Raw genomic sequence first — 72,089 nt, 5'->3', positions numbered from 1 at the left:
AGGTCGTTAATAAAAATCACGATAAGTTGATATGAGACCACAAGACATAGGGGCAAAATTAGGTCATTCAGCCCATTGAGCCTGCTTCACCATTCTATGCTGGCTGATTTATTATCCCTCTCAACCCCATTCTCCTCCCATCTCCCTGTAACCTTCGACTCTCTGATTAATCAAGAACATATCAACTTCTGCTTTAAATATATCCAATAACTTGTCCTCCACAGCCATCTGTCGCAATGAATTCCAGATACACTACCCTCCAGCTAAAGACATTCCCCATCACTGTTCTAAATGGACATCCCTCTATTCTGAGGCTGTGCCCTCTGGTCCCAGATTCCCACACTCTTCTCCAAATCCACTCTATCAAGGCCTTTCAATATTCAACAGCTTTCAAAGAAATTACTATCCCCCCAATTCATCTAAACTCCAGCAAGTACAGGCCCAAGCCATCAAACGCCCCACATGTTAACCCTTTCATTCCCAGAATCGTTCTCCTGAACCTCCTCCAGACCCTCTCCAATGCAAGCACATCTTTTCACAGAGGGTCCCAAAACTGCTCACAATACTCAAAAGTGTGGTCTGACCAATGCCTTATAATGCATCCTAATACGTATATCAAATCAGTGCGAGCTGGTGACAAAATACGTCGGAGGGAAGGTGGGCAAAGACCAAGTTGCAGGAGTACAGGGAGATAAGAAACTGCACTGATGAAATTGCTCTCCGGAGGGCCGGCATGGGGGAGGAAATACCTTCGCTGCAATTAAAGAAATGCGGTTCCATAACTAAGCGAGGACTAAAATTCAAATCACGAGCACCAAAATCTTGCTTTTTAAATCAAGTAACAAGGACGTTTGGGCACTGTTATTACCAACAATAATAATGGAGTCCAAAAATTATTCCAGTCAACGCCTCTGCGTGTTAAGTATACTTTGCTGCAAGAAGGCACACGGCCAGCTGTCGGTACACAACAGACAGGCGGCCAGTGTCGACGAACACTGCCAGCCAAAAGGGACCCAGGATGAGCTCCCCGCCAATATCACTACGTTGAACCGCGGATGCCACCACGGGGCCCCGGCTTCCCTTTCAGCCCTGTCCCAAGACGCAGCCGGGATCATATGGCTCAGACACTCGCGAAAGGAAGTGACTCTGTTACTGATAAGAAGACACACAAAACGCTGGAGCAGCCCCGCAGGCTGGACAGCGTTCGGGCCGAGACCTTTCGTCAGGACCGATCCCGAAGCGTCGACAGTCCACCTCCCCCGACATGTGTGTGTGTTGTCCATATTTCCAGCATCTACAGCCCCTCTCGCGTCTCTATGAATCGAGGGCTGGCTCGCACCTGCTTCTCGGCGATGGCCTGCAGGATGAACTGCCGCTCGCAGTTAGATAACGGCGTCTCCCTCATGATCACACGATGGCCGCTCAGGTCTCTGACATCATCAGTCCGCGACCGACGACAACACCCAGGGACACGTTGTTGTTGAACCGCAATGTTAGGCTGGGGAGGGGTTCTGAGTTGGATGATCAGCCATGATCATACTGAATGGCGGTGCAGGCTCGAAGGGCCGAATGGCCTACTCCTGCACCTATTTTCTATGTTTCTATGTTTAACTCTTGGGAGTTGGGAAGGGGCGTCTTCAGGCGTTAAAGCTGTTTCATAATTCCTATACTGCATCTATGCCCACCCTTTTCCTTTTCATCTCCCACTTTCTCTGCTAATGAAAACCATTTTGTCTTCCTTCTTTCCCAGTTCTGACTAAAGGTGGGACCTTAAAGTTGTGTCTCCTGACTTTAGAAGTTAAAGAGCTACAAAAGGAGTAGTCCTCTATGGTGAATGGAATACCTGAAATATTTGGATAAAACAGTCAGTTTTGATAATGGTTTCATAACCATCATTAGGATCTACTGCCATCCCACCCTGCAAAAACTCATTTCAGGGAGGTAGCACCACCACCCCCGCCCCCTGCAACCCCAAATTCCCCCCCCCCCCCCCGTCGACCTCCAAGGGTGTATGTATACGGGGCATTTGATTATGAAAGAACACAACAATTTATATTGAAACTATTTACACACACACACACATATTCCTTGTTGAGTATTTTGTCAGCAGTCTCAATGCTAATAGCTAAGTGCTAATGCAAATAGCTGTTCTATTTCTTTTGCAAACTTTCCTTGTACAGTGATGTGGCTTGCTTGGCAGATTTGAGCATTTTTCTGGAAGTCTCAACCTCATAGCAGTCTGTGTCAATGAATTTGTTAATTTTGCAAGACATCAGATTCACAATTGTATTATATTATCATGGAGTCGTTTTTTTATTCTATTACAACTTTAAGCGAGTCTACAGGAAGTTTGACCTCATCACATAAGACATCAATAGAGTAGCTCCTTCGCAGCTAGCCAGCTAGTTTAAATAACATTAGCTATGCTAATGTACGAATGACACCTGTTAAACTCACCTCAACATGTCCTTTACAGTCTTAACCCACCATGGGCAATAGAAAAGTCACTGTTGCAAACAGTGCAGTGAGCAACACTGTCATTATTTCAGACCCCTATTAGGCAGGGGTACACTTTAGTGTAGTCTGGGGTGAAGTACGTTTTATATTTTTTTTTTGGAACACTCTGCCATGGCGCTGCAGGACACTAAACTGAACTGATGGACAATGAAAGAGAGAGGAGAGGTTAACTGTAAAGTCCGCCCACAGAGAAAACTGATAGGTCTAATTAGCACAAAGAGAGACCAATCAAGATATTTTTTCTCTCTCTCTCTCTCTCTCTCTCTCTCTCTCTCTCTCTCTCTCTCTCTCTCTCTTTCTCTCCCCCCTCCCCCTCTCCCTCTCCCTCTCCCTCTCCCTCTCCCCCTCTCCCTCTCCCTCTCCCTCTCTAGACAGATGCTGGAGGCTAGAAGAGTAAAAAGGAAATGCTCAGGATGCTAGGCAGCATCAATGGAGGGAGAAACTGACAGTGTTTTTCTAGTCAATCACCTTTAGTCAAAATTCATCAAACCTCTCAACCATAAGACAGGAGCAGAATCAGGCCATTTGGCACATTGAGCTTCCTCTGCCATTCCATATTGGCTAATTTATATTACCCGCCCCCCCCCGCCGGCAACCGTATTCTCCTGCCTTCTTCCCATAACCTTTGACACCCTTACTAATCAAGAACTAACAACCTCTGCTTTAAATACACCAAGTGACTCAACCTCCACAGCCGCCCATGTCAATGAATTCCACAAATTCACCACCTTCTTGTTAAAGAGATGAAATACCACAGATTTTCTTTGATAGTGGATGCTGTTAACTTCCTGAGTATTTCCAGCATTTTCTGTTTTAATTGCATGTTTAAGGTGACCAGCTATAATAGCTCTGGGGCATTGGGTATGGGTAAACAGGATTTATTTCCCCAGCTTGTGGTGGGTAGTGCCAGATTTAAAAAGGAATCAAGGCCTACTGGAACTTTCTGTTATTAGGCAATTGGCAAGGGCCAATAAAAAGAAGTTAGGTTTAAGCAGAGTGACCAGAGTTAGAGTGGGAAATTGAGGCCTTGACTCAAGAGGCTTAGGTGAGAAGAGGCTGAGTCTAGGTTGAAGTTTCTGTTTCTTTCTTTATTTGTATTGTCTAAGAGTAGTGAGAATGATCCCAGGTCAGTGATGTATTCCCCGTGCAAGATTTTGGGAGATCTGGGGGAACCTCCTGGTTTCCTACATTTGCTACATTTATGAGAAGTGGATCTGGGTGAGCTCCTTACAGAAAATGCTAGGGAAATGAACATGGTGCTGAATGGCCAAAGGATCATTTGGAAGAAAGAAGAGGTGATAGTAAGGAACTACATGGAGGTAGTTACAAGAGTCAGGGAGTTGGCTGACTATTGGGAGAAGGAAAGGAAATAGGGTGATAGTGTCGAGTATTCCTGCGGCTGTTGCCCTCAAAAATAATATACAACTTTAGATACTGTTGGGAGATCTGGGAGGTCTTTTATCTAACATATATTTTTGGAGTTGTCCCCTGCAGAAATGGGGTTAGAATTAGTTTTAGTTAGAGCTTCCTTCAGCCATTTCTGGCTTAGTTTGGGGTTCTTGGGGATGGGGGGGTGGGTCAGTCTTTTTCTTTTTTAATTTTTTCCATTGGGCTGTTTCAGAACTACCAAGATGTCCGCAGTGTCGAGATTTCCGGTTCCTCTCTAATCATGTATTCCTCTTCCGGTTTTATGAGCTCACATTGTGGTTAACCCCTTTCTCACCAAAGGGTTAACTCTTAATTATGGCTCATACTATTAATTTTGTTTCTTGGAACACTAATGGTTTAAACCATCCTATAAAACAGAAAAAGGTTTTCAAAGTGTTCCAAAGACTGAATGCTCATATTATTTTTGCACAAGAGACTCATGTAAGGAAAGAGGATAATCAACGCTTCTTTAAGTTTTGGAAAGATCAACAATACCACTCAAATGCTCAAGCCAAAATTAAAGGCGTTTCAATTTTTATTGATCCTTCAATTACATTTATTCATCAAGACATTATTTTGGATCCTAATGGCAGATTTTTGTTAATTACTGGGGCACTTTTTAATAAAAAGGTCGCTATGGTGAATGTTTATGCTCCGAATGTGGATTGCCCTGAATTTTTTAAACAACTATTCACTTCCTTTCCTAACTTAAACGAGTATATGTTGATAATGGGTGGTGATTTTAATTTATGTCTGAATCCCATGTTGGACAGGTCCATAGCTAGTCCGGCTTTACCGAATAAGTTGGCTACTATTATTAATTCTTTTATGTTGGATTCTGGGATTTTAGAAATTTGGAGATTTCTACATCCAAATGACAAGGAATTCTCCTTTTTTTCACATGTTCATCGTTCTTTTTCCCGAACTGATTATTTTTTGATTGACTCCCGTTTGATTCCATATGTACTTGATTGTAATTATGACAGTATTGTTATTTCAGATCATGCTCCACTGAAACTTTCCATCAAGTTAATGGACACCTCCTGTACTAGCCGACAATGGCGATTTAACCCTATTTTGCTTCAAGATCAAGATTTTGTCAAATTTATAAAGGAGCAGATCGATTTCTTTTTTTCAACTAATACTACGGATGAAGTTTCCAATGGAACTGTTTGGGACGCCTTTAAAGCTTATATCCGTGGTCAGATCATTTTCTACTCGGCTGGTTTGAAAAAACGTGTTAACAATGAAATACTTTTGTTGGTTGATAAAATTAAAGAAGTCGATAAAAAATATGCTATTTCTCCCAGTAAGGAGCAGTACAAACATAGAGTTGAACTCCAATTGGAACATAGCTTTATTATTAACATCCTCCATCGAAAATCAATTAATGAGAACTAGGAGTGATTTTTATATTCATAGTGATAAATCGGGTAAATTACTGGCTAACCATTTGAAATTTGATTCGGTTAAACGTCAAATTACTAAGATTCGTAAACAGGATGATACTTTCACAGTGGATCATGCTGGGATAAATCAAACCTTTCAAGAATTCTATACCTCTTTATATCACTCTGATTTTCCTCATGATTCTAACTTTATGCATGACTTTTTAAGTAAATTGAGTTTTCCGAAATTATCACCCGAAGAGTCCCTATCATTAGAAACTTCCATTTCAGAGGAAGAAATAATAACTGCAATCTCATCTTTGAATTCCGGTAAAGCACCCGGTGCGGATGGGTTTACAGTGGAATTTTTAAAATTTTTTTCCTCCATTCTTTCCTCTAAGTTGTCTGGAATATTCAAGGAAGCAATCAGTTTAGGTAAATTACCACAATCGTTTTATGAAGCCTCTATTTCCTTAACTCTTAAAAAGAATAAAGATCCTACTGATTGTGCATCATACAGACCGATATCTCTTTTGAATGTAGACTCTAAAATTTTTTCAAAAATTCTAGCAACTAGATTGGTGAAGGTGTTACCTCAAGTTATTTCTATGGATCAAACCGGATTTATTAAGAATCGCTATTCATCCTTTAATATTAGGAGGTTAATGAATATTGTTTATAGCCCTTCATTTACCACCCCGGAATGTATTATCTCTTTAGATGCTGAGAAAACTTTTGACAGAGTCGAATGGCCTTATTTATTTAATGTTCTTGAGAAATTTAATTTTAATTTGACATTTATATCTTGGATTAAATTGTTATATTACTCCCCGGTAGCCTTGGTTAGTACAAATAATTATAGATCTCCCTTTTTTCGTCTTTTTCGTGGCACTAGGCAAGGTTGCCTTCTTAGTCCTTTGCTATTCAATATTGCTCTTGAACCTTTAGCAATTGCTATTCGTAACTCGCCAAATATTGTTGGTATTACCTGTGGAAACGAAATACATAAGTTATCGTTATATGCAGATGATTTGTTGTTATACATCTCTAACCCAGAGAAGTCAATTCCTGCTATTTTAGATTTGTTAGCTCAATTTAGTAACTTCTCTGGTTACAAATTGAATCTTAATAAGAGTGAATTATTCCCTTTAAATAAGCATGTACCTATTTATCGATTTTTACCATTTAAACTGGTTAATGATTCATTTATATATTTAGGGATAACAATTACGAAAAAATATAAAGATTTATTTAAAGCTAATTTTTTACCTTTAATTGATCAGATTAAACTGTTATTTACCAAATGGTCGCCAATCTCTATGTCTTTGATTGGTCGGATTAATGCTATTAAGATGATCATTTTGCCTAAATTTTTGTATATATTCCAATCAGTTCCAATTTTCATCCCAAAATCTTTTTTTGATAATGTAGATTCAAAAATTTCCTCATATATTTGGCAGAATAAAAATCCTAGGTTAGGTAAAAGGTATTTACAGAAGTCTAAAAAGGAGGGGGGGCTTGCCCTCCCGAATTTTAGATTCTATTATTGGGCAATTAATATTCGATATTTAAAATTTTGGTTACGAGATCTGGACATATCTTTAATCCCTCATTGGGTAAATCTTGAATCTAATTCATTACAAGGGTTTTCCTTGGGTTCGGTTTTAGGAACTTCACTTCCTTTTACTTCTTTTAAATTATATAAACAAATGAATAACCCAATAGTTAAGCATACTTTACGTATATGGTTTCAATTCCGAAGATTTTTTGGGTTCAATCAATTTATCCTAGCAAGCCCTATCTTGTCAAACTTTCTTTTTCAACCTTCCACGATGGATCAAGCTTACTCTGATTGGAAAATTAAAGGTATAATATCTTTTCGTGATTTATTTATGGATAATTGTTTTATGTCTTTTGATCAACTTTCTAATAAATATAACTTACCCAGATCTCACTTTTTTAGATATTTACAGATTAGGAACTTTTTAATTACTGTTTCCCCTAATTTCCCACATCCATATCCAACGGATATTTTGGAAAAAATTTTAGATTTAAATCTCTCTCAGAAAAGTGTTGTAGCAATCATATATGATATAATTTTGAATTTATGTCCTGATGCTTCTAATAAAATTAAAGCTGACTGGGAAAGAGAACTTAAGATTAATATACCGACTGAAAAATGGGAAAAAATTCTTCAGTTGGTGAATTCATCCTCTGTGTGTGCTAAGCATAGGTTAATACAGTTCAAAGTAGTACACAGGGCTCATATGTCCAAAGATAAACTATCTCGCTATTACTCTTATATTAATCCAATATGTGACAGATGTCATGTCGAGATAGCTTCTCTAACCCACATGTTTTGGTCATGTCCCCTGTTGCAGAAATATTGGAAAGATATTTTTGATATTATTTCAACGGTTTTAAATATAGACTTACAACCGCATCCAATTACTGCTATTTCTGGACTACCAATGATAGATTTAAATAATTTAACCTCTTCATCACGAAGAATGATTGCATTTCTTACTTTAATGGCTAGAAGGTCTATTTTGTTGAATTGGAAAGAGATTAACCCTCCTAAGATATTTCATTGGTTTTCACAAACTATGCTGTGTTTGAATTTGGAGAAAATTAGAAGTGCAGTTTATGACCCTTCCATCAAGTTTGAAAAAACTTGGAGGCCATTCATTCAGCATTTTCACTTAATGTGATATCTTTATTTCCAAACCTATTTTATTTTTCTGTATTGTTGTTGGAGGGGAATGGAGTCGTCAGCACTAAGGTTTTCTTCTTTTTCATTTTTAAGTTTTTAGATTTGCCCAAGTCTTTTAGTTTAGTTGATTAATTTTGTCTTTCTTTTGGGTTGGGATTTTTTTTTTTGGTTTTGTTTTTTTTTCTTTTTCATGTTTTTTTTAGTTTTTTTTGATTTGTATTATCCGTTGTTAGTTTTATAGGATTGGGAGCTTTGTCAAATTTCAATATTGGACCTTACGATTACTGTTTGTAAGTGTAACAATTTATCTCCTATTATTTGTATCATTGCTATGTTTTGTTTATATATTCTAAAATTAATAAAAAGAGTGAAAAAGAAAGATACTGTTGGGAGGAAAATGACCTACAAGAAAGAGAATAGTGCTAATATTGCATTGTTCAAAGGTTCATTTATTATCATAGAAACATAGATAGAAAGCCTACAGCACAATACAGGCCCTTCGGCCCACTGAACATGTCCTTACTATAGAAATTACCTAGGGTTACCCATAGCCCTCTATTTTTCTAGCTCCATGTACCTATCCAGGAGTCTCTTAAAAGACCCTATCGTATCTGCCTCCACCACCACTGCTGGCAGCCCATTCCACGCACTCACCACTATCTATGTAAAAAACTTACCCCTGACATCTCCCCTGCACCTTAAAACTATTCCCTCTCACTTTAGCTATTTCCGCCCTAAGAAAAAGCCTCTGACTATCCACACGATCAATGCCTCTCATCACCTTATACACCTCTATCAGGTCACCTCTCATCCTCCATCACTCCAAGGAGAAAAGGCTGAGTTCACTCAACCTATTCTCATAAGGCATGCTCCCTAATCCAGGTGACATCCTTGTAAATCTCCTCTGCAAAGTACAGAACTCTGAAATTCTTCAATTCTCCGCGGAGCCGTGAAACCAAGAAAGAAAAGCAAGGCAGCATGATCATCAGCCGTCAAATCCCCCCTCCTCACACAAAAAAGTGAACAAAAACGGAACAAGCACATCAATCCCAAATCCCCCCGTCCCCCTGCACTTAAAAACCTACCAAAACGGGACAAGGCATATCAACCCCCAAATCCCCCTTCCTGCACAAAATATAAGAGAAAGATCAGGCTAGAAACACAGAATATTAAAAAAGACTGTAAGACTGAAGTAAGTGGACAATGCTGAAAAAGCTGGCCATGAATTATCAGTAACTGTAAACCACCCCCCCCCATTCTCAATGACTTTCTCTGAATCCTTCCATTACAGACATGAAAAATATATCATACCAAGGAACTTTTAAACACATACGTAATAGGTCAGTATTTGGGATTCATTAAAAGGGCTGACAATAATGTTGGATTTTGAAATAAACTTAAGCAGTTCTGTTTTGAGGTTAATATCAATATCATGTTGATATAATGTCAATATCAACATCAGGGATTCAAAATTCATCAATGAGCAAATCATTGGCGATCGCAGAAACATCTTTATACAGGTGTCCATAATGCACGCTTTTACCAGGATCCTTTCATCTCGCGGTAATCCCCCCTCCCTGACCTTTCTCAAAGTCGATTACTCAGGTAATGAAGAATGATGCCGGGAGAGATAATAATCACCCACCACCAGATTTTCATTTCCAAAAAGAAACCTGATTCATAAAAAAATACCAGTATCAAAACACAGTGTATGGCTCACTTCATGTTTGCAAAGTTTTTTTATTGAAGTAAATATTGTAAAACATTTGTTCTTTCATCTACACATTCAGTGTTATAGGTTCATACATTGGCTGTGTTCAGTTTGTGTAAACAATACATTGCCACTCGTACCTTCCTGGGTTGGTACAAATTTCAAGTGTGTATGAAAGGCTTCTACACTAGACTTACCCCTCAGGGTCATTCCAATGACAGGAGCACTCTAGACCCAGTCCTTCCCCATAAAGCCTTGGCATCGTCTGCACCATGTTTTGGTCTGACCTTCCGTGCAGCTTCCTGCAGGTTGAAATGTGCCATTTGGCAACATGCCCGTATGGATATCTCATTGTACTATAATACCAACAAGTTTTTGGCAGTCAAAACTGCATTTTACACTGATTTAATGTTCTTTTGGTAGAATGTCTCTCTTGGTAGCATCCCTTGGAACAGTCTGTAGATCAGAGAGTCGTCCGTTACCCATCTGCACAGGGCAAACAGTGACAAAGCTCCGTGCATCCTTATATAAACTTTCTGTGCAAATTAACGGTCCACAAAAAGGTGAGCAACAGTCTTGTCCTCATTGCAGCTGCCCTGAGGAGAGTGTGCTTTTGAAGTTTGCTTTCAACTGTATAAGGAGGAGGAGAGCTCCTCACACCACCAGCTAAGTGAGGTCTTGCTGCTTGTTGCTTCCTCATGATGAGGCATTCTGCCAAATGATTTGGACAGTTCAGGGAACATTCCACAGTGCCCATGGTGTTCTTGTCTCACTTTATTTGCAGGACGTTTTGAACCTGATGGACTTGTGGTTCAGGGGGTTCTTCTGAAAGACATTTTCCTAAGGGATAGGTGGCGTCCAACGGACTGAGGTGTAACACGGCAATGGGGCTTTACGGTACTGAGGACCGGCACGTAGCGACACGTGCCAAGGCAGTGATCACATACTTTGGTTCTAAGCACAACCTGATGCAGCCACAGGATTAAGATGATGTTGGCTACACCTTCTCCCCCATTGTCCAGGGACGTGTCAGTCCCATTCTATCTCACATTTACAGATGAAATGGAAGTCTGCTTTCAAGTGGCACCTACTCCCTGATAACCGGCTTTAAAAACAAGGTATATTTTTATTTAGAGGTACAGTGTGGAACAGGCCTTTCTGGGCCAATGAACCACCCAGCAACTTATTTAACCCTTGCTTGATCAACCCCCTAGGCCTGAGTCGATGTAGTAGTAGTAGTAGTAGTGCTTGATCACAGGACAATTTGCAATTTACAATGATCAATTAGCCTACTAACTGGTATGTCTTTGGAATGTGGGAGGAAACTGGAGCACCCGGAGGAAACACGCATGGTCACTGTGAGAACGTACAAACTCCTGACAGACACCGCTGACTGAACTCTGATTTCTGATGCCACAAGCTGTAGTAGCTTCACGCTAATTGCTATGCTACAGTGGCACACAATGATTCTTAGGAGTTTCACTTGTATCATTCAACCTCTACAGCTCTTTGCAAACTTGGCCCAAATGTGGACTGCACATTTTAATCTCACAAGTGAGATGACAGAGACAACATGAGTAAGGGAGCTTTTAACAGAATATGCCAAAAAAAAGGAAACTCTTTAGCTATAGAGTACTGTGCAAAAGTCTTAGGCACATGCACTATTTAGCTTGGGTGCCTAAGACTTTTGCACAGTACTATCATAATTTTATGTATTGCGCTGTACTGCTGCCTCAAAAAATAAAACAAATTTCATCAGGTATGTAAGTGATATTAAACTGGACTCAGATATGGGTCTCTATTGTGGACTGAGAGTGGGAAAGGGGGCAGGGAGAGGGGAATCATGATTGGGAAAAGGGGAAGGGAGAGGAGAGGGAGTGGGAAGCACCAGAGTGACATTCTGTAATGATCAATAAACCAATTGTTTGAAATCAAATGACCTCTCAGGGCTGGGAGTGTCTGCGCCTGCACCACCCCCTCCATCTCTGCCACCTGTGGCACACCCCTCCCACGGCACTCCATCCTCGCCATTCCCAGCATCCTCTGCTCCCGCTAGATTTACAAACTCACTCTCTGCTCCATGTTGCCTACCACAGCACTGCGCAAAGGTCTCAGGCACCCTTGCTATATCCCTGTACCTCAGACCTCCGCACAGTACTATGCCTAATACAGAGGAAGATGGTTGGGCCATTGGATATAGCTGCAGAAATTCCTCAGGTCATCACTTAGACACAATCATCTTCGGGTGCCTCGTTGATGACCTTCTTTCATTCGTAATTGTCTGACGACTGACAACTGTGCATGTCCTCCGGAAACGACACAGTGCAGGCCAGCTCTCAGTGACATCCTTGTATGACTTGATGTAACAGAAGATGTGTCAGAGTAAGCACTGGGCATTCCCCACCTCTGATAAGAGACAGTGTAACCATCCACCAAAACCCTCATCTTCAACTTTCTAGGCTCATCATTAACACGTGAGCTCCTCTGAATTAGTCACTTCAATACTGTGAGTGTAAGAGCAGTGAGATCCTGGATATCCTGTGGTTGAGTGATTCATCCTCTGACTCACCAGACCCTTGCACCATCCACATGGTGCATGTGATGAAATACTTTCATTTGCTTGGTTTAACAGTCCTTGAGAAGCTCAACACAGTCCAGGACTAATCAGCCCCTTTGACTGCCACACCATTAAACACTCTATCCTTCCATTGTTGGCTGAAATGTGCTCTATCTATAAAATGCACTGCTGCTGTACTGAATATAGAACATAGAATAGTACAGCACAGTACAGACCCTTCAGCATACAATGTTATGCTGACCCTTAAACCCTGCCTCCCATATAACTCCCCACCTTAAATTCCTCCATATACCTGTCTAGTAGTCTCTTAAATTTCACTAGTGTATCTGCCTCCACCACTGACTCAGGCAGTGCATTCCACGCACCAACCACTCTCTGAGTAAAAAACCTTCCTCTAATATCCCCCTTGAACTTCCCACCCCTTACCTTAAAACCATGTCCTCTTATACTGAACACTGGTGCCCTGGGGAAGAGGTGCTGGCTGTCCACTCTATCTATTCCTCTTAATAACTTGTACACCTCTATCATGTCTCCTCTCATCCTCCTCTCCAAAGTGTAAAGTCCTAGCTCCCTTAATCTCTGATCATAATCCATACTCTCTAAACCAGGCAGCATCCTGGTAAATCTCCTCTGTACCCTTTCCAATGCTTCCACATCCTTCCAATAGTGAGGCGACCAGAACTGGACATAGTACTCCAAGTGTGGCCTAATCGGAGTTTTATAGAGCTGCATCATTACATCGCAACTCTTAAACTCTATCCCTAATCTTATGAAAGCTAACACCCCATAAGCTTTCTTAACTACGCTATCTAACTGTGAGACAACTTTCAGGGATCTGTGAACATGTACCCCCAGATCCCTCTGCTCCTCCACATTACCAAGTATCCTGCCATTTACTTTGTACTCTGCCTTGGAGTTTGTCCTTCCAAAGTGTACCACCTCACACTTCTCCGGGTTGAACTCCATCTGCCACTTCTCAGCCCACTTCTGCATCCTATCAATGTCTCTCTGCAATCTTCGACAATCCTCTACACTATCTACAACCTTTGTGTCCTCTGCAAACTTGCCAACCCACCCTTCTACCCAAACATCCAGGTTGTTAATAAAAATCACGAAAAGTTGAGGTCCCAGAACCGATCCTTGTGGGACACCACTAGCCACAACCCTCCAATCCGAATGTACTCCCTCCACCACCACCCTCTGCCTTCAGCAGGCAAGCCAATTCTGAATCCACCTGGCCAAACTTCCCTGGATCCCATGCATTCTAACTTTCTGAATAAGCCTACCACGCGGAACCTTGTCAAACGCCTTACTAAAATCCACGTAGATCACAATCACTGCACTACCCTCATCTATATGCCTTGTCAACTCCTCAAAGAACTCTATCAGCCTGGTTAGACATGATCTGCCCTTCACAAAGCCATGCTGACTGTCCCTGATCAGACCATGATTCTCTAAATGCCCATAGATCCTATCTCTAAGAATCTTTTCCAACAGCTTTCCCACCACACACGTAAGGCTCACTGGTCTATAATTACCTGGATTACCCTACTACCTTTTTTGAACAAGGGGACCACATTCACCTCCCTTCAATCCTCCGGTACCATTCCCGTGGACAACGAGGACATAAAGATCCGAGCCAGAGGCTCAGCAATCTCTTCCCTCACCTCGTGGAGCAGCCTGGGGAATATTCCGTCAGGCCCCGGGGACTTATCCGTCCTAATGTATTTTAACAACCCCAACACCTCCTCTCCCTTAACATCAACATGCTCCAGAACATCAACCTCACTCATATTGTCTTCACCATCATCAGGTTCCCTCTCATTGGTGAATACCGAAGAGAAGTATTCATTGAGGACCTCGCTCACTTCCACAGCCTGCAGGCACATCTTCCCACCTTTATCTCTAATCGGTCCTACCTTCACTCCTGTCATCCTTTTGTTCTTCACATAATTGAAAAATGCCTTGGGGTTTTCCTTTACCCTACTCGCCAAGGCCTTCTCATGCCCCCTTCTTGCTCTTCTCAGCCCCTTCTTAAGCTCCTTTCTTGTTACCCTATATTCCTCAATAGACCCATCTGATCCTTGTTTCCTAAACCTCATGTATGCCGCCTTCTTCCACCTGACTAGATTTTCCACCTCACTTGTCACCCATGGTTCCTTCACCCTACCATTCTTTATCTTCCTCACTTGGACAAATTTACCCCTAACATCCTGCAAGAGATCTCTAAACATCGACCACATGTCCATAGCACATTTCCCTGCAAGAACATCCTCCCAATTCACAACTGCAAGTTCTAGCCTTATAGCCTCATAATTTGCCCTTCCCCAATTAAAAATTTTCCTTTCCTCTCTGATTCTATCCTTTTCCATGATAATGCTAAAGGCCAGGGAGTGGTGGTCACTGTCCCCCAGATGCTCAACCACTGAGAGAGATCTGTGACCTGACCTGGTTCGTTACCTAATACTAGATCTAGTATGGCATTCCCCCTAGTCGGTCTGTCAACATACTGTGACAGGAATCCGTCCTGGACACACTTAACAAACTCCACCCTGTCTAAACTCTTGGAACTAATCAGGTGCCAATCAACGTTAGGGAAGTTAAAGTCACTCATGATAACAATCCTGTTATTTTTGCACCTTTCCAAAATCTGCCTCCCAATCTGCTCTTCAGTATCTCTGCTGCTGTCGGGGGCCTATAGAATACCCCCAATAGAGTAACTGCTCCCTTCCTGTTCCTAATTTCCACCCATACTGACTCAAAAGAGGATCCTGCTACATTATCCACCTTTTCTGTAATAGTATCCCTGACCAGTAATGCCACCCCTCCTCCCCTTTCCCCTCCCTCTCTATCCCTTTTGAAGCACTGAAATCCAGGAATATTGAGAATCCATTCCTGCCCTGGTACCAGCCAAGTCTCTGTAATGGCCACTACATCATAATTCCATGAATGTATCCAAACTCTCAGTTCATCACCTTTGTTCCTGATGCTTCTTGCATTGAAGCACTTGCACCTTAGCCCTTCTACCTTACTACCTTTACACACTTTATTCTGCTTCTCTTTCCTCAAAGCCTCTCTATATGTTAGATCTGTCTTTACTCCATGCACTTCTTCCACTGCTCTATCACTCTGGGTCCCATCCCCCTCGCATATTAGTTTAAACCCTCCCGAACCACGTTAGCAAACCTACCTGCAAGGATATTGCTCCCCCTCGAGTTCAGGTGCAACCCATCCAATCTGAACAGGTCCCACCTTTGGATCCCAATGATCCAAAAATCTAAAACCCTGCCCCCTCCACCAACTCTCAGCCACACATTCAACTGCCATCTCCTCCAATTCTTACCATCTCTGTCACGTAGCACTGGCAGCAATCCTGGGAATGCCACCCTTGAGGTCCTGTTCTTCAGCCTTCTGCCTAGTTCCCGAAACTCACACTTCAGGACCTCATCCCTCTTCCTGCCTATGTCATTGGTGCCAACATTTATCACGACTTCTGGTTGCTTTCCCTCTTGTACCAGGATGTCGTGCACCCGGTCAGAGACATCCTGGACCCTGGCACCCGGGAGGCAACAAACCATGCGGGTGTCCTTCTCACATCCACAAAATCTCCTGTCTGCTCCCCTGACTATAGAGTCCCCAATGACGACAGCTCTCCTCTTCTGTGTCCCACCCTTCTGCACCACCGGGTCAGGCTCAGTGCCGGAGGCCCTGCCACCGTGGCTCACACCTGGTTAGTCGTCCCCGCCAACAGTATCCGGGACAGTAAACTTATTATTCAGGGGAATGGCTACAGGTCTGCTCACCTTCGCTTTCCCCCCTCTGACTGTCACCCAACGACCTGCTTCCGGCAGCCTAGGTGTGACTACCTCCCTGCAGCTTTCATCTATGATTGCCTCATTCTCCCTTATGAATTGGTTACTACAGCATGTTCCAGATCTGGGAGCACTTCCACCAAGAAGGAAAAGGGAAAATATGTGCTGTATGTTTAATATCCAAACGTTACTTAAAATGTTATGATGCTATTGACTTATCATTATATTCATGCAAGGAAAATATGCACTGTGATTAATATTAAATTCGTTAGATAAACCCTTTTAGAAACGAAATTGAGTGTATTAGCCACTTATAAGTGACTTATCACCTATATTCCAGTCGTGATTAACAACCCCCGCCCCCCGTCGGCCGGTCTGCAAGAATATTGTCAATATTAAACCGGTCCGCGGTGCAAAAAAAGGTGGGGACCCCTGCTAAGCAGACCTATCAGTTTTCTCAGTGGGCGGGCTTTACAGTCGACCTCAAAAATAATGACAGTGTTGCTCGCTGCACTGTTTGCAACAGTGACTTTGCTATTGCCCACGATGGGTTAAAATGTAAAAGACATGTTGAGGTGAGTTTAACAGGTGTCATTCGTTCATTAGCATAGCTAGCGTAATTTTAACTAGCTGTCTGGCTGCTAAGGAGCTACTCTGTTGATGTCCTACGTGATGAGGCCAAACTCCCTGTAGACTTGCTTAAAGTTGTAATAGAACAAACATGATAATATAAGTACATACTTTAATGTCACATTTTCTGCATACACCCGACTTGGTTTACAGATTAGACAAAATCACTAAACAAAGTATTACGTACACCCTTGGAAGTCGACGGGGGGGCGGGGGTACTACCTCCCTGAAATGAGTTTTTGCGGGGTGGGATGTCTGATCTTGCCATGAGAAGACGTGGCAACGGGAATCGGAAATGGAAGTAAAATTAAAATGTTTGGCCACCGGGAAGTCCCACTTGCGGCTGATAGTGCGGAGATGCTCGACGAAACCGTTCCCCCAATTTCCGACGGATCTCACCAACTGGTTCCTGAGAGCGGAATCTCTGAGTCAACTTTATATGTGTTACAACTCAAACAGAATTGAACTGCAATTCCCGGCATTCAACATGGGGTGCGGTCGCTTTAGACACTGGGAAGCTCAAGATCCGCCTAGTGGTTTTCTCCACTGAACGGCGTTTGTGTAGAATCGAGCGGAATATTTCCAGTACTGTGTAAGTATGTTGGATACTTTTCGGGGCGGGGTAGTGGAAAATATTTCTGTGTAGTTTTAAGAAGTAAATTGAAAGGTATCTAGATTAAAATTTGATTGCATATTTTAATCACCCTATTTAAATGGTGACACACAAGAAATTTAAATGAGATTTTACAAACTTTTATGATTACTTCACAAAATTGTGCTTGTTCTGTTTTAACCAGACTGGAAAAAAAATGGCATCGCTAGGGAAGGTAAGCCACTCTTTAAATTTAAAAAAGTATCAAGAGTTAAGTTTTTGTACGGTGTAATTTACGATATCATTACATTTAGTAACTTTTAATTGTACTTCTAACGTCGGTAACTTATCAAAACCGCTGCTATCGGTTTACTTTCCGTAAAATCAGATTGCCAACTCTGTCATGTGAGGCAAAGTCAGACTTTCAATTTTCCAGTAAGTACTTTGTTAAACTGAATTTCTTTTTTATAAAAATGCTGAACCAATTCCAAATACTCGAAGGCATAAAAACAAACTTCGGAAAGGGCGAGGTTCAAAGCATTCTGGTTTTATTAAATAGATTTCTTGGTGCCCCAGCCTTTCTACCACCAATAACCCACCAACGTTTTAAAACACACTTAATTCTAAATCTTAGTTCGGTAATTCTAAACCCCGCGCCCACTGATTTATCCGTATACGGTGTTCCTCACTTTTAAAGTGAAGCAAATGTAAACCTGAGGACAGTACCTCAAATTCCATCTGGGCATGTTGCACCCTTCAGTACTTGTATGGAAAATATTACAATCTGTAATTGATTTTGCCCAGTATCAGAACTGCACTCATCCGCCTGTGATATTAGCTTGATCTTTCCTCTGTGTGTTGGCACACCCCGGTCCCCAAGGAATGTACAACTGCCCGCGTTTTTTAAACATTTTACACCCCTTTATTTTGTATATCTGCTGCTGTTAATCCCCTGTCCACCACTTACCCCCAGGGTCAACTCTGGCCTCACCCTATCATAAATCGTTCCGCGTCTCCCGCCTCACTGCCCATCTTCTCTGTAATATAAAGCTAATGTTTTCCCTTTTCCCATTCTTAGATCTGAAATATTAACTATTTCTCTTTCCACAAGCTGGGCCATTTAGTGTTTTTTATTTTACATTTTTTGGTATATATATTTTCTTGCCTTAATTAGGAAATATTTTATTCTCCCCTCTTTTTAAAAAACAGTTAAATAGCTCAAACTTGATTTTGGTTTCAATGTGATCTGATATTTGTATGTGCATCAAAAGTTGTATAAAACAAATCAGTAATATAGAAAGATGCACCACTTTTGTTTTGTGACTGAGCACAATGATGAGGAAGCAGATTGTGGACAAATTGGGAATGATGATGGTGAGTTTGAGTTTCTGAAGCAGAAATTCATCGGAGCAAGAAAGATGTTTTAAAGTTACACTTGGTATTGATTACTGTTGCAAACTGATTCAGCTAATGGCCTTGTTCTGTAGTGCCACTCATTCCTATGTCATTGTTCTGTCACTGGAGGTTAACTTATAACGTGTAACAAGCTGCATGCATCTTTAGAATTGAAGAACAATTCTAGCAAATTTTATATTCACAGTTGTATTTTTCAAAAAGTAATTACTGATAATGGATATTTTTTCCATGACACCATGCAGGCTTCACGAGGAGTTATTAAAGACTACCCAAACTTTGATGCAAACCATGATGCAGAGCTGCTTCGAAAAGCAATGAAAGGACTGGGTAACTACTTGAAATGCGTAACTTCGGACAATCATTTTCTGTAGCCTTGTCGTTGTTCATGTGCTGAGAATATTTAAAATTGAATTGCAATGTGGGTACCACTGGAGAGAAGATGTTATTGCCCATTACTAGTTACCCTTGAAAAGGTGGTAGTTGAATAACCACCTTGAACTACTGCAGCATGTCCAGAGAAGGTATTCTGTTGTGTGGGGAGCTATAGGATTTAGTATTAGTGATGAAAGCATGGTCATCGTACAGAATCAAGGTACATAGAACATAGAATAGTACAGCACAGTACAGGCCCTTCGGCCCACAATGTTGTGCCGACCCTCAAACCCTGCCTCCCATATAAGCCCCCCACCTTAGATTCCTCCATATACCTGTCTAGTAGTCTCTTAAACTTCACTAGTGTATCTGCCTCCACCACTGACTCAGGCAGTGCATTCCACGCACCAACCACTCTCTGAGTAAAAAACCTTCCTCTAATACCCCCTTGAACTTCCCACCTCTTACCTTAAAGCCATGTCCTCTTGTATTGAGCAGTGGTGCCCTGGGGAAGAGGCGCTGGCTATCCACTCTATCTATTCCTCTTATTATCTTGTACACCTCTATCATGTCTCCTCTCATCCTCCTTCTCTCCAAAGAGTAAAGCCCTAGCTTTAAAGTGAAATCTATGGGTGATAGTATTCTCAAGCCCATGCAGTCTTGTTATGCCGGATGGTAGGGGTTCCAGTAATGGGATATGTTCTCAAGGAAAGCTTGTAAATAAGTGTATTGCATTTTGCAGGTGGTGGTGATGTGACTGGATGCTTGGGGCTGTGGGTGGGATGCCAGTCAGGAGATCTCACATGGTGTTAAGTTTATTTAGTACTGTTGAAGCTGCACTGATGCAGACACGGAGTGGAGCATCGTGTACGTGTTTGGGTGAGAGGGAGGAGAGGCCCTTGTTTTGCTGCTGCTGTTGGTTGTGTCCTGTGTGGTTCTGCTGAGCATTGTGGAGGTGCTGTGTTGATACAAGAATGTGTAGCCACTTGCGGGCTGCCCCCAGCACACTCTCAGGTGTGTTGTTTGTAAACACCAACAGCACATTTCACTCTCTCGATATACGGGAGATAAATAAACTTGAATCTGTTCCTGATTTGTGCCTTGCGGATGGTTGAAATACAGAGGTGACCCACTTGCTGCAGGAAATGCAGCTTAATACTCCTTTAGCCATTATAGTTGTGGTTGCTGGGGCATGATGCACATAAAGAAGAAATTTGTAGGTGCTCAAATATCTGTGTCTGCAGAGAGTTGCCTTCTTGGTAGAGAACAAAAGTAATGCCTGCTTGGTTGATCTTCAGAACTGATGCTGCATGTTACCTTTTGTATCTTGGCATTCAAAACACTTGTCAAAATATTGCAAGCTAGGCTGGTGATGCGCACACTCCTCACCTTGATATCCTTGTTGGGATAAGAAGTGGGTTGCCTGTGACAACATCGCATCCTGGAAATGTCATATAATTACATGGCAAATAATACTTTGGAGTTGATTGGTCGTCAAGCATGCATGGGAAATAATTTTGAAGTACCCTAAATTTTAATGAGGAAAATAATTTGTTCTGTTTAGGTGGAGGATTATTAACTTCTACTTTTGTCTCCATTGCATCTGTTCTGCCCAAACCAGGTTCCTCAGCAGTGTTTCCAAAATGCCGTTCTGGGTTTGTACCTGGATATCTGTTCTCACTACCGCCCCCCCCCCCCCCCACATTCCTACCCAGAACAAGGATAAAATACCCATTGTCCTTCAATTTCGTAATCCAGCTTTCCAATTTAGTGATTTCTGCCGTGGCAACGGGATGCTTCCAGTACACCCATTCTCTCCTTCCCTCCATTGTGAGCGTTCTGAAAGGACTGTTCTCCTCTGGGTGCTCTGGTTTAATCTCTCATTGTCACCACCATCCACTTGCCTTGTCGTAGTACTTCCCCATTTACTTGCAGGCAAAGCATTGCTCAAACTCTATCTCCTTCTCTTCTGTATAGAGACCCTGATACTTGTCCAAGTAAACTACTTGTACTTCCAGTTGAGTATATCACATTCTGTGCTGATGATCGATATCCTTCTCTACTTTGGCAGAGATTGACGATTGCTTTGTGGAACTTCTCCAGTCTACCAAGCTGGCTCTCTGTTTCTAGTTCCTTGTCACTTTTAATTCTTTGTTCCACTACTGTTCTGGCTTCTGCCTTGAGTTCTGTTTGAATTAAGCTCAAGGAACAGCCCCTTTCCACCGCCTATGCATGTCACAGCCTTCACAACATATATAAACCACTGTCCAACACTAGCTCGGTTAATCTGTTTGTTATCAAAACTCTGCATTCCTGCCTACTCCCAGTAATCTTTTACCCGTTTTAACAAGAATCCATCTTCTGCCCAAAAAATATTCAAACTCTTTGCTTTCTCTCCCTTTTAAACAAGAGCTCTAAAATTTCACAACCTACAAGAGGAAAAGAACATTCTTACTTCTCGTTTAAACTGGTGAGCTCTTATTTCCAAATTATGATCCCTAGTTCATCCTTATATTTTTTTCATAAGGAATAAACATCTTTTCCACATCAGCCTGAAGGACTCATCTTGGTCTTTTGGTCAAGCTCCTCTCTTGTGTCTGAACTCTAGTAGATACAATCTTCCCGATCCAACTTTTCCTCAAAAGGCAAAATGCTCAGTATTGGCAAATAACTCTCCCTTCCCACTGACTTTTCTTTTTGTTTTCTTTGCTTCATAGATAACTATTTATAGCTTTTAACTTCTCCATTTCCTAAGGTCTTCAACCAGAAATTTCAATTCTCTTTATTTATCAATATAAATTGCCTGATCCTCTGAGCATTTGCTGGATCTGCTGAATATATACCCTGTATTTTGTTTTTGTTCCTTGCATTTAATTGATGGCACTTTGTCAATGCACCACTCCCTTTATGCTGGACTGAAACATCAGCCTTGAACGTATATCAAATTTACAAGGTTTAGGCTTGTCTTCTTACATACTCAGGCTATAATATGTCACAAACTAAATCCTGCTCCCAAATAAAACCTCAGTGGGAAAAGATGTAATGCTCTGACAATGCTCCATATAAGGATGTGGTATCCTAGTGAAGGACTTTATCAATCTTTGTTTTTTAATGAGTGGATCAAGAATTATATACATGGAGAAACTGGGCAATGTTTGTCTTTAATTTTTACTATATGCTACACAAACATTTTCATAAATGCTCTAAATGCACCAGGTTGTAATGCATTCACTTTTGTGCATTGAACTTAAAAACATTTTATTTTCCTTGGGGAAATCAGGAGGATATTTAACAAAATGATAACAGGGTTTCAGCAATTGAGAGGATAGGCTGGATAACCCATTAACTTTCTCAATGTTCAAAAATAATAGAAATATTTGAGATTTTCAGTCCTCTTGTATTTTGCCTAATGTACATGACTGTAAGGCTTCTGGTTTTCTTCTATCTTTTAGGTACAGATGAAAGTGCCATTATTAACATCTTAACTACCAGGAGCAGCAATCAGCGTCTAAAAATCTCCCTTCAGTACAAAACTCTTTTTGGCAGGGTAGGAAAATATTTATGTGCATGTTTCATTGTTCTGTTCAACCCAGTTAAGTGGATTTAACGAGAAAATAGGATTTGTTGGACAAAAAGAAACACTAGTGTCCATCTAGTTTTTCTCTTGCCATCCTGCTATCGTGTGATAGACCAGTTGTGGGAGGTAATCGTCCTCCTTCATTGTGATTATAGCTGTCCTTGAGCACTGAGTTCTTGGGCAACACGACTTCCATCATTACGAGTTGGGTGCAATAAGGGTTAAATTCTGACAGAGAATGTCTGAAACTTGTGTCTAATCCTTGTAAACTCTCTCGTTTAATCAATGTTGGTGAATGACAGGTTGTGGAGAGGAAGTTTCGTAACATAAATATGCTAGTAAGTTATAAGCTGGGAAAAAGAAGCTGCAATGTTCTTAAATAAGAATTTGCTGCATATTTATTTTTTTTTGTTCCTTTCTTTATAAATACATAGTGTTAGTGATTAGCTTGAAAGCAGTTGGGTTTAATGATTTGTCTTATTAATAGTAATCTAATATTATAACTTAATTGTTCTGAGTTTTTACGTTAATCACTTTAAAACATGACTTGTATCCATTCTGAAACTGATTTTGGGATTTTTATTTTGTTACTGTTGGATAGTATTAGATTGAAACTGAGACCATTTAACTGTATTTACTTTTGGATTTTGAAAGGGGCTTTATTTTAAAGAATACACTGCCTAACAACCTTGTGTACCGTAGGATCTCATTGCTGATCTAAAATCTGAATTGGGTGGGAAGTTTGAAAAAGTGATTGTTGGGCTGATGAAGACCCCTCTCCAGTATGACATCTCTGAACTGCACAATGCAATTAAGGTAACTGGAAGGTTTGTCTCTTTTTCTTTGCATGATGAACTTGTTACATTCTGAGCGTATATTGTATTGGAGAGGGAGATGGAAGGACGTAAACTTGTTGATTCAGTTTTTAATGATTTTAAAATTCCAGCAGGACACATTTCCTAAAGGATGCCATTCAGTAATCTGCTGCTGATTTCATTCTTACATTATTGCTTCTCATAGATGGTCATTTGTCCAGGAGAAACCAGGTGAAGGCAGATTTTTGTCCTCCCAGTGACACGTTATCTCAGTTGCTAGTTGTGTTCAGTCTCAGCAGCCTGGTGCTGACCCAGCTCCAGATCACCTCATGGCCTCTGTGAGAGTGTTAGCTCTGAAATGAAGGCGCACAAAGGTGGTGTGCTTGTGTTTGACCAGAACCACTTGATGGCTCTGTGGTCGTCGTTCTGGGTGCTTTCCACAGGCCATGTTGTTCTAATTGTTACATGCCTAACTAGGTCCTGGTTTTAAAAAAAAATATGGTGCATGAGGTGGCCATTTTGCTTTATACTTAACTCTGTTCCGTAACATTGTCTGATTTTTCTACAATGGCAAGTGTCTCCTAGTTTAATTACTTTTATTTCAAGAAGCTTCTTTCTGTAATCCCTCATAAACGTTATCTGTGAGAGTTCTTGGTCTCTGTTTGTCTACCAGTAGAAACAGAATTTCACTGTTCATTCACAGTAGTGTTGCCAAGCTTCACTTGGCCTTCTAGTATATGCTTTGTTTGTGTTTTGTCACCTCGACTTGTGTATCGTTGCTGTGCCCAGATTAGCAGCAAGTGCACGTCCTGTTCTTCATTTTCCTTTGTCTAAACTCCAATTCCCTAGACCTCGGGCTCACTAGTCCCCTTATAATGTGAAACTGGGTTAACTGGATTTAGTGCAGCAGCCGTATGTTATGTGATTCTAAAAGTGTATATTGACTACACATGGTTCTAATTTTTAGAATTAAGGGAACAATATTCCTTTTACTGCCCCTTGATGGAGTTTCTGGATATGCACAGAAGTGCATGGATTTTATGCTAGTCTGTCAGTTGTCAAGCGACCATCTCAATAATATCTTTGATGTTTTAAGGTGGGGGGGGGGTTTAAAGTTGCAGTTACCGTTGTAATTCAGCATGCACAGCTGTGCAGTCCACGTGGCAGGGTGGAAACAGAGCCTGAGCCCAGGATTTCAGCTGAACCACAAAACTGTGAACCACTAAAGACAGTGTTTCACTATTAACCCAGTAGAAGTTAGAATCAAGTTCCCCAGCATAAAAAGGGCACTTGTTTGGTTCAGATTCATTTATTTATCATGTGTACATTAAAACGTATTGTGAAATACATCGTTTGTACTAACAGTCAACACTCCCCAAGGATGTGCTGGGGCCAGCACACAAGTGCAGCCACTCATTCTGGTGGGGACCCAGCATGCCCACGATGTTCAGCAGGACAACAGCACACTCAGTCCTTCAACCCCAGTACCGCCCACCTCCACTCTCTCATTGCCAATGGACTCGATGACTTACAGACAGCAGGACTTTGACTTGCCCAGTGAACTAGCAGACACTTGGCCTTGACTTCCTGACTTGCTTTGACCTTTTGGGCTGCAGTTTCCAGTATTGAATCTAGAACTCAATGATGTAACCCCAGACTCCGCGTCTTGGACTCTGGACTCTCCAACCTAGGGGTTCACTCGTGCCTCCTGGCCGCACAGTCCTCTACTTCTGGGACCTGCTGACCTGGGGGGTGAGTACCAGCCCCTGTCCTCGCTAACTTTCATCCACAGAGCTTGCTGGCTCACATTCGTCCATGGATATCCTTTGTCGCACATCCACATTGCTGGCACTTGAGTGCAGGGTGGAGGCCTAGATTCTGGCCTGATCTTTAACTTCTCTATATCCCTGTCCCTAAACTATAAACTAACCCCTAGCTCCCCTCTCTGTCTTCAAAATCGCTACTATACAGCTAAGTTCAACTAAGTCTGAACCATGACATTGATGGAGACTGTGGCCTAGCACCATCTTGACCAGAAGTCATTCATTTGAAACTGAACTTGCAGTAGCGAAGACGTGCAGTTTGCAACTAGTGTTTTCTAGAAATGTAGCTAGACAAAAATTTGATTCACAGCCAATGATGGTATTAGAAATACACAACACAAGAGATTCTGCAGATACTGGAATTCCAGAGCAACACACACAGAATTCTGAAGGAACAGTAGTGTATGTTAATGAAATGAATAAACAGTTACCGTTTTGGGCTGAGACCCTGCAAAAGGAATGGAGAGCAAGTCAAGTCAAGTTTATTTATATAGCACAATTAAAAACAACCCACATTGAAGGGGGAAGATGCTGGCATAAAGAGGTGGGGGAGGGGAAGGAGGATAAGCTAGATGATGATTGGTGAAGCCAGCTGGGTGAGGAAGGTCAAAGGCTGGAGAGAAGGAATCTTATAGGAGAGGAGAGTGGGCTATGGGAGAATGGGAAGGAGGAGTGGTAGCGGGGGGAGTGACAGGCAGGTAGGTAGAAGAGGTGGGAGGCCAGAGTGAGGAATAGGAGAAGAGGAAATGGGGAGAGGAAAAGGGGGGAAAAAAACCTGGAAATGGAAACCAATGTTCCTGCGATTGGGCTGCAGGCTACCTAGACAGGATATGATGTGATGTTCCTCCACTCTGAGAGTGGCTTCATCGTGGCAGAAGAGGACGTCATGTACTGGCATTTGGAATGGTAATGGGGATAGGAATTGGAATAGTTGGATGCTGGGAAATGCTGCTTTTTTGTTTTTTGCAGATACAGTAAAGGTGCTTGACAAAGTGGTCTCCCAATTAACATTGGGTCTCACCAGTGTAGAGGAGGCCACATCAGAGGCATTGGATACAATAGAGAACCCCAATGGACTCTCAGGTGAGGTGTTTCCTTACCTGGAAGAACTGCTTGGGGCTGTGAGTGGAGGCGAGGAAGGAAGTGAATGGACAAGCGTTGCGTTTCTGTCGCATGCAGGGATATGTTCCAGGAGGGAAGGACGAATGGACAAGGGAATCACGGAGGGAACAATCCCTGTGGAGTGTTGGGGGGAAGGTAAAGAGGTGTTTGGTGGTAGGATCCCGTTGAAGATTGCGGATGTTGCAGAGAGTGCTGTGTTCGAGGTGGAGCTCCTGGGTGGCAAGTGAGGACAAGTAGAACTCTATCCCTGTTAAGGTGCTGGAAGATGAGGTGAGTGTGGATGTCCAGAAAACAGAGGAGATGTGGGTTATGGCAGCGTCAACGGTAGAGGAAGAGAGTCTCCTTTCTTTAAAGGAGGACATCTCTGATGTTCTGGAAAGTACAGCCTCATCCTGGTAACAGATGGGTTGGAGATGAAGGAACTGGGAAAAGGGAATAGCATTTTTACAAGAGCTAGAAGTTCAAGCTCTGAAGGAGGAGGGGCTTTAGGCAAGGAATTCCAGAAGTTTCAGGGTGAGTGGCTGCTAGTGAAGAGAATCATGGTGCCCGAGTTGAGGAATGGGTGTATATTGAGGATAATTAATATGCTCATTCAGAATGTGCTAACGTGCATTGTCTCCAAAGACCCACCACAGGGGATTTTCAATGTAAATGAAGCCTAGTGTAATGTATACAGCCAGACAGGCTTTGCAGTAGGCAAGGCCTTTTTGAGTACCCAAAGGTCTGGATCACGTTTGATGGTTGTATGCCTGGAGAGGAAAGGTAAAGGTGGGAATTAGAAAAGAAACTGATGAGCCAAGATTTTCACCAAGGAGGTGAAGAGATTGGACACAGAGCCTACAGAGTTTGGTGTGAAGATTGGCTGCAAGGGTTCATGCCGAGTTTGGAGGGGTTGGTAGAGTTGGGATAGATGCAAAAACCTGTTGTCATGTGATCATCGTCACAGTGGGAGGGTGTGTGACAGGAAGAGGTGATGTGTGCCTCATGGGGATCCACGTGGAGCCAGGACCTGTGGATGTGTTGCTTTGCGTACCTGCTAGTGATGAATAGCTCTATGAGAAACGTGTGCCAGAAGTGTTGTCTAAACGTGCACTATGTATTTTTAAATGCCACTGTGCTTGTCTGGATTTGTCTTTGCTTTACTGTATTTCACTGTGGAGAACAAAGATAATTTCACAGTTCAATTTGCAGTATGTCATATTTCATTGTAATCTTTTATATCAACCTACAAAAATGTGGTGCAATGCAGCTTCTGGACATGGAAGCGAGGTCTTCAGCCTAACTCACCCACACCTATCTAAGTATGTCCCATTTGTTTGCATTTGATTCATATTCCTCTAAATCTTTCCTATTCATGTAATATGCCATAAAGACCATAAAACATAGGCCGTTAGGCCCATCAAGCCTGCTGTGCCATTCCATCATGGCTGATTTATTATCCCTCTCAAACTCATTCTTCTGCCTTGCCCCCGTAACGTTTGTCCTGACTAATCAAAAATCTATCAACTTCCACTTTTAAAAAAAAACCATTGACTTAGCCTCCACAACCATCTGGAGCAATGAATTCCACAGACTAACCACCTTCTGGCTAAAGAAATTTCTCCTCATCTCTGTTCTAAATGGACGACCCTGTATTCTGAGTCTGTCCTCTGGTCCTAGACTCCTCCATTATAGGAAGCATCTTCACTTCCATTTTAACTAGGCCTTTCAATATCCCATAGGTTTCAATGTGAGCCACCTCTCATTCTTCTAAACTCCGGTGATGGGCTCAGAGCCATCAAACGCTTCTCATATGCTAACCTTTTTACTTCTGGCATCATTCACATGAAACTCCTCTGGATCTTCTCCAATGCCAGTCCATCAGAGTGCTGATGATGGGTCTCAACCCAAAGCATTGACTGTTTAGTCTTTTCCGTAGATGCTGCTTGGCCTGCTGAGTTCTTGCAGCATTCTGTGTATGTTGCTTTGGATGTTCTAGCCATCTATAGATTTTCTCACGCCAGCACACTTTTCCTAAGATAAAGGACCCAGAACTGTTCACAATACTCCAAGTGTGATCTGACTAATGACCAATAAAGTCTCAGCATTACATCCTTTCTTTAATATTCCAGCTCTCTTCAAATGAATGCTAACATTGCATTTGCCATCTTTGCCACCGACTCATCCTGCAAGTTAGCATTTGTGGAATCCTGCATGAGTACTCCAAAATCTCTCTGTACCTCCTGATTTTTGAGTTTTCTCCCTGTTTAGAAAATAGTCTATGCCATCATTCCTTCTACCAAAGTGCATTAGCATACACTTCCTACACTATATTCTATCTGCCACTTTTTTTGCCCATTCTCTTGATCTCCCCAAATCCTTCTGTGGACTCCCTGCTTCCTCATCGCTACCTACCCATTCACCTCTCTATGTATTGTCCACAAACCTGGCAATTAAGTGGTTAATTCCATCATCAAGATCATTCAAGTAATGCGAGAACAAGTTATCCCAACAACAATCCCTGTGGAACACCACTAGTCACTGGCAGCCAACTAGAAAAAGTCCCCTTTATTCCTATTCCTCCGAAAGGACCATAAACTAATTGTAGGGTTTAGAGGCTTGCATGCCTTGATGATCCAGATAGCTATGTTGGCTGGAGTTGGGCTCTGTGCTTTGGCTCTTGGTAGGGTCACCCATGCCAAAAAGGTCAAAGAGTAGAGGCCAGACTGAATTGTCCACTAGTCCTCTAGGTTTGGGGGTTCAGCTCGGGGCTAACAACCCTGACTGGTAAAGCAAAATTGTTGTAGAAACAGCAATGAAGAATCCTTCTGCATCTGAATGTGATGGTTTTACTGAGTCTCCACACAGGACTTGCATGACTGACAGTAATAAAAACCAAGACAAAGCTATTGATATGATGAAGGAAGCCCTGAACACTATCAGAGATGGAGGACCTTCATTGTTGCCCTAAACACCAGTGGTGTAATGGGCAGTAAATTACTCGTATTCTTTGCTACCCAATTCCCTACATTCGCTCCTTAGGACTCCCTCCATTTTCCTACCCATGTCATTGGTAGCCATATATACCACTGCTTCCAGCTGCTCACCCTCCCCATTTAGAATGCTGTGGACCCAATCAAAGACATCCCTGACTGTGACATCTGGGTTGTAACATACCATCCGGCTGTCTCTGTCAATCATGTCCACAGAATCTCCAGTCTGGTTCCTCTAACTATGGAATCCTCTATCACTACTGCAGTCCTCTTCTCCCCCTTTCCCTCCTGAACTGTACTCAGTGCCAGAGACCTGGTTGCTGTGGCTTCCCCTGGGCAGATAATTTTTCCCCAACCCCCCTCCCCACTAGTATCTAAAGTGACGTACTAATGGCTGAGGGGGACGGCCATTGGGTACTCTGCACTGACTGCCTATTCCCTTTCCCTCTCCAGGCAATCACCCAAATACCTGCTTTCTGCAAATTGGGATTGATTACCTCTCTGTAGCTCCTGTCTATCACCTCAGTCTCCCGTCTGGGCCAAGGATCACTGAGCTGCAGCTCCAGTTCCTTAACACGGTCCCTAAGGAGCTACAGCTCAAAGCACTTCATGCAGATGTAGTATACAGATATCTTTCAGATGTCACTGTGCATGCCTCAACCACTTCCTGTGGCAGCTTGTTCCATATCCAGTATATACAACTTTGTGCATAGAAGAAGTTACTGATAAATCTCCCCCCCTCCCCCCCCATCTTAAACTCATGCCCTTTAGTTCTTGGTTTTGCAACCCTCGGAAAAAGTCTGGACATTCATACAATCAAGGCCTCTTATGACTTTATATGTTCATATAACACTAATCAGTATTTCAGAGGTATGGTTAAAATCTCGAGGCATTGGCAGTGCAGGAAATCCCTTGGTCTTCTGGGCCCCAACCAATAAAGTCCTAGTCCTCCCATACTCTCTATAACCCATTATCTTGGGTCCTAAGTACCTCCCTGTAAATCTTTTCTGCAGTCTTTTCAGTTTCGAAGTCAATCTATTATCAGAGTACATATATGTTCCTGTGTACAACCCTGAGATTCAGTCTCTTGTAGGCATATTCAGCAAATCCATAATTGAATCACTGAAAGACCACACCAACCTGGGTGTTCAACCATTGGGCAAAAGACACAAGCTGTGCTCGTACAAAGAGAAAGAAATAATAATAATTAAATAAGCAATAAATATCGAGAACGTGAGATGCTGAGTCCATAGGTTGTGGGAATATTTCAATGATGGGGCTAGTGTAGTTAAGCAAAGTTATTCCCTTTGGTTCCTTTCCTGTAGCGGGATGACCGAAATTAAACACAATGAACCAATGTCTTGTACAACTACAATATAATGTCCAAACTTGCGTACTCACTGCTCTGACTAATGAAGGCTAGCATGGCAAATGCCACCATCACCACCTTGTCTACTTGTAATGCTACTTTCAGGGAACTATGTATTCATCAGAATTAGAATCTGAATCAGATTTAATATCACTGGCATATGCCGTGAAATTTGTTAATTTTATGGCAGCAGTACATTGAAATACAAGATAAATAATTATAGAGGAAAAAAGATACAAATATATGTATTAAATAGTTAAGTTAAAATAAGCAGCGCAAAGTAACAGAAATAAAAAAAGTATTGAGGCAGTGTTCATGGGTTCATAGTCCATTTAGAAATCGGATGACAGGGGAAGCTGTTCCTGAATCACTGAGTATGTGCCTTCAGACTTCTGTATCTCCGTCCTGATGGTAACAGTGTGAAAAGGCATGTCCCAGTTGGTAGGGATCCTTAATGATGGATACTGCTTTCTGAAGGCAACGCTTGAAGATATTTTGGGTACTATGGAGGCGAGTACCCATGATGGAGCTGACTAATTTTTCAAGTTTCCTGCAACTTATTTCGATCTTTTGCATGTCCGTGTGATCCAAGGCTGCATGGCGAGCCACTGGGATTGTATCTGCTGTAGACCTGTTGTGGCAATTGGCAAATTGCAGTGGGTCCAGGTCCTTCCTGAGACAGGTACGACCAACCTCTCAAAGTACTTCATACTCCCAAGCCCCGCAATTGGGTGTTAGTAAGGGATTAAGGTCATAAAAAGATTTAACTGGGAGGACAAAACTTTTAAAAGTGAGGCAATGACGGGCAAGGATCTAGAGTGTGGCACTGATCACGCGGACATAAGTAAATTGGGATATACAAGGTGATTTTGGATGTCCTTTGGGAGGACTGCAGAGTGTGGAAGATCGGAGGTCAACTGGGAGGGTGGTATTGTGCTTTAGCCTAGAGTTAACAAAAGCGTTGAATGTTTTGGTCAAATTCCGAACAGTCCGTGTTAGGGGCATAAACGTTAACCAAAACTACCTTTTTATTAAAAAGTAAACCACTAACCAATGGAAATCTACCATTCGGATCAGAAATAATATCGTGTTGTACAAAAGTGATTGAGGGATCTATAAAAATAGAAACTCCTCAAATTTTAACGTTGGAATTCGAATGGAAGTGTTGGTCCTTCCAGAACTTAAAAAAACGTAGTCTGTCCCCCCTCCGCACATGGGTCTCTTGTAAAAATAGAATATGTGCTTTAAGTCTCTGAATACTTTAAAGACTTTTTTCCTTTTAATTGGATGATTAAGACCATTAGTATTCCAAGACACAAAATTAATAATAGACTCCATAATCCCTAAAGTCAACCCTCAAATAAAGGAGGATTGACAATAGGTTCGACCCACAAACCCGGAAAGGGAACAGAATAAACGAGATACCGAGAAAGAGAACGCGACCAATACTTTGGTAATATAAGTAGCCCAAGAAGAAAGAAAAACTAAAAAGTGAAGCCCCCCTGCCCCCCAACCCCGTACCCCCAAAGCTAAATCTAAGATAGACCAGCCAGAAAGAAGCGAGCACTAGAACTACCCCCATGACTTCTGATAGATGCTCACTAAAAAAAAAGTGTATATATAAAAAGATCAGCTAAAGTTATAAAACAGTAAAGGAATAAAAAAAAGTGCACCGATTAAAACGAAAACAATATAATACAAAAAAAAGGTACATATAAAGAAAACTGTTAACCTATAACAGACCGTATACTTAAACAAGAAAATGAAATATTAAGGTAGACTAACCATGAAAACTACAAAAAGTACGTTTGAAAACTACAAAGTTTAAGGCCTCCAGGGATATACGTAAAATGACGCTGAGGGAATAGCCATCCAGAATCCCCAGGGAAGAAGAAAGAAATGATGCAGTTTAAAAAAAAAAGTTTGGCAACCAAATTAATTAGACCGAAAAAAAAATTTTTCTGCCCTCATATAAAGCAAAAAAAAATTAAACCCAACAGATTAACTGCCTCCGATCAGTCAGAGATAATTTAATAATGTGATTAAGATGTTCAAGGCAAAAGAAAGAAATGACGCAGTTAAAAAAAAAAGTTTGGCAACCATATTAATTAAACAGAAAAAAAAACTTTTCTGCCCTCATATAAAGCAAAAAAAAATTAAACCCAACAAATTAACTGCGTCCGATCAAACAGAGATGACTTAATAGTGCGAGAGTTGATCCAGGTAACTCTGGGCTTCAAATGGAGAGTCGAAAAATGGGAAGACCCATCAGACAATCGAATCTTCAAACGTGCGGGATAAAGCAACACTGGTTTTAAATCCACATTGTAGAATTCCAACATCACAGATCTGTAACGGACATGTTGATCACGAACCTGTTTACTGAAATCTTCCACCAAGCGAAAGCGAAGATCCAAGAAATCAATGTAACCCTTCGGGCGAGCAAAGCGATGCAACTTCTCCTTGTCTTGAAAATAATGAAATGGTAAAATAACATGCCGAGGTTTATCTGACTTAGGCGAATATACTGGGACTCTGTGAGCCCGATCCAATAGTGGTGGTTGATCAGGAAATAAGGTGGGAAATGAATCTTTTAAAAGTTGGGAGAAAAACTTTATAGTGTCACTAGATTCAGCAGCTTCACGAATACCAATAATTCGGATGTTCTGTCGTCGCATTCTGCATTCCAAGTCAGAATTTTTAAAGGTCAGAAAGTCATGTTTTTTCTTCATTACGGTAATTGTTTCTTCAATTTTCTCCATCTTGAGTTCATTTTGTTGCATGGATTTTTGGAGATTAGATATAGCAGTCTGATGTTCCGTAATAGATGTTTTCATTTTATCAATTTCATCGATAATTTTCTGCAGTTTAGTTGAAATTTGCGTATGAATCAGATCCGATATAGTAGTTGAAATTTCCACACGAATCAGTTCCGATATAGTTTGCATAGTTACCGCTGGTTCAATCGGAGGGGGATGGTAACTTTCGGTCTAACCGGAGGTTTGCTGTCTTTTCCGTTCTTAGACATAGCGGACCTTAAACGCATCCAAATATATAATAGCAATCCGCTGCAAGGTATTGTAAAAATCGTTTCCTTAAAAGTTAGCTTAAATGTAGCTGATCATAGGATAAAGCTCAGAGGTAATGGAGCGAGTCAAGAACACGACTTCACTCCATGAGCTCTACCAGAAGTCTCCCATTAAGGACCTTCATCCGTGCCCAGCTTAATGCTGCCATCGAGAAGGAGGTACGGTAGCCTTGGGTCTCACACTACCAGGTTCAATTTTCAGGCCCCTGAACTTCACTCACCTCAATTCTGACCTGATTCCACAACCCATGGATGCACTTTCATGGACTCTACAACTTGTGTTCTCAATGTTATTTATTTATTTTGGTATTTGCACAATTTTTCTTTGCACATTGGTTGTTTGCCAGTCTTGGTCTGCTTGTAGGCTTTATTGGTTCTATTGTATTTCTTTGTTCTACTCTGCCAGTGAAAAAATGAATCTTAGGATAGTATATGGTAAGATATAGTGGCCCTCCGTTGGTAGACGTTGACCATGGATGTTTCATCTTAGCTATCGACACTGTTGGTGCAGTTCTGACTGTAGGTGACATTTCAATTATTCATTCATTAGGTGCCATGTTGTATGACGTGGGTAATCATGGTCTTTCCATGACCGTGATTGTTCTTGGCAAATTTTTCTACAGAGGTGGTTTGCTATTGCTGCCTTGTGGGCAGTGTCTTTCCAAGATGGATGACCCCAGCCCTTATTGCTCTTCAAAGATTATCTGCCTGGTGTCAGTGGTTGCATAACCAGGACCTGTGAAATGCACCAGCTGCTTCTACAACCATCCACCAACTGCTCCCATGGCTTCATGTAACCCTGGTTTTTTGGTGGGGGGGTTGCTAAGCAGGTGCTACACCTTGCCCAAGGGTGACCTGCAGAGGGAAGGAGCACCTTACACCTACATTGGTAGAGACATGTATTCATCCTGGTGACCTATACATACTTCAATAATAAATTTACTTTGAACTTTTGAACCAGCCTCGCTTTCAGATATTGCCATTCTTTCATTGTCCTTGAGTCTGAGTCTTGGAACTGGCTTTACTCAGCTGCATTATTTGACTTCATTCGCCAGGAGAACTGGAGCAGTTCAATAAGGTGGCGCACCATCACTGCCCATTTAGTCTGGGGAAGCGCAGATGCAAATTTAAAAAAAGTATTTGGTTTTATTTATTAAAATAGGTGTATGAAAATTGGTTGATGTTTGGGCTTGCCCTCGTTGGAGATGGCTATTGCCTAGTACACTTGTGGTATTTGACTTTACGTTTATCAACCCATGCTTGAATGTTGCCCAAGTCCTATTGCAAATGGGTATGGACTGCTTCATTTGTTAGGGAGTGAATCCTACAGTTTTCAGACCTTGTCGAGCACTGTTCCACTACGTTTTACATCAAGCACCAATTAACTCAGAGTGAATCATCGTAAGTGTGTTTATTTAACTTGCAGCAAGAAAAGACTAGACCGTACAAGAGCCTGTGATAGCTTCGAAAAAAAAAAACACAACATGTATTCTTTATAGCCAAGTACAACGTTAGTTCCAGGACATTCTGTATGTCTGCTTAATCAGTGTACCTGGCATTCTACTAGTAGTCAAATCTGCTGGCACTGTAGTTTGTCAAAGGACTCTGGTTCAAATGGCATAATATTGCATGGACACTATAAGCAAAGCACTCTAGTACAATACAGGTTCCATTTTGTTACAGACAAAACGCCATTTTGTTACTAACAATACACTTCCACAGTCCCTCCTTTCTCACTCATGATAACATGACTTTTCACCAAATACATAATTGAAATGTACATATATTTGTATATAAAGCAATGATGTGGTTTCAAAGCTCTATCCAAAATGCCCTTTTCATCCATTCACTTTATCGTGCTCCTATTCTTTTCCTTGATATCTTCTCCTTTGTCCTGTTATTTCACACACAAATTGTAAAAGAATAACAGCCATTATCATAATACCAATAATTATACCATAAGACAGAATAGTTGCTCACCATTCTCCCAACGTTCCAAATGGTCAAGATCTACCTCCCAGAGTGTCATAGTTGTGACACTGATTCCCTACTTAATCTCCTTGGTAGCTTCACTGATGTCATTTGCCAAGTTAATAATATTTGTGATTCATCAAATATGCAAGTACAACATTCTTGCCCAATAGAATAAAATTTACTGCTACTCTGTTCTACTGTAATGCTGCTGTATGAACAGCCATCAGTTCTGCTGACAACTTGGTTAATACTTCAAAGGGGTATGCGGTTTCATTTGCTATGTTCTCTGTACTATTCAGTTCCTGGGATGTCTAGCAATCCCATGGTCCAGAAAGGGAATCATCTGGACTCTCTCGGCCTCCGTTATGGACCTCTGGTGCCACTGGACCAGAGGGTGCTGAGGTAGACACACCAAGTGTTGCATGTGGGGCACTACGTAGACAAGATAACTGCAGCTCTTCCAGGAGCACGGCTCTCTCCACTTCTCCTTGTGCTCTGGGGACGTGCCTGGCAACCTGAGGTAGGCTTGGTAACCACATACCCATTGAGTGTCGTTCAGCGAACGGGGTGGACTAAGATTAGTTATTTCCTTATGTGTATCTTTACTGGTCCCCAGACAGGGGCCCTTGCCCTTCCGGTTGTAGTGCCTGCACTTCGGTTCCAGAAACACCAATTTGAAACCCCCCTCCCCCATTGAGGGGCTATCAGGGGATAGAGTTAAATCTTTGGCAGAATAATAACCAACAGGATGCTACCAGTCTCTGTGCTCTTAAACTAAGACTGCTATTGTGTTTCTCGTTTACACGCAGAGTGAATTGTTCACTGTATCAGGGATTCTTAATTCAAGTGCAATTTAATTCAATTTAAAGTTTAAAACATTTTGAGTTGTTCTTCATTAGGAGTCACGGGGTCGGCTGAGCACTTGTCCTTCAGTTTGTTGAGTGTTTGAACAACAGCTGATAGATCAGTCAATAGCAATAGTTTCATCTGACATGGCTGCCAATATTTTTGTTTCATCACTGTCATTCTCACATCAGTCACTAGGGGCCACTGTAGAGTCCATGTCATGTCCATCCTGTAATTCCTTGGAGTTCGGATAGTGTTGCTGTCCCAGATGCTGTAACTCTTCTGTGTTGGAATGGTGGCACTGTATAAGGAGACTGTTCAATGTGAGCTTTAATTCCTTGGGCAGAGCTTCAGAAGTAGGTGTTTCCCAGGGTGGAGCACAAGCAGTAGTATCACTTGCAGGACTTGAAGTTGTGGCAGTGCTTTACCATTGTGCTGTACTTCGCTTTGAAGCTTCAAACAGTGCATATCGATTGAACTACAGTGTTCACTGGTTTGCTTAATGCAAAGATTTGCTCATTGGACTTTTCACTGTCTCTATCATTCTGTTTTTGTAGCTTATATGTTTAGCATTTTGATTAGTAAAAGACTTTACTCACCTCATTAGCTTTCAATTGCTCACACATTTTACTAAGCTTGTTTTTTAATCATTCCATTCTTCCTTTCTACTAAGCCTGCTGACAGCGGATGGTAGCTGCAATGGAGATGGTCAATCTGTAAGGCCAGACATACTTACATTACCTTCCCAGTAAAATGGGGACCGTTCCTGCTAGGCAGCTTCCAAGGGATCCCCAAGCTCTGGATGATTGCCTTCAATAAACATTTAGCTACTATAACTACGTCACTCTTTCTATAAGGAAATGCTGCAACCCATTGTGAAAAAACAACAATAATGAGCAATACATATTTATATCCTTCACACGGAGGTAATTCTGTAAAATCCATCTGTAAGTGCATGAACAGTCCATCAGAGGGTAGTGTATGAGATCCTTCCATCTTCACTAGTTTGCCTGGCTTTTGTAAGATGCCTATCATACATTGTTCTCAAACTTGATTCACAGGTTGCACTAATCTAAGGGTATACCATGTTTGATTTGTATGATCTATAAACCCCTCTTCAGCCTCTGGGAAGAGAGAGTACTATGCCCTGTGGGGCAGTGGAGCAGTTGATTTGATGGTCACTTTATGCGGCTTGGCTGTGAGTATCTTGGTTAGAGGGCCCAAAGTTGCAGTGGGACTTTGAATAGTAAAGGTTTCACATCAGCACTGAACAACAACCCCTCCTACAACTTCCTGTTCAAAGGTTGCCTTTGATCCTAGTGCATCAGGGAGAGATAAAAGAACACATTGTTACCACAGACTCCATCCAATCATCTCCAGGACCTTCTGTCATGGCAGTCCTCATGGACCTGTGACCATTGGTCCAAAGTCCTTTGCTGCCTTACCTCTGGAAACTGCTTGAGCTGGGTGGAGTTCCCTGGTCTCCTGATCTATTATTGTCCACTGAATCTTGTGGGGAAATTTCACTGCCTCTGCAATACTGGAATCACCTACGTATATTTCAGAAGTGTATAGAACAATTGCCTTACTGATATCAGAGCCCAATTTCAGATGTATAAAATGGTCATTTCCAACTGAGTCATAATAAGCTATACGGTGAAGATAACAGTGCCACTTAAAACAGTACAGCACAGGAACAGGGCATTTGACCCACAATGTTGTGCTGAACTAGTTAAAAAGCAAATCAAAAACACCCAAACACTAATTAATGTTACCTACACCATGTCCATCTTCCTTACGTCCATGTGACTATACAAATGTCTCTTAAAAGCCTCTTACGTATTTACCTGTACCACCTTACCAGGCAGTGCATTCCAGGCATCCATGACTCTTGAGTAAAAACATTTAATGCTTCAATGCATATCCTCTGGTATTAGACATTTAAACCCTGGGAAATAGATACTCTCTGTCCACACTATTTATGCCTCTCATAATCTTGTAAACCTCCTTTAGATCTCTCCTCAGTCTCCGACACTCCAGAGAAAACAACCCAAGTTTATCTAGCCTCTTGTGATAGGACCTGCCCTCTAAGCCAGGCAGCCTCCTGATTAAACCGCTTCTGCACTCTCTCCAAAGCCTCAACATTATAGTGGGGCCACCAGAATTGTATGCACCACTCCAGATGTGTCCTAACCAAAGTCTTATAACGTTGCAACATAACTTACTGACTTTTGAACTCAATGCTTGATTAATAAAAGCAAGCATTCCATAAGCCGCCTTAACCACCTTATTGATCTGTGTAGCCACTTTCAAGGAGCCAAGAACTTGGATCCCAAGATCTCTCTGCTCAGCAACACTGTTCAGGATCTTGTCCTTAACAGTGTACTATCTCCTTGCATTTGCTCCAACAAAGTGTACTGCCTCACACTTACCTGGGTTAAACTCCATCTGCCATCTGCAACAGATCTAAATTGTGCTGTATTCTTTGCCAGTCTTCTGCACTATCCACAACTCCAGCAATCTTGCAAATTTCCGCAACATACGCAGATTTACTAACCCATCCATTTACATTTTCATCCAGGTTATTTATATACATCAAAACCAGCAGAGGTCCCAGTACAGATCCCTGTGGAACACCACTAAATACAGACCTCCAGCTTGAATAAGTTCCTTCAACCACTATCTCTGTTTCCTATGCGCAAGCCAGTTCTGAATCTGAACAGGCAACTCGCTGCAGATCCCATGCATCTTAATCTTCTGGACGAACCTCCCATGAGGGACTTTGTCAAGAATCTTACTAAAATCCATGTAGACAACATCCACTGTCCTACCCTCATCAATCTTTCTCGTCACCTTGTGGGGAAAAAAAGTCAATCAAGTTGGTAAGGCATGACTTGCCACGCACAAAGCTATGCTGGCTCTCCCTAATTAGGCCATGAGTTTCCAAATGCTCATATATCCTACCCCTAAGAATTTTCTCCAAAAATTTCCTTACAACTGACGTGAGACTTGCCAGTCTGTGGTTCCCAAGATTTTTCCTTCTTCCCTTCTTAAATAGAGGAATAACATTAGCCACTCGCCAGTCCTCTGGGACCTCGACTGTGGCTGGAGAGGACACAAAGATACTGGTCAATGGCCCAGTAATCTCGTCTCTTGCTTCTTTCAGTAACCTGGGGTAAACCACATTAGGCAGTGGAGACTTATCTATCTTAATACTCATTAGGAGGCCCAATACTTCCTCCCTGACCTTGAAATGCCCTAACGTACTTATACACTCAGCACTGATCTCCTGGTCCTCCACATCCTTTTCCTTGGTAAATAATGACCTGAAACGCATTCTCTGCAGCCAAGCAAATGTTTCCCACTGTATCCTTGACTGGTCCTATCCTCTGCCTAATTATCCTCTTTCTCTTGATATGTGTATAGAATACCTTGGGATTCACCTTAATCCAACTTGGCAAGGACTTTTCATGACCAATCCTGGCTTTCCTAATTCCCTTCTTTAGTTCTGTTCTGGCTTCTTTATACTCGTGTTGTTTGATCCTAACTTCAGCTTTGCATGCTTTTCCTTTTTCTTCTTGACTAAATTCATCACCTCTCTGGACATCCAAAGTTCTCTTATCTTTCCATCCCCATCCTTCCTTCCAACAGGAAATTACCTTTCCTGTACTCTGTGCAGTTGATCACATGTCTGATGTGGACTTGCCAGAGAAAAGGTGTTTCCAATTAACGCTGCTTGGTTCCTGCCTAATGCCCTCATAATTTGCCCTACTCCAGTTTAAAACTCTCCTGCGAGGGCCATACTTGTCTTTATCTATAGCTATCCTCAAAGAAGTTAAGGCGTTGTGGTCACTATTTCCTAACTGTTCACCCATTGAAAGGCCAGTAACCTGGCCAGGCTCATTACCCAACACCAGGTCCAGTACAGCCCCCTCTCTTGTTGGGCCGTCCACATACTGATTTATAAAACTTTCCTAGATGCACTTAACAAGTTCTGACTTACCTGAAGCCCTTGTACTAAGAAGGGCCCAGTTTATATTAGGGAAGTTGAAATCCCCAAGACAACAACCCTATTAAACCCTATTATTATTACACATTTCCTTAATCTAATTACAATGTCCCGGTGGCTGTGAGGTAGGGGGGTGTTGTTCTATAGTACAATCCCATCACAGTGATTGCACCCTTCCTATTCCTGTGTTCAACCCGAATGGACTCAGTCTGACCTCTCTTATATCTCTCCTGAGTGCAGCTGTGATATTGTCCTTGATTAGTAATGCAACTCTTTCTCTGCCCCCAGCCCCTTACTTCCTCCCTTTTCTTTTCTAAAACTTCAAAAACTTGGTACATTAATCACTTATTCCTGTCCCTCTCTCAACCTAATTTCAATAATGGCTGCAACATCATAGTTCTACGTACTGCTCCATGCTCTTAAGTTAATCATCCTTATCCATGATACTCATAGCATTAAAATATACACACTTCATTCTATCCGACCCATCGTGCCTGTTATTTTGATTTTGCCTTTCAAAACTTTACCTAACATCTACCTTCTGGTCCGATCCTTCCCTTTGATCTGGGGCTTCAGTTCCTAGCCCACTGCAAAACTAGTTTAAACTCTTCTGAGTAGCATTAGCAAACTTCCTGGCCAGGATATTAATTCCCCTCCAGTTCAGATGCAGTCTGTTCCTCTTGTACCAGTCACCCCTTCCCCAGAAAAGGTTCCAATGATCCAAGAACTTGAAATCCTGCCCCTTGCATCAACCGTGCTATCACCCCATTTCTACCTGCACTAGCCCATGATACCAGGAGTAATCCAGAGATTGCAACCTTGGACGTCCTTCTCTTCAGTCTCTTTTCTAACTCTACGCTTACTGTGTATGCGTGGCTCAGCTGGTGCCTGGCTGATGCATCATTGAAAACTACGGTAGACGAGACTGTAGCTTGCTCCTGACTGCATTCAGCCAGAAGCGTGAGCTTTGTTTTGGAAAGCTACAAAACATGCCTTACAGTAAACCTACATTCAATCGCAGAATTCACTCTGGACTTCTCTTCACCTTCCTTGCCTATGTCATTGGTGCCAACATGCACCACAATCTCTGGCTGTTCTCCCCCCAAGAATATCCTGCAGCTGCTCTGATACATCCTGGACCCTAGCACCTGGGAGGCAACACACCAGCCACCCTGGTGTCTCTTTGCAGCCACAAAATCTCCTTTCTGTCCCCTGTAGCTACTGCACTGCATGACTTTACCAAATCTTATTGAGCTGTAGGTCTAAACAGAATCTAGAGAAATCTCCAGAGGCTTTCAAGGCACTCTTGTAAAAATGTTCCAGACTGCTTGATGTGTGGGTGGTGAGTAACTGCCACTTCCACAAAATAGGTTGACTGCTACTGAAATAGTATCGTCCATAGTGGCTCGCCGGTGTGCACACACTAAGTCCCTCAGGAGTGTAGGTCATAGTAGCTCCCATTCTGCTTGATAAATCTCTTCCACATAAGTTTACAGGCACATCCAGAGAAAGTAGAAAGGTTTGATGTAAATCCTATGCTAATCTCCACCAGGTCTATTTTGGGACATTATTAGGCTGTCCTCTGTTTGGGAAGGTCAGAATGTGATTCGGGCTGAAGACCATTTGCAATAACACTAATTGTAGGTCCCATAACCTGCTCTTTTGGCAGTACTGAATGTTCCATTTTCTATAATATCTTCTGTATATATTCTACAGATTCGCCTGTATGTTGTGCCTCCATAATCTTAAACCAATTAGCCTTTTTTTTTTGAGGAAAGGCAGCATGTAATCCATTGTACATATTTTTATAAAAATCTTCAATTGGTGTGGTGGCAGGTCCTAGCCTGGCACTGTTGTGGTGTTCTAGAAAGCCCTGAAATTTAACCTCATAAAATTTGAATTTAAGGCCTAATCATGCCCTCTTTAAGGTCCTCAAATCCATAATACTAGGTTTGTGACACAAAATAATAATTTAAGTTTCTGAATTGCTTTTTCCAAACCCGCCTCTGTGTCGGGCAGTTCTTCTAGCATAGCCCTTAATTCTCCTGCTATCCAAGGTCGATGTACACCCCTTAGTTCCCCATCCGTATGTAACCCTCAGGCTCGGCCAACATGTGTTCATCTAGGGGAAGACAACTTCTGGCCCTGCTAAACTGAGAAATCTGGTTTGTGTGGATGCTGTGTGACGTGTTGCCTGGTTACAAATCCACACCGCAAAATATCAGACAGTACACCACATGCAATTAAACAATAGAACTTTATTAATCTTAATCTGGATAGAGGGTTAGTAAAGAAAATAAAAAGTAAAAGGGCCCATTTTAAGGAAAAAGTTTATTGCGCATTGTTGGAGCTCACTGTTTGTTCATTTGTTCCCATCGACCTCCAAGTGTAGCCGGCCCTCAGACCCTCGCTCCTCAGTCCACTCCGTCCGGTGGTCTTCCGACTCCATTCGCATCCTCTCTCTCCATTGTTCCCCAACGAAAGGCCACGGAAAACCCGGCTCCTACACACACAAGAAAGAACAACATTTCTCCCATTGCATAACATACATTCCGAAGTCCCGTTATCTCTAGTCATAACCCAAATATTGCTGCTACAGAGAAGCCATTACATTAGCAGTGAAACATTACATAGAAGCCATTACATTAGCCTTAGCAGTAAAACCTTACAGTGTGTTACACTCTCACCCCCCCACTGAATTTAGTCATGTCCTCATGATGTTGAGATAATTCGCCAACCCTTCCTGCAAAACACAAAGCCCAATTCAGGTGTAAAAGGCAGTGACATAGCTCCCCAACACAGTAGGGGTCACACTCTGTTCCCCTGGGGCTACATAGGCCAGCCTTTCTGGGGGTCTCCTAATTCTCTGAGATCTACGCACTTCCTCATCTAACTCAATGGGAGAAGGGCTGGGAGTCTCTTCCTCAGTCAATGGGGAGTTGGTGAAAGGCAGTGTATACACAGAACCTGAGGAAGGAGCGCATAGCGCTCACAGTCTGGGGTCTTGGCCAAGTGGTAACCGCCTCTATCTTTGCTGTCAACTTTCCCCCTTTTTCCTATAGTTTCTCCCCAGCTTGTGTCACAGGGACACTGGACGTTACCGTCACCGGGAACAGGTGTGCCAGGGGCATCCCCCTCGAGGTCTTCCGGAGCCTCGCCCTCATGCACTCCGGAAAAGTTGGGGTCCCCATCAGTCTCTCTACTTCCCCGGGCCATACCAGCATTGGCTTCGACTGGGTGAACCACACAGTCCCTCTTTTAAATTTGGTATCTGACCCAATGCAGCCACTCACTTCCTCAAAAGCAGCTTGAAACACCGGGTGCACGGACAATATCTCCAGAAAGCTCCCCACCAGCTTTCTCCTTGCAGGCCCCCATAAGCCTCCTCAGAAGCGATAGAACTCCGTCTTTGAAGTCTCCGCCTCCAACTGCGGGCATCTCAGCTTGTGACTCGGCCCACTCAGCTACCTTCTCCTCCTCCCTGACCGTATGGACAGGCCATGGCCCCGCCTCACCTGGTGCACCGATAGACGCTGGCAGTCCCATGGCTGTTATGTTAGCGCTAGTCTGAACTAAAACAAGGTCTGAGCCTGCCATTTTATCAAAACTCTGCGCTACAATTTCAACGTTGCTAATAGCTCAAAAACCGTACTCAAAAATCAAATTAACAATTCATCTGGGGTACTATCCACCCCACTCAACACGTACACATTAGTTACCGGTAACCCCACAGAGGCACACCACTGCTTCACCCCGCCGGCATCCATACCAGCACAGACTTAAATATACAACCCACTGGCTCAATGCTCAGGGCAATCACACAGCATCCCATGGAATCAATCCCAAATACAGCCCCCAAAATTGTGACCCTCAGGCTCGGCCAGCACGTGTTCGTCTAGGGGAAAACAACTTCTGGCCCAGCCAAACTGAAAAATCTTGTTTGTGTGGATGCTGTGTGACGTGTTGCCTGGTTACAAATCTGCACCGCAAAATATCAGACAGTACACCATATGCAATTAAATGATGGAACTTTAATAATTTAATCTGGATAGAGGGTTAGTAAAGAAAATAAAAAGTAAAAGGGCCCATTTTAAGGAAAAAGTCTATTGGGCATCGTTGGAGCTCACTGTTCGTTCATTTGTTCCCATCAACCTCCAAGTGTAGCCGGCCCTCGGATCCTCAGTCCACTCCATCCAGTGGTCTTCCGACTCTCCATTCACAACCTCTCTCCATTGCTCCCTGATGAAAGACAGCAGAAAACCCGACTCCCCCCACACACAAGAAAGAACAACATTTCTTCCATTGGATAACATACATTCCAAAGTCCCGTTATCTTCAGCCGTAACCCAAACATTGCTGCTACAGAGAAACCATTACATTAACAGTGAGACATTACATAGAAGCCATTACATTAGCCTTAGCAATAAAACCTTACAGCGTGTTACATGTATTTCTTCCACTGATCCCTTCCCATAATTATTAAAACATATACCATGCTTATGTCCCTTATTTCCAGTGTCTCTTCCTCGCCCTACTTACCATTTTCTCTCTTTCTTTTGTTCACTACAATGTCCTGTAGAGATTAAATTCATGAGCTCAGTTTCCACAAATCTCACTCTTACTTACTCATTATACCAGTACCAGTGTGTTCCTGACGATCTTTGGTGTCCATGACACAATACCGTACAAATATGGTGCATCCCTGACACACTTACTGGTCAGATTTGGTGCGTCCCTCGTATCATAGCTGCCTCTGACACACTTGGCGGTCAAATCTGGTGTGTCCCTCATGTCATAAATGTCTCTGGCACTCTTTACCTGTCAAATCTGATTATTGATGACTATATGTTTCTAGTTGCTGATCGAAAGCTTTGAAATCACGGAGAGAGAAACTGATCCACTCAATAGCAGCCCAGATCACAGTATATAGAACAGGAGGGGGTGCAGAGCCCTGGTATCTGCTACTCACCTGGAAAGGCCACACAAAGCAAAAAAACAAATTTACTTTTTGGTGATCACTCCTCTAATGGAGGTTCCCTGGGAGCAGATGGTCACCAGAATCCCCCCTGGCCCACTCCCACACATGAAAATGCGATCTCAGAGGGAACTCCAAATTCTGCTGAGCACCTTTTGGCTATGCCTTATAACAAATGATAATTAACATTTTGGTACCAACAACATAGGTAGGAAAAGGGAGGAGGTCCTGAAAACAGAGGAGTTAGGAAGGAAGTTGAGAAGCAGGACCTCAAATGTAGTAAGCTCGGGATTACTGCCTGTACCACGTGACAGTGAGTAGAGGAATAGAATGAGGTGGAGGATAAATGCATGATAAATGATTCAGATTTCTGGATCATTGGGACCTCTTTGGGGCAGGTGTGACCTGTATAAAAAGGATGGGTTGCACTTGAATCTGAGGGGGACCAATACCCTGGTGGGGAGGTTTGCAAAGGCTGTTGGGGAGAGTTTAAACTAGAATTGCTGGGGAGTGAGAACCGGACTGACTTGACAGAAGAAAGGGAGGTTGGCTCACAAATAGAGAAAGCTTGGAGACAGTGCGAGAGGGAGGAAAGGCAGATGATAGAGAAGGGACGCATTCAGACCGATGGTTTGAGATGTGTCTATTTTACTGCGAGAAGTATTATGAATAAAGTGGATGAGCTTAGAGCATGGATCAGCACTTGGATCTATGATGTTGTGGCCATTACAGAGACTTGGATGGTTCAGGGGCAAGCATGGTTACTTTGAGTGCCAGGCTTTAGATGTTTCAGAAAGGATAGGGATGGAGGCAAAAGAGGTGGGGGTGTGGCACTGTTGATCAGAGATAGTGTCACGGCTGTAGAAAAGGAGGAAGTGGAAGTCATGGAGGGGTTGTCTATGGAGTCTCTGTGGGTGGAAGTTAGGAATAGGAAGAGGTCAATACTCTACTGGTGTTTTTTATAGACCACTCAATAGTAACAGGGACATCAAGGAGCAGATAGGGAGACAGATTCTGGAAAGGAGTAATAATAACAGCGTTGTTGTGGGAGATTTTAATTTCCCAAATATCAATTGGCATGTCTCTAGAGTAAGGGGTTAAGATGGGATAGAATTCGTTAAGTGTGTTCAGGAACGTTTCTTGACACAATATGTAGATAAGCCTATAAGAGGAGAGGCTGTACTTGTTCTACTATTGAGAAATGAACCTGGTCAGATGTCCGGTCTCTCAGTGGGAGAGCATTTTGGAAATAGTGATCACAATTCTATCTCCTTTACCATGGCATTGGAGAGGGATAGGAACAGACAAGTTAGGGAAATGTTTAATTGGAGTAAAGGAAAATATGCGGTATCAGGCAGGAACATGGAAGCATAAATTGGAAACAGATGTTCTCAGGGAAACATATGGAAGAAATGTGGCAAATGTTCAGGGGATATTTGCGTGGAGTTCTGCATAGGTATTTTCCAATGAGACAGGGAAAGGATGGAAGGGTACAGGAACTATGGTGTACAAAGGCTGTTGTAAATTTAGTCAAGAAGAAAAGAGCTTATGAAAGGTTCAAAAAACTAGATAATGTTAGAGATCTAGAAGATTATAAGGCTAGCAGGAAGGAGCTTAAGAATGAAATTAGGAGGGCCAGAAGGGGCCATGAGAAGGCCTTGGTGGACAGGATTAAGGAAAACCCCAAGGCATTCTACAAGTATGTGAAGAGCAAGAGGATAAGACATGAGGGAATAGGACCGATCAAGTGTGACAGTGGGTGAGTGTGTATGGATGCTGCCTGGCTTAGAGGGCATGTGCTATCACGAGAGGCTGGAACAACTTGGATTGTTTTCTCTGGAGCACCGGAGGCTGAGGGGAGATCTGATAGAGGTTTATTTATTTTTTATTATTGAGGTACAGCGTGGAGTAGATCCTTCTGGGCCTTTGAGCCGCGCCACCAGAAACCCACTAATTTAATGCTAGCCTAATCACGGGACAATTTACAATGACCAATTAACCTGCAAACAAGTACGTCTTTGGACTGTGGGAGGAAACTGGAGCACCTGGAGGAAACCCATGTGGTGAAGACCTCCTTACAGGCAGTTTTGGAAATTGAACCCGGGTGGCCTGAGTTATAAAGTGTTGTGTTGACCACTACACTATTGTGCTGACCCACAGAGGTGTGGCCCAGGGTCATGAACTGCTCCCTGTCTGAAATCACATGGGCAAGTTCAAGAAGGGGTGGGAGGTTTTCTCCCTTGAGGATAATGATAGTGAATCAGATGGGATTGCACAATCCAACTGGTTACATTTTTACAAGTGCCAAGTCCACTTCTGTTTTACTGTTTGCGAGTCAAGGTTGACTTCAGATTGAAGCTTCTGAAGCATATAAGTGATATATTGTTCCTTTTTAAACTTGTTGACGGATATTTGATTTGTATCTTTGCAGGGTGCTGGAACTGATGAAAAATGCTTGATAGAAATTCTTGCCTCAAGAAGTAATCAGGAATTGAAAGCAATTATTCAGGCTTATAACGAAGGTATGATCTAGTACCTCATTTAGTATGTAATAACACTGGTTCAAAAGCAGGTGAGACGTGATTTGTTTGGAAAGCAAAGTATCTGAAATAAAAGCCTGGAATAGTTGGAAATTTTTAACAGGTTAGGCAGCATCTGTGGAGGGAGTAAACAAAGTAATATTTTCGGTCACTTACTTGAAATTCTGACGGAAGGTCTTTGAGCCGCAAAATTAACATGCTGGGCTACTCTACTTGTTGCTAGATGAACTTAAGGGTATTGAAATTGTTTGAACATGAGATGGTACCTTGAGTGCTGTTAGGTGACTTTTAAATTTTAGGTTCTGCGCCTCCTTTCACTTAAAAGTCTTCTCATACTCCAGCTTTAAAAGATTGTTTCAAAAATTGGCATCAGCACTTGGTAGAATGATTTAAACCTGCTTTTCATCCTTGCATTGTGCTGTGATCCATGTTATTAATTGACATACCAAATGAAATACACTCAGTGGCCACTTTATTAGGTACACCTGTACAGCTGCTCATTAATGCAAATATCTAATCAGCTAATCATGTGTCAGTGACTCAGTGCATAAAAGCATGCTGACATGGTCAAGAGGTTCAGTTGTTGTTCAGACCAAACATGAGAATGGGGAAGTAATGTGATCTCAGTGGCTTTGACTGTGGAATGATTGTTGGTGCCAGACGAGGTGGTTTGAGTGTCTTAAACTCTTGTTCTCCTGGGATTGTCACACACAACAGTCTTTAAACTTTACGGGGAATGATGCAAAAAACAAAAACATCCAGTGAGCAACAGTTCTGTCGGCAAAAATGCCTTGTTAATGAGAGAGGTTTGGTGATTCCTCTCTGACTGTTTCAAGCTGACAGGAAGATGACTGTAATCCAAACAACCTCAAGTTAGAACAATGGTGTGCAGAAGAGCATCTCTGAATGCGCAACATATTGAACCTTGAAGTGGATGGGCTACTGCAGCAGAAGATCATGAAACATACACCCAGTGGCCATTTTATTAGTTACAGGGGGTACTCATGCAGATGTATTTTGGCAAAGACAGTTAATTTGTTCTGTGAGGTCTAGGTAGTTGCTATTAGTAATGAACTCCAGACATCACTGTCTCTTTTGTTGTTTTAACTTGTGAACCACAAGAATAATTTTTGTTCCTAACCATCTCTTTTAACACCTTTTAGAATATGGCAAAGATTTGGAGGAATCTATTGTCAGTGATACTTCTGGACATTTCCAAAGGATTTTGGTGATTCTACTACAGGTAGAAATTTAGAAAAATAAATGTTTATCAATGTTTAAAATGCCAAACCATTGGATTTATTGTAAGTTTTAAAGTGCCACATCTACGGAAATAGTATTGCAGATTTACTATTGGTTTTGTTCATACATTGTATCAACTTGAATGTTAATGCAATAAAGCCCAGGGTACTTAACGGGAGCATTATCAAATAAAGTCTGATACCAGATACAAAAGCAAATATTGGGTCTGGGCTTGGGAACGCAGGTGGGTATTAAGTAGTGTCCTAAAGAGGTGAGGAGGGGAGAGAAACATTATTGATTGGAGGGGGAAAATTGCCGGGGTTAAGGCCTGGGCAAATGAATGCCTCCCTTGAATGATAGGAAATTGAATTGGGGGCTGGGCTGCAAGAACATACACAGGGAGTAGTAAAACCGGATCTTTCAAATTAAGTTGTTGCTGTACTGGTAGCCAGTAGAAATAAAGAGCTTGTGATTGACCTTAGTGTGCATTACAAAATGGAGTGTGTAGGTTTGGGTGTGATAGAAAACCGACCCTGGGAGGATTTTAGTAGTCATTGAACAAAGGAGTGATTGAGGGATTTAAAGCAGAAAGGATTGATGTAAGACATATGATAGAGATGGTATGACATTTAGGTTTAGTCTAGAATGCTGACTCTAATTAGTTCTCAGAAGATGCTCAGGGAAAGGGATAAGAAAAATTCCAGGGGGTCAGTTAATGGTGGTAACGAACAGAATGAGTCTGGCTTTCCCAATATTTAAGTGGAGCTCATCCAATCCTGAATGCTGATGAACAGTGTGACAGACTGTTAAGTGCTGGTGTTGAGATGGGATGGTGCAACATTAAATGGTACTACGTTATTAATTTGCAGCCTCACCAATCCGAGTGAGAATTGCAACTCATGGGGTTCACTGTGAAATGCACATAGCAATTTTTGGTTAATGTGTTCCTCCTCTTCTGCGCCATTAGTGATAACAAAACATTGTCAGTCAGTTGTATGAATATAACCCATGGTTATGTGATCAACTGTTGGGGGGAGGGAAAGACAATACACTAAAATTGATATTTCTTCATCTTTATTAGGCCAACAGAGACGAGAGCACAACATATAATGAAGGAGCAGTTAAAATAGATGCACAGGTGAGTGAAAGCATTTTATAGTTTATTTTTCTTGAAAGAAAAATTGTTTATAAACCTTAAATGGTTTCTTTAAACTTTGTTATTTGTTGTTGCTGTACAACAGCCTTTGTCTCAGTTGCTGACTGAACTCAACCAGAGCATCACTACTGAAGACAAATTTCAAAGTAAATTTTATTATCTAAGTTCATATATGTCACCATATACAATCCTGAGATTCATTTTCTTGTGGGCATACTCAATAAATCGATAATAGAATAATAACTATAACAGAATCAATGAAAGACTGCATCAACTTGGGTGTTCAACCAGTGAGCAAAAGATGACAAACTGAGTAAAATACAAAAATAAATAATAATAAGTAAGCAATAAATAGGGAAAACATGAGATGGAAAAAGTGAGCTTATAGGTTGTGGGAACATTTCAATGATGGGACGAGTGAAGTTAAGTGAAGTTATCCCCTTTGAGTTAAGAGCCTGATGTTTGGGAGGGGGGCAATAACTGTTCCTGAACCTGTTGTTGTGGGTCCTGAACTCCTGTACCACCTTCCTGATGATAGGAATGAGAAGAGAGCATGTCCTGGTGGTGGGATCCCTGATGATGGATGCTGCTTTCCTGTGACAACGCTTCATGTAGATGTGCTCAATGGTGGGGAACACTTTACCTGTGATGGACTGGGCCCTATCCATTACTTTTTGTGGGATTTTCCATACCAGGCTGTGATGCCACCAGTCAATATGCTCTCCACTACACACCTATAAAAGTTTACCAGTAAACATATCCCCATTCCCCAACCCCCAACCACCCCACTAACCTGATGGCATGAATATTGATTTCTCCTTCCAGTGAACAAATTTTCTGCCCTCCCCCCACTTTCCTCTATTCCGCACTCTGACCTTCTCGCCTCCCTATACTTTCCCTGGGTCCCCTCCTCCTCCCCTTTCTCCTATGGTCCACTCTCCTCTCCTATCAGATTCGTCCTTCTCCAGCCCTTGACCTTTCCCATCCACCTGGCTTCACCTATCACCTTCCAGCTATCTTCTTTCTCCTCCCCCAACCTTTTTATTTGGGCATCTTCCCCCTTCTTTCTCAGTTCTGAAGAAGGGTCTGATTCTAAAAACATCGACTGTTTACTCTTTTCCATAGATGCTACCTGACCTGCTGAGTTCTTCCAGCATTTTGTGTGTGTTGCTTCTGTAGATGTTTGTCAAAGTTTTAGATGTCATGCTGAATGAATCTTCGTAAGCTCCTACAGAAGTAGAGATGCTGCTGAGCTTTCTTCATAATTGCACTTGCGTGCTGTCCCCAGGACAATAACCGAGGAGTTTAATGTTGCTGACCCTCTCCACCTCTGATCCTTCGGTGAGGACCTGTTTTCTTCATCCTGAAGTCAATAATCAGCTCCTTGGTCTTGGTGACGTTGAGTAAGAAGTTGTTGTGGCACCACTCAGCCAGATTTTCAGTCGCCTTCCTACATGCCGATTCGTCACCACCTTTGATTCAGCCTATGACACCGGTGTCATCAGCAAACTTGAAAATGGCATTGGAGCTATTCTTAGCCAGACAGTCATAAGTGTAAGGAGAGTAGAGCAGGGAGCTCAGCACACAGCCGTGTGGTGCACCTGTGATGCTGGAGTTTGTGGAGATGTTGTCGCCAATCCAAACTGACTGGGGTCTGCAACTGAGGAAATTGAGGATCTAATTGCACAAGGAGGTATTGAGGCCAAGGTCTATACAAAGTTCCATACAAAAATAATGTCTGAATGTAATTTGGCCCCATTCTCTCGCCATGCTTCAGAGAAAATGTTTGTAAAACTTTAATTTTAAACTATACTTGTTCCATCTTTTGGAGGAAATGGAGGGGAAGAACATTACTTATAAAATTTCTGAAGTAAGTTAACTGGCAGAGTGGCCAATTGTTGATGTGTGAGTGTATGTGATTTGCATGTGGCTGCTCTGTAGAATACAGTAGCAGCAGGTTAAAGTTAGAAAGAACAATCCAATTACCTCAACTTCTATGTTTTTGGAAGGGCTCCTGTAGATGGAAAACCTCTGAAAGAGGAAAAGTAGATAAGAGGCAGTTAGTATGAATTAATGCAAAACTTCTGCTCACTGCTTTTGACTATTGATAATAATCCTCAATTCCATCTGGAAATGAGTGTTAGGTTACCAGATTGAGGCAGAGGAAACATAAATTGGGAACAAGCTGTCAAAAATGCTTTGGATCATAAAATGAAATAGGGAATTAAATATTAATGAATGGGTCATTCTTTTTTATTGAATGCATCAACTTGTCAAGAAGTCCATATTGGATCACCTGACTTTTGAGCTTGGGAGAGAATGCTACTCCTGATTCTTGTGTTTTCTAATGATATTTCGAAGACAAACCTATCTGCAACTAGTGTACGTGCTGCCAGTGGTGAAGAGGGGTGCTTTTACTTTACAGTGGGGGTCAACTAAGCAAATTAATTTGTTCTGAATGCTGTTAACTTTTGTGAGGTACGCTTATCCAGCCAGATACAGAGTTTTTCCTGAGCGCTGCTGATTTGTGCCTCCGTGAGTCAGTCAGCATGAAATATTAAGTTCCTGGCATGCTTCTATAATCACAGCACTTGCACAACTGGTTCAGTGAAGTTTCTATTTAATGGTGACCCTCAGGAATTTGTTGGTGACACTCTATAATGAAAAAGCTCTGTCAAGGCTAAGCAGGACGTTTGTAGATACTTTACTTGAGAATGGTCTAGATTTATATATTCCCAATTTCTGTTTAAAGGTCAGTTATTAAATTAGTTGAGTCTTTTGATAATCCAATATTTTGAGTGTTACTCTGATGATTTGAATTCCCCAGGAATTTTGTTGGATTTGTATTTCTTTTCCAGGTTGTTGATCCAGGTCTCAGAATCTGACATAATCACGTTTTACTTGTATGGACAAACTTTCAGGGCCAGGGGCAGGAAAGGAGGGAAGTGTGGAGATGAGTGTAAAGTGGAATACTGTTGAAAGAGTTGAATCTTCTCCTCCTGTGTGCTGTGGATCGATAATTTGTATCATCTCTATACAACAGGAACTGTTTCAAGCTGGAGAACTGAAGTGTGGTACTGATGAGTCAATGTTCCTGTCCATCATAGGCAGTAAGAGTGTTCATCATCTTCAGCAAGGTTTGCATTGCTGGCTTTGCTTTCATTACTGATGTTTACTCATTATAGTGTGGCATTATGTCATGTGACACTTTAAGTTTTTGTGACTTTAACAGAGTATGTTATTTGTCATCTATATCAATGACCTGGAGGGCTATCATTCAGGTGCGTGTTGATGGGACTAGGTAGAATAACAAGTTTAGCATGGACTAGATGGGCTGAAGGGCCTGCTTCTGTCCTGTAGTGCTCTCTGATTGTATGAGTATTTGGGTGGAAATTTCAAACTTGTACATTCTAGGATTTGGACATTTCTAGTCTTTTTCTACTTTATTTCTCTGTTCCTTCCCCCACATTCATCATCAGAACTCTGCATGCAGTATTAAGCTGAGTTGGGAGAACACTAATCAAACTGGAGAAAATATTTTTCACATATTAGTGGGAGACGATATAGTTAAGGTCACGAATTTATGGAGTGCCCATCTTTGAATATTCCAAAATATTCCTAGCCAATGAACTGCTTCTGAATATCCATGTGTTCTGAATCTCACCCATTTCGCCTAATGGAAGTGTCACATTGCAAATTAGAGGAGTCCTCGGTCAAAAAGCCAAGTTTGCACAAATGAAGGAAATATTAAACCCATATAGAAACATAGAAAACCTACAATACAATACAGGCCCTTTGGTCCACAAAGCTGTGCCGAACATGTCCTTACCTTAGAAATTACCTAGGGTTACCCATAACCCTCTATTTTTCTGAGCTCCATGTACCTGTCCAGGAGTCTCTTAAAAGACCCTATCATATCCACCTCCACAACAGTCACCAGCAGCCCATTCCATGTACTCAACACTCTCTGCGTATAAAAAAAAAACAACTTACGCATGACATCTCCTCTGTACCTACTTCCAAGCACCTTTAAAACTGTGCCCTCTCGTGCTAGCCATTTCCGCCCTGGGAAAAAGCCTCTGACTATCCACACGATCAATGCTCCTCATCATCTTATACACCTCTATCAGGTCACCTCTCATCCTCTGTAGCTCCAAGGAGAAAAGGCCGAGTTCACTCAACCTATTCTCATAAGGCATGCTCCCCAATCCAGGCATCATCCTTGTAAATCTCCTCTGCACCCTTTCTATAGTCTCCACATTCTTCCTGTAGTGAGGCAACCAGAACTGAGCACAGTACTCCAAGTAGGGTCTGACCAGGGTCCTATATAGCTGCAATATTACCTCTCAGCTTCTAAACTCAATCCCACGATTGATGAAGGCCAATGCACTGTATGCTTTCTTAACCACAGTCAACCTCACACTTATCGGGGTTGAACTCCATTTGCCACTTCTCAGCCCAATTTTACATCCTATCAATGTCCCGCTGTAACCTCTGACAGCCCTCCACACTATCCACACCATCTCCATCCTTTGTGTCATCAGCACATTTACAAACCCATCCTTCCACTTCCTCATCCAAGTCATTTATACAACATCATGAAGAGTAGGGGTCCCAAAACAGATCCCTGAGGCACACCACTGGTGATCGACCTCCCTGCACAATATGACCCGTCTACAACCACTCTTTACCTTCTGTCCTTCTGTGCGCACACCAGTTCTGGATCCACAAAGCAATGTCCCCTTGGATCCCATGCCTCCTTACTTTCTCAATAAGCCCTGCATGAGGTACCTTATCAAGTGCCTTGCTGAAATCCATATACACTACATCTACTGCTCTACCTTCATCAATGTATTTAATCACATCCTCAAAAAATTCAATCAGGCTCGTGAGGCACGACCTGCCTTTCACAAAGGCATGCTGACTATTCCTAATCATGTTATGCCTGTCCGTCTGAAAGTAACCTTTAAAACATAGTGCAAGGCAACAGTTGTTAAAGGAACTAGCTTGAAAGTTGATACACACAATGCATAAATAAGAAAATGTTTAGTTCAATTTTTGAAAAGAACAGTGCAGATTATTAATGAATTACTTTAGAATACTTGAGCTTCCTTGGATGTCATTCACCCACATCAAATGTTGTGTCAAGGTGAACTCATTTATTTGGTAACATGTCACCTGAGTAATATCAGTCAAACAGGAATGTGGTAGGGCCTAACAACAATTTCCATTTATTTGGTAACTGGAACACAGCAAGGTGCTTCATAGGAATAAATAATGATGCTTATCAATGAAGCCACATAATTGATATTGGGTCAGATGACAGAAAGCTTGGTTAAAGTGGAAGGTGTTACAGATTGCATGGAGCTGTAGAATCACAACACAGGAAATAGACCTTTCAGCTCACCATGTGCATGATGGGCAATAAATCCAAATCTATGCTGGTCCCCTTTGCCGACACCTAGTTCATAACCCGTTATGCCTAGTTGGTTCAAGTGCTTGGCCAAATGTTTTTAAATGTAGTGAGAGCACCTGTCTCTACTACTCCCTTTGGCAGTTTATCTAAATATAAATAAACATATCTAAATATGGATGAGGATTCAGCAGTAAGTAACTTGGATAATGCCAGGCAGTGTTAAGGCATTGTAAGTAGGTGTTCAAAATGACAAGATAAGAAACTAGACTTGCACTGTATGTGGGAGCTCGTTGAGTTTCAGACAGGTGTCAGGGAGGGTGATTTTCTTGATGGCAAGGGATGGACACAGAAGACTTGGTTAGTTGCTATCTCCCCTTTTGTTTAGTTTCAGGACATTTCTGCTCATGGAAAAATGACCTGACTGCTTGGAGGCAGTGAATAGGTTTAAGAGAGAGAACGTAGATAACGTTAGGAGTCATCAGGGTGCATGGAAACCAATTATTTTTTGTATGTTAAACATCAATATTCTGATGTGAAGTTAAAGTCTTGGATGGATTTTTGGACTTACTAGAGATACATGTGAAGACATGAAAAGCTACTGTTGGTGTTTTCTGGTTTTGACTGTATTGACAAAAATATAAACAACAGTTATCCTACTTAGCTGGATGATAGACAAGCAGTGTAGAAGGAGCACTGAGTGATCAACCATATAGTCATAGTCATACTTTATTGATCCCGGGGGAAATTGGTTTTCATTACAGTTGCACCATAAATAATAAATAGTAATAAAACCATAAATAGTTAAATAGTAATATGTAAGTTATCCCAGTAAATTATGAAATAAGTCCAGTTCCAGCCTATTGGCTCAGGGTGTCTGACCCTCCAAGGGAGGAGTTGTACAGTTTGATGGCCACAGGCAGGAATGACTTCCTGTGACGCTCTGTGCTGCATCTTGGTGGAATGAGTCTCTGGCTGAATGTACTCCTGTGCCCACCCAGTACATTATGTAGTGGATGGGAGACATTGTCCAAGATGGCATGCAACTTAGACAGCATCCTCTTTTCAGGCACCACCGTCAGAGAGTCCGGTTCCATCCCCACAACATCACTGGCCTTACAAAAGAGTTTGTTGATTCTGTTGGTGTCTGTTACCTTCAGCCTGCTGCCCCAGCACACAACAGCAAACAGGATAGCACTGGCCACCACAGACTCGTAGAACACAGAACTCGTAGAACTCAAAGGCTTTGTAGAGTTTGAAATGAGCAAGGAAAGTTAGATTACATTTGATATGATTACAAGTCATACTGGACTTGACTTTAGTCAGAACTGTTCAGGTTTTGAGCATGTAAGCCGGCATTGTCCTCCGATATGACAGTATCAAGTTTATTTAGTGCACAGATGCAATTTTTGTTGAATTATTATTGTTGCATTTAATAGCTGAACAAAAGCTGAGTGTGAAGTTTGAACAATGATGCCTGCATGGTTTGCACAAAGCAAGTATTTTAACCGCATGGTGTTTCAATATTTGGATCCAAAATTGCTTGCTTCAGTTACTGAATGTGGCTGGTGCAGGTAACACCAGCACTTATTTGGATTTATTTATTGCTCTCTCCTGATTGCCTCTGAGAAAGTGTGCAAAACTGTTTTTTTGACCTGTTTTTTTTTCATTGTATTGAAGATATTCTCACATTGCTGTTTGAGTAGGGTTTCCCAGAATCCGGAGCCGGTGATGAAGAAGGAACAGCGGTGTGAGGATGATGTGTGAATATGCATGTGGTAGAATTCCACTCACTTGGTGTCCTTTCCCTTGCTGGTGGAGGTCATGGGTTTCAGAGGTGTTAAATAGCTACTGTAAAATGTAAAGCAATATAAAAAAACTTGTTCAGCAAAATGATGTAAGCCCTCTTAAGCAATGATACAGGATCTGGACCTGAAGCCTTGGCCATTCCTTTGCCTCTGCAGATACTATGTGACCTGCTGAATTCCTCTAGCTGTTCGTTCTGTTTTCCCTTAGTTTCCAGCATCTGTCGTCTCTCATGTCCTGTGTCTGTCAGTCTGTAGTCTCTCGTGTTCTGTGTCTATCAGTCTGTAGTCTCTTGTGTTCCGTGTCTATCAGTCTGTAGTCTCTTGTGTTCCGTGTCTATCAGTCTGTACTGCTGGAATGTTTTTATAAGAACTGTTTTGGTCCTTGATGTGACTTGTGCCTGGTAAAAATTGTTTGCGAGTTCCTGGGCTGAATTTTACCTCAGACGATCAGTTGCTAAGAAAGTTTCTTGTGTGCTAAGTTAAATTTAAGGTGTCATTCTCATAAAAGAATTAGTCAGAAAGTAACCTTGAATTTGTTCAATTTGATTGCATTTCTTTTACAGAAAAAATGTATATTTCTAGCTCTTTGCAAAGGCTGTAGTGTAGAAATGAATCTGGATTGTAGAGTAATATTGCTTGGATCAATAGAGTTTCTAGTAAAATGAAATGCACAATAATTTAATTTTACCAGTTGTATTAAATAAAAATCATTGTGAAGTTTCACATTTTAAGTATCTACATGTGCTCTCTTACTCATTGTTGGTAATTATATTTCTTTTTATATGTGGTCACTTTCAGTTTTTAAAGAGTATATGAAAATCTCAGGATACCAAATAGAAGAAAGCATTGCTTCTGAGACATCGGGAAATCTAAGGAGTGCCTTGCTAGCAGTTGGTAAGAAGCAAGAGCTGATGTTCTCATGCTGTAGTCCAAAATTTTAAACTCAAAACCAGGCCATTCAACTCCATTGATTCTGAAATACAGAACGCTTTCCAGCATTCTTAAATCAATATACATTTCTATTCCTCTTGTGCCTCCCTATCTCCATTTTAATTCTTGTTTCACCATAAATGAATCGACACTTCATCTAATTGCCAATAGGATCAGAAGGCCATTGTTGATAATCGCTCTAATTGATTAATTCCCTCTGTACACAGTAAGTGTAAGGTTTTAAATGAGTTAACTTTTTTTGAACAACAAAATTAATAATCTGTACATAATTTATCTTTGTGTTCTATTTCAGTGAAGTGTATAAGAAGTGTTCCTGGATATTTTGCTGAAACACTTTATAATGCCATGAAGGTCTGTTGAATTAGATTAATTATTATAACCAGTTATTTTCTCAATATAAAAATGACAATGTATATACCCAGTTCTTTGTGCTAAGTGTAAACCACAAGAAAAGTTACTTCGGAGGGGAATATAATAAAATAACATTATCAAGAAAACAGTTTACAAAGTTTATTGGTATCCAGTTCTTGATATTGGTATCTTTATCTTTTGAATATACCAAAACAGGGCAAAGCAAAAGCTGTATTTGAAGTTAATGTGTAGTTAATAAAAAGAATAGTGATAACTAAAATGGGTTTCAAGGAAGAAACTGTTGATCTAAATTCCAGGATTATTTTTTAATTAATATACTTTCTAAAATTCACTCTATATTGTAGTACATCTTGGTAATCTTACTCCTGCTTACACCACTGATACTCTCTGCTGGAGGAAGAGAGACTTGCTCTAGTCATTAAAGATTTAAAGATCAGCTTTAATGTTGCATGTACATTGAAACATGGAAACATGCAGTGAAATGTGGAGTTTGTGTCAATGACCAACACATTCGGAGGATGTGCTGGGGGCAGCCTGCACCCTGAGGGTACACATGAGGTCATGAGGACTGTGCTCCTCGGAGGTTTCTATTGATCCAAATTGCTATATGGGTTGAAGCTGTGGGACAGGGATAAGATGAGCAATCCCTTGGGTTCCTTCAGGAGCGCACGAGGAACCAAGTACTCATCTCTGCCTCTCTTCCTGAGGAAAAGTGTATTCAGTAGCAAGGTTTTTGGTGTCAGTGAATTAGAGATAATTTATGTCCTGTGTGTTGTCTGAATCTACGTGTCTGTGATGCTGCTGTAAGAAAAATTTTCATTGTATCAGTATCTCAACTGCAGTTGTGCATGTGACAATAATCTCAGCATGCCTTGTGATCAGTTATTTGTAAGCTGTGCATACACTGTTTTCCTGCAGAGGGCAGTGTTACCTTGCTGTTTCTAATCTCAAGGTAGTGACAACTGATCTGCTGATGTTGTCCTAGATCACTGTGCATTGTAGTCTTAAGGATGCCATTGATGCTGTTTTGATGAAGTGGAACTCAAATGAATGTGGATTAGTAATGTTTGCAAACTATCTGAAAATTCAGGTAGTGATATATTAGATCTATGATTTTCTTTTTTTTGGGTTCCCTTGAGAATTCTGAACTTCACATGTTATCACCCCTGGAATGTCCAACCTGTTTCGAACATGAGAGGGGATCTCTTCTGTTCAATAGCCACATGACTCCATTATTCTCAGGCAGTCTTTGTTGCCCTCCATACTTTAGCAGCTTTCTTAATTACTTAAAAGCCTTGTCTTAATTGGTTAATTTGATCTATAGAAACAATTTATTTGGTAAATCATTATCATATTGTCAGACCTGAGATTGTTGAAGTAACTAAATATTCTTGCATGTTTCCTTGTTTAACTAGGGGAGTGGCACGGATGATGATACACTTATCAGGGTTATGATTTCAAGGAGTGAAGTTGACTTGTTGGATATTCGTAAGGTATTTTATGAAAACTATGGGCGATCACTCCACAGTATGATCAAGGTATGACCATAGAACAAAATATGCTATCTGGCAATAAAGAAAATAAACCAGTCGGTGATGCGTCTGTAAATAAATAAGGTAGAGAAGTGCAAATATGTTTTAAAAAATGACAGGTAAGAAATTATATAGAAGATCTTAAGGATAATTTTTTTGTACATTAGAGTGGTTGTTATCTGGGATATGCTGGCAGAGGAGGTGCTGGAATTGAATGCAATTACTACTTTTGAGGCATTAAGACAGGTAAAGGATATGGCCCTAATGTAGGCAAATGGGACTGGTGTACATAAATAAAGAAATCAGTGTAGATGGGCGTGGTGTTGAAAGCAGAATTGTCAGGTAGTGGCTTATTTAAAACAAAATGACAGTTTAACGATGTCTGAATGAAGGTGCATCCCGAAGAACAATGGATTAGTTACATCATTATCAAAAACTGGAGGACAGGAGAGAGGGGTGATTCACTCTTCTATATGGGATACTATGGAAGTTGAAACAGTTTTCCTGCATAATTACAGTACTTGATTTGAATGTGAAATACACTAGGACACTCTGAAGGGAAAAATATTAAATTGGACATTATCAGTAGAACAGCCAGCTTGAATTGACTTGTACATCAATTGGAATGCCGTGATCCCTAAGGTAGTCCTCTGTTCAGTTCAGTGATGACTGGCCTTTTCTGCTGGTGCTAAACTGTATTGGTCTCTGCCTACCGTTTGGATTCGTCGGTTGTGTGGAGAAGGGAGCCTGCTGTAGGGACAACAGCTGGCTTTCCATATCGAACTGCCCTGGCTTGCATATGACAGCTAGGATACAACATGCTGAGTTGACTCTGACCAATGGAGGGCCTCACATAGGTGATCAGATTTGGAAACAAGATAAATTTTACATAATCCACGATGAGATTAGAAAGATGGAGCTGGATCTTCCCACGACTGCTGAGCTGGCCATGTTTGCTAGTCGTGCCATTATTTAGTCCGGATATGATACAATTCTGGGAGCAACCTCCCGACACAGGTTATTGGTGCAGTCCTTCACAATACGGGGCCTTTTTTCGGCTGTAAGTGGCTGACACCATCCCTGCAACTGGAGATGGTAATTGGGAGCCCTGGCAAGACATTTCCTAATGTGGTTGTGCCCCCTGCCTTTCTGTCATATAGGTACAGCAAATCATGCTGATACCATCTTGATTACTGGTACTGGGGCCATACACTGACATGTGAGTTGATATATATAATGGCTTTTCAAACATCCAATTGATGATGGCTATAAGTACCAGTGGTAACTGCCAGTGCACCTTCGGAAAATCTGGCCCAATAACATGAATGGACTCACATCAGCAGTTGTATTTCAGAATTGGCATGTTGGGAGATTTATTTCTTTGACCTAATGTGTCAGGTTCTCTGTTAGGTTTAACATTTATTGTGAGCTCCTTGAATGGAGGCAGAGTAGCAATCGTAGTTTTCATGCTAGATCTTTGAACACTATATGTATTGCATTTCAATGTCTCCACCTATTAAAAGGCAAATTGCAATGTGAAAGTAAGCTAATTGGTACATACTACTGGGCATCTTAGTTGAGGAAAAGTGTGAAACAAGTTTTTTTCCCCTCATTGCTGACTGCAGGTTGTGGGTAAATGATGCTACAGTGGATAAATAGAACAATTTTGCGTGTGAAGTTATGTAATAACTTTATTAAAGTTATGAGAGAGGAGGTGGCAGATGTACAAAGAACAAATGAGGTATTACAGTGCAAAAAGACCTGAAGATTGGATTAAAAAGCAAAATAAATTTTTCATCCATGTGTCTGTAATAATTTGCAGGAAGCCATTGGTGTAAAAATTTAAGGATATCCAAAATAAACTTTTGTCTGATTTGGAAAAACTAGATGAATGAGTCCATTCTGTTTGTCCAAGGTCCGTTGTTTTACAACAGTGGGAGGAGAATAGTCATAGTCATACTTTTAAGTCATAGAATTGTTGAATGTCTCTGGCAACTTCTCCACTTAACAAAGAAAATGATGTACTTAGACTTTTTTTCCGCCGACCGAGCTGGCTACTAATCTATTGTAGTATGTATTGATCACAAACATAGCTAACTAAGTTGACCATTGACTATTTGCTCAGATTATAGGCAACCCTAAGCTGTTCTATGATGTTTACCAGACACCTTGCCAACTGTTCTTGTATCTTTACAATTACTTCTCTGGATCTGCAGTGCCATGGTACTCCATTTTATAGGATGATATGTAGCTGCCTTTTGTAATGGTCTAGTCTAACAAAGACTATTTTTGATTATTGTCAGAGGAGAATTTCTCCTCAACCCAGACAATGGATTCATTTCTGAACATAGCATCTCAGTTTACGTGGATAATGATTAATAATTCCTTTTCTTTTGTAGAGTGACACTTCAGGTGATTACAGAAATGTCCTCCTAAGCATCTGCGGTGGTGAAGATAATTAAAGCTCCTTCTGAAGTAATAAGTTCCATAGACAGTATTGAAGCTTTGTCCTGTTAATTGCTTGTCCAAGTACCATTGTAATACAAGTACTTCAGTGAATTACAGCTTGCAAAGCATGTTCAAATTTATCTGCTTTCGGAGTTCCTGAAAATATTTATCAGATTTTTGCAGCATTGTTTATTGCAAATAGGTTTAAGCTGAATCCAATAACTAATATGGAAAAAAGCATTGTATCTTTTGTTATCGTATTTCTGTGAAATAAAATGGGTAACTAAAAGCTTGCTCCAGATACCATTTAAGACAACTGAGTTACGAAATGAAGTGGGGACCTGCTACGTGTTACTAGAACAGTGAATCCAAATCCCAATCATTACTTAAAAACAAAATTGAGGATGGTGGCAATAAACATTAATTTGTATTAATCTGCTTTATTATTGTTATTTTATGGAAGGAAATTTGTCATCTTTATCTGATTGGGCTGTGTTAACTCTTACCTGATCCAGCAGTGGCCAAGCAAGCCCTTTCAGCTCTGGAGGAAATTGGAGTTATTCGGCCTTGTCTCCAATGCCCAAATCCAATTTATAAATAAGTAATTAAAGTTATTTTTCACAGCACTCTGTAGGAAGGTGGGGACTTCATTACACGTGTCAGGTTATGGAGCCTAATTAATATTCATTTTTGAGAGTTCTTTTCTATACCAGCAATGGACCAAGGCACATTTTGTGTGTGTTGCTCTGAATTTCCAGCTCTGCAGAAACTCTTGTGATCATGACTTATTTTGTTATTTGGCTTTAAAAAAAAATGTTGGAATCATTTGCATCTGGAGGGCTATTGGATAGTATTTCTGTTTGGAGTTGGTATGAGGATCACTGCATAAGTGGGTGGTTCGATCATTGAGGGAAATTGTTCTGTGTATGTGAAATCATTGATAATAGCAGTCTTCATAATTGGCAGTGTTCATGGAACCCTTTGTTAGTTTCTCTGGAAGCATTTCAAAGCTTTAATAATACAAATACTGCATTGTTACAATTATTGTTTAAGAGATTAATATGTAAAAAGGGTTCTCTTAATCCTTATTACAGATTATCCTTCAAATTAAAAGATTAGCTTTTAATTATGCAGCACTTATGCAGCTGGATCAAGCTATTGCCACAAAACTTGTGTCTACTCATTGCTATTGATGTATAATGTAAATCTTACTAATAAATCGTTAGAAAATGTGGAAGTGCCTTCATTATATAGATTTAATTTCTCTGTCAAATAATTATTACCTGTTTGAACACTGAAAGGAGGATCTAGGCCCTTGTGAATGTCTATGACTTTAATATCTTGGCAAAAGAGTGACTGAGGTTTTGGACTTGTTGGAGATGTTATTTTACATAAATAAGCCTCCTAAGCATAATCTCCGGAAGTGCTACTATAAGAGAAATGTCTCAGACCCAGCATCTGCAATCTCCTGTCTCTAAAGTATTTAGGACATCCTTCATCTGGAGCATTGAAGGAGGTCATTGACCAAAATGAACTATTTGGGCTAAAGCCACTACCAGTTCTTGGTCTGTAATCTATAGTTTCTGCTGCTTAAAGTGAACATTTATGCTCCTTTTAAATGTGGTTTCTGCTTCTGCCATCCCAGGTGGAGAGCTCCTGACCCTGAATGTGAACATAGAACATTTTGTCACAAGAACAGGCCCTTCAGCCCACAGTGTTGTGCTGAACCAAATAAATTAGTTATCAACACACATCAAAGTTGCTGGTGAACGCAGTAGGCCAGGCAGCATCTATTGGAAGAGGTACAGTCGACGTTTCAGGCCGAGATCCTTCGTCAGGACTAACTGAAGGAAGAGCTAGTAAGAGATTTGAAAGTGGAAGGGGAAGGGGGAGATCCAAAATGATAGGAGAAGACAGGAGGGGGAGGGATGGAGCCAAGAGCTGGACAGGTGATTGGCAAAAGGGATATGAGAGGATCATGGGACAGGAGGCCCAGGGAGAAAGAAAAGGGGGAAGGGGGGAAAAAGCCCAGAGGATGGGCAAGGGGTATAGTGAGAGGGACAGAGGGAGAAAAAGGAGAAAGCGAGAAAGAATGTGTGTATATAAATAAATAACAGATGGGGTAAGAGGGGGAGGTGGGGCATTAGCGGAAGTTAGAGAAGTCAATGTTCATGCCATCAGGTTGGAGGCTACCCAGACGCAATATAAGGTGTTCCTCCAACCTGAGTGTGGCTTCATCTTTACAGTAGAGGAGGCCGTGGACAGACATATCAGAATGGGGAATGGGATGTGGAATTAAAACACATTTTAATTTCACATCCCATTAACGTCGACGGTACCTCTTCCTAGAGATGCTGCCTGGTCTGCTGCGTTCACCAGCAACTTTGTGTGTGTGTGTGTGTGTGTGTTGCTTGAATTTCCAGCATCAGCAGAATTCCTTGTGTTCGTGTTTTTAAATTAGTTATCAAATGGTCAACTAAACCAATCCCCTCTGCCTACACAATGTCCATTTCCTCACCTTCATGTATCTATCTAAGTGTCTTTTAAAATTCTCTAATGTATCTGCCTCTACCACCCCACCTCGGGCAGTGCATTCCAGGCACCGGCCATTCTCTGTGTCGCTCCCTCGCACCTCCTTTGAAATGATCCCCTCTCACCTTCTGGTTTTTAGACATTTCAACCATGGGAAAATGATACTCTCTTTTCTCTGTAAGCCTCTCAATCTCGTAAACCTCTATCGGACCTCCTCGCAGCCCACCGCTCCAGAGAAAGCAACTCAAGTTTGTCCAACCTCTCATGACAGCACATGCCCTCTAATCCAGGCAGCATCCTGGCAAACCTCTTCTGCTCCCTCCCCAAAGCCTCAACATTCTCCCTGTAAAAGGCAATCAGATTGGATTTTTCTCAGTCCTGTAGTTTCTCAGACGTCACCCCTGCATCACAATGCCCAAGTTGGAGGTGAGAAACCCTCGCATGCATCATCTGCATGCATGCATTTCAGTGGCAAGCGTTTCTGGGAATAATGCGGAAGGTGCAGGATCAGTTCATTCCAAAGAGGAAGAAAGGTTCTAAGGGGAGTAAGGGGTGACTGTGGATGACAAGGGAAGCAAAGGACAGTATAAAAATAAAAGAGAGGAAGTATAACATAGCAAGGATGAGCAGGAAGCCAGAGGATTGAGAGACTTTTAAGGAGCAACAGAAGATAACTAAAAAGGCAATACGGGGGGCAAAGATGAGGTACGAAGGTAAGCTAGCCAAGAATATAAAGGAGGATAGTAAAAGCTTCTTTAGGTATGGGAAAAGGAAAAAATTAGTTAAGACCAAAGTTGGGTCCTTGAAGACAGAAGCGGGTGAAATTATTATGGGGAGCAAGGAAATAGCAGACGAGCTGAACAGGTACTTTGGATCTGTCTTCACTAGGGAAGACACAAACAATCTCCCAGATATAATAGAGGACCTAGAGTAACAGAGGAACTGAAGGAAATTCACATTAGGCAGAAAATGGTGTTGGGTAAACTGAGGGGACTGAAGGCTGATAAATCCTCAGGGCCTGATGGTCTGCATCCCAGGGTGCTTAAGGAGGTGGCTCTAGAAATTGTGGATGCATTGGTAATCATTTTCCAATGATCTATAGATTCAGGATCAGTTCCTGGGGATTGGAGGGCAACTAATGTTATCCCACTTTTTAAGAAAGGAGGGAGAGAGAAAACAGGCAATTATAGACCAGTTAGTCTGACATCAGTGGTGGAGAAGATGCTGGAGTCAATTATAAAAGATGAAATAGCAGCATATTTGGATAGCAGTAGCAGCATAGGTCTGAGTCAGCATGGATTTACGAAGGGGAAATCATGCTTGACTAATTTTCTGGAATTTTTTGAGGATGTAACTATGAAAATGGACATGGGAAAGCCAGTGGATGTAGTATACCTGGACTTTCAGAAAGCCTTTGATAAGGTCCCACAAAGGAGGTTAGTGGGCAAAATTAGAGCACATGGTATGGTGGGTAGGGTACAGACATGGATAGAAAATTGGTTGGCAGACAGGAAACAAAGAGTAGAGATTAACGGGTCCTTTTCAGAATGGCAGGCAGTGACTAGTGGGGTACCGCAAGGCTCGGTGCTGGGACCACAGCTATTTACAATATACATTAATGATTTAGATGAAGGGATTAAAAGTAACATTAGCAAATTTGCAGATGACACAAAGCTGGGTGACAGTGTGAAATGTGAGGAGGATGTTATGAGAATGCAGGGTGACTTGAACAGGTTGGGTGAGTGGGCAGATGCATAGCAGATGCAGTTTAACGAGGATAAGTGTGAGGTTATCCACTTTGGTGTCGAGACCAAGAAGGCAGATTACTATCTGGATGGTGTCAAGTTAGGAAAGGGGGAAGTACAATGAGATCTGGGTGTCCTTGTTCATCAGTCACTGAAAGTAAGCATACAGGTACAGCAGGCAGTGAAGAAAGCTAATGGCATGTTGGCCTTCATAACAAGGGGAGTTGAGTATAGGAGCAAAGAGATCCTTTTCCCTTTTGCTACTGAGGGAGTGCAGCGTAGGTTCACTGGGTTAATTCCAGGGATGGCAGGAATGTCATATGTTGAAAGATTGGAACGACTGGGCTTTTATACACTGGAATTTAGAAGGATGAGAGGGGATCTGATTGAAACATATAAGATTATTAAGGGATTGGGCACGCTAGAGGCAGGAAACATGTTCCCGATGTTGGGGGAGTCCAGAACCAGAGGCCACAGTTTAAGAATAAGGGGTAGACCATTTAGAATGGAGTTGAGGAAAAACTTTTTCACACAGAGGGTTGTGGATCTGTGGAATGCTCTGCCTCAGAAGGCAGTGGAGGCCAATTCTTTGGATTCTTTCAAGAAAGAGTTAGATAAAGATAGCGGAGTCAAGGGATATGGGGAGAAGGCAGGAACAGGGTACTGATTGTGGATGATCAGCCATGATCACAGTGAATGGTGGTGCTGGCTCGAAGGGCTGAGTGGCCTACTCCTGCACCTATTGTCTATTGTCTATCTCACTCTGCCACTGGGAGCTGGTGTGCAAGCAGGGAGTCAGGTGCAATTTGTCTCTAACAGCAGCTAAGCCTCACTTAAGCTGGACAACCCCATTCAGCTCAATAGGATTTCTGACTGTGAGTTAAAATCTGGGTGCAATAAGTGATCTGTTTATTACATTTTGCCTCATTGCAATGATGGCAATTTACTCCTAGACTTTTTAAGATGTTTTAAGTGACATTTTTATTATTGCCAGTGGGTTTTTTGGTTTTTTTACTTAAATCTGAACTGTTATCAGAGACATTTAATCCATTTAAAAATGGTGTTGTGGACGGTATTGGGCCTTTGGATCCTGGGGACTGATTTGGTACTGCAGAGTGGCTAGTGGTAGGTGTGTGCATCTGCGGGAAAGGAACAGGGTGGCTGGTGGTCTAGCTGAAGCATGATTGTAAATAGTGACTCACTGTTTTCTGTAACTAAGATCGCGCGGTTGGACTGACCGTTATGCTGATTAAACGGATGAATCAGAAGGTTGCCAGGAGACATGCCAGCTCTCCAAAATCTACACAGTAATGGTCTGAGAATGAGTGTCCTCCCCTCTGCCTTCAGATTTCTGTGAACAATACCTCATTATTCCTTTTTTGTTTGCACTATATTTATTCCATAATTTATAGCAATTTTATTTCTTTGACTGTACTGCTGCCACAAAACAGCACATTTCAGGTCATGTAAGACAGTGATAATAAACCCGATTCTGTCTTGAAGAACATATTTAAATCATATATTTAGCAATCCAGTTTCAACCCGATTAATGAGATTTACAGCAAGATGTTTCCTGCTTGGCATTGCTGCCTGCCGCACCTCCAACGGTGCCCTTGGGCCAGCTGCAGGGTTGTCAACCAGGGACCACGGCTCTCTGATGTTTCACTTGCTTAGCCCTGGCACATCTCCTGGTTGCAGAGCAGCCACCCCCTGCAGCTGCAGTGTGGTTTGTCGGTCTCCCAATTTCTGTCCTTCCTCCTTAGCCATAGCCAAAAGCTGCCCATTTCTGCCTCTTCAGGCAACTCCCTGGTGGCCCTCCTGAGGCTCGCTCCAGTCACTGCCATACCATGGAGCAACCTTGTTGTCGATGCACTGACAAAGCCCCGTCATCCAACTTCCACAGGGTAGATGGTGGTCCTCCAGCCTGCTTCCTGAGCATATGTCTGAGTACTTCAGCTTCTTCTGCTCTTGCGCAGCCTCCCATGGGATGGTTAACTCAATAAGGAGGACTCTGTTGGCAACCATGGACCAGAGTACTTTGGGTGGAAGGATGGGGTGGTGATTTCCGTGAGGAACTGTAGCTGTTTGTTGAGATCTGCTCTCAGAGGAGGCTTGAAAGAGCTCTTGGGCGGGTGCATTCAGTGCTGTTACCAGCCTTAACAAGTGGGATGAGTTGGCGTCCTTCTAGGGAAAGGCTGCTTCTCGCACCCGCCTGCAGGTCCCCAGGATCTCTGTCAGCTTCTTTAGGACCTGATTGTGCCACCACCTGTAGAGCCCTTGAGACAGCGCAGTCTTGCATCCTGCCAGAAAGTGTTAGAGGTTGGCATTAGTGGTATCACATGGGGGGGGGCAGCTATACCTACCCCCAAACTACTGGAGAAGATTTAGGGGGCAGGGCAAAATATCCTGATGAAGCAGAATCTGGCTTGTGGGAACTTCCACAGGTCAGACCAGCTGTTTATGGTGGCCTCCCATGTTGTCCATCTTCCCTGCAGGCCTTGTGCCACGGCCCTTCACCCTATTGTGCTCCTGCTCTGTCTTTGTCAGCTCCTCCACCACCATGGCTTTCCTCTCTTTCTTTGAGGCCTTGGACCAGAAATGTGTTGCCTTCTTACAGCCAAGTCCAGCCTGGACTCTGCGGACAACCTCTTGGTGCTGTAGCCTGCTGATGGCCTGGTCTACTTCAGCTTGAGCTCTCCACTTATGGCCAGTATGGATTGAGGCATTGGCACTCCTCACCAGTGAGTCACTGGACTCCCTCAACACACCGGTCAGTCGGCTTTTCTTCTGCTTGTACCCCAGGCTGATGGATCTCAGTGGGAGCTGCAAAATGTTCTTCCCAAAGAGGCCAGTGTCTGAGAAACACGAGGCAGCCCTAGCCGTTTCCAAATATATGACATGGCTATCTCATCCATTCTGCTGGGTGTTGATGAGGGAATTTCACACATTTTCAGGGGCCACATCACCCTTTGGTACAGTATGAACTGGTAGCGTCACACTTCATACTTTCCCAGTAGATGGCTCTGGTCAGTTCTGGCCAGGCACTCTGCAAGCTGTTTCTTTTGTGCTGCTTTTCCCATTTTCCTGTCAGAGTGTTCTGTGATGTACTGCCTCCCAAGGCTTTGGATGGGCTGCCTGGCCAACAATAGGATTTCCTTGCACCCCCCCCCCACCCCCCACAGCAAAGGTGACGTGGTTGCTTCTGACCCCTTTTCTGAGGGATAGGCTTTGTGACTTGAAGAGCTTTATCTTCACTCTTGCCCATGTCACTAGCACATCCGGCCTCTTCGGCAGCCTTTTTATGCATGCAGCCGGCGGCAGAGTGCTTGTGACATCATCCATGTAGCTCCTCAGTGGAAGGAGCCTCTGTCCTGACTGCAGCTTTATCCTCCAATCATCAGCCTTGCTCCAATAAGGATGATCTCGAAGACTGCCACAGACAGGGTAGGAGAGATGGAACACCCCATTGCCATGCCAACTTCAAGCTGCTGCCATCCTGTAGTAAAGTCGTGAGAAGAGCAGCCCATCTGGAGGTCACTGAAGTAAATGGAAACCAGACCTGTAATGCAGTGGGGAATGTAAAAGAACTCCATTGCAAAGTTGATGAGCTGGTGAGGCGCAGATCGATGGGCATTCGCAAGATCCAGCCACACAACATGTAGGTCACCTTCCTCACTCTTGGCTCATTTGATCTGGTCCTATATCAACGACGCATGCGCCATGCATCCCTGGAAGTCTCGAACGCCTGCTTTCTGGCAGTGGGTGTCAATGTATCCATTGCCCATGAGGTAGATGGTCATCCTCATAGCCATGACAGAGGAGAAGATTTTCCCCTCGACGTTCAGCAGTGCAATGCTCCTGAACTGGAGTTCTGCTCTTTGGGGATGAGCACCACCACAGCTCTTTGTCACTCTTTCCCATCACTCTGTGGAGAGAACTGGGAGTTAAATATCCAAGGATATAAGGTAATATGGAAGGATAGGCAGGAAGGTAAGGGAGGTGGGGTAGCACTCTTAATTGAGGATGAGATCAGGGCGATAGAGACGATATAAGATCTAAGGAGCAGAATGTTGAATAATCTGGGTAGTGATTAGTAATAGTAAAGGGAAAAAAATCATTGGTGAGTGTTGTCTATCTGTCACTGAATAATAGCATTACAGTGGCACAAGCAGTAAACAGAAATATCTGACACATTTAAGAATGCAACAGCATTTATCATGGGGGACTGTAACGTGCACATAGATTGGGATAGTCAAGTTGGTCGAGGCAGTCTTGAGGAGGACTTCATAGAATGCATCCATGATGGCTTTCTTGAACAGCATGTTACTGAACCTACAAGGGAATGTGCTATTTAAGATCTGGTCCTGTGCAACGAGACAGGTAAAATTAATGATCTTGTAGTTAGGGATCCTCTTGAAAAGAGTGATCACAGTATGGCTGAGTTTCTCATGCAAATTGAGGGTGCAATAGTTTGATCTAAAACCAGTGTATTATGTCTAAGCAATGGAGACTACAATGGATGAGGGAGGATTTGGCTAGTGTAGACTGGGAACACAGGCTACATGGTGGGACGGCTGAGGAACAGTGGAAGACTTTCAAAGAGATTTTTCCCGGTGCTCAACA

General features: G+C 42.0%; 2 protein-coding genes across 3 annotated transcripts in view; one reads left to right on the top strand and one right to left on the bottom strand.

Annotated features, from left to right (window-relative positions):
- exosc9 (exosome component 9) overlaps positions 1-1,440 on the bottom strand; it is a 26,246-nt gene extending 24,806 nt beyond the window's left edge. The window contains exon 1 of the mRNA XM_072256101.1: positions 1,340-1,440. Coding sequence (XP_072112202.1) covers positions 1,340-1,405 — 66 coding nt within the window. The 5' untranslated portion in view covers positions 1,406-1,440. The remainder of the gene's footprint in view (positions 1-1,339) is intronic.
- A 15,184-nt stretch (positions 1,441-16,624) lies between these two features.
- Positions 16,625-64,421, top strand: anxa5b (annexin A5b). Of its 2 annotated transcripts, XM_072256099.1 has the most exons (14): positions 16,625-16,722; positions 17,237-17,369; positions 17,575-17,604; positions 19,028-19,112; positions 22,610-22,704; positions 23,437-23,550; positions 48,159-48,249; positions 49,431-49,510; positions 50,591-50,647; positions 53,709-53,802; positions 58,685-58,780; positions 59,130-59,188; positions 60,625-60,747; positions 63,141-64,421. In XM_072256099.1, the coding sequence occupies exons 3-14, from the start codon at positions 17,587-17,589 to the stop codon at positions 63,201-63,203; spliced, it is 975 nt and encodes a 324-aa protein (XP_072112200.1). In that variant the 5' UTR covers positions 16,625-16,722; positions 17,237-17,369; positions 17,575-17,586; the 3' UTR covers positions 63,204-64,421. The 2 variants fall into 2 exon arrangements, with proteins under 2 accessions (XP_072112200.1, XP_072112201.1); XM_072256100.1 differs by lacking the exons at positions 16,625-16,722; positions 17,237-17,369 and adding an exon at positions 17,375-17,444.
- Positions 64,422-72,089: the final 7,668 nt, after the last annotated feature.

Source organism: Mobula birostris, chromosome 4, assembly GCF_030028105.1.
Source record: "Mobula birostris isolate sMobBir1 chromosome 4, sMobBir1.hap1, whole genome shotgun sequence".
In the NCBI taxonomy this organism is placed as follows: domain Eukaryota; kingdom Metazoa; phylum Chordata; class Chondrichthyes; order Myliobatiformes; family Myliobatidae; genus Mobula; species Mobula birostris.
The sequence above is the reverse complement of the archived record's forward strand: the minus strand, read 5'-3'. Positions and strand labels throughout refer to the sequence as shown.

Excerpts from the sequence above, each read along its gene's own strand:
- anxa5b (XM_072256099.1), top strand. Across the intron at positions 53,803-58,684 it reads TGTTCATCATCTTCAGCAAG|TTTTTAAAGAGTATATGAAA; the intron begins GTTTGCATTGCT and ends GGTCACTTTCAG. Across the intron at positions 60,748-63,140 it reads CACTCCACAGTATGATCAAG|AGTGACACTTCAGGTGATTA; the intron begins GTATGACCATAG and ends TTTCTTTTGTAG.